This window comes from Euprymna scolopes, chromosome 9, assembly GCF_053919585.1.
Source record: "Euprymna scolopes isolate OS-2025 chromosome 9, ASM5391958v1, whole genome shotgun sequence".
Classification (NCBI taxonomy): domain Eukaryota; kingdom Metazoa; phylum Mollusca; class Cephalopoda; order Sepiida; family Sepiolidae; genus Euprymna; species Euprymna scolopes.
Window position 1 is genome coordinate 113,953,817 of NC_136490.1, and position 72,089 is coordinate 114,025,905.

The following is a 72,089-nucleotide window of genomic DNA, read 5'->3' on the forward strand; positions in this document are numbered from 1 at the left end:
TTCGTGAAGGTTTGGCGATGGGGGTACCATAGATTGAAGCTCAGACGAGCACCTGCCATAGATAAATTGGTAAAGCAGAGACAGGCTCGCAACGTCTCTTCTGTGGGGAAAAGGTGGCAGGGAAGGGAAAAGGGCAACCCCACTAAGCTACGAATCTATTTTGAACTCTGTCAAGGCAGGATAAGCTGCTTCCAGCAGCTCCCGCCCAGATGTGGTAATAGTACTCCATCGTTGGCCGTACCTGGCTTTTATATAGGTAGAGAATTGCATCAGGAGCGAGATATCTACTGGAGTGGTAGAAGGATGCTACCATTTTACATCGACCATTGCAATGGATTTAATATACGTGTTCCATTTCAGATCGGGAGTAAAGGTCAAGCCCAGAAGCTTGTCAACACATGAGGCCTCCTCAATACGAGAGCCATTCATTTCATTCATGTAAAAAAACAACACACCTCCATAAAAATGAGTAAAATGACTAATACGACTTAGTAAAACTACATTATAGTGGAATGTAGTTTCATAATGAACTTATTGTGTGGGGATAGATTACACATTACATTATTTGTTTGCCCGCGGTTTGTATGCGTATAAGTACATGTTTTTCAGTAAAATATAATATATCTTTACATTACTATATGTATAAATACTATTTATGGTGTTTTTTCTAGGTTTGGATCTCCTGACTAAATCTACAAGGATCGTACTCATGGATTTTTTGTCTGACATAAATCTTTCTCGTTCAAAGCTATTCGTGAACCTTGAAAATTACAAATATTTATCGACAATATCAGGAAAAGATATGCTAAACAATTGCATGCGAAATCGAGGAAGGTTTTATTCAGAGCATAATTTCACTTCATTGATTTGTGGTTGTGGATATGACACGTCTATGATTGTCATATGTAGAGACAGAAGCGACAAGAGAAGGGCGGATTCTGACGCTGACACCATTCCGCATCAGAATACTTCTGAAATTATCATAATAGATTTTCTTTCTAAGGTTGGTTGTTTTGTTTTACGGTATATCAACCCTTTTCAGGTTATTTAATGCCGAATCCAAAGATTTTGAAGAATTTTTTTTAATAGAATATATTTGTTGTTTTCAAGTCGGTTTCTATTTAACCCATAGTTGGAACCCTAACAGGTACTACCACTCCGGGTCAGAGTGGACCTGGGAGCAATAGCAATTAAAGGGTGGCTCCACACTCCCCAAAGCCCGCAAACTGGGACCTCACCACTGTATATAGTTTAAGGTCATATCCAGGACCGGGAAGTAGGGGAAGAAAAAAGGGGGGGTAGGGTGTGTTTTTGTTTTTGGTTTTGCAGAACATAATTAAGTTTTACAAAAGAGAATAGAAAAACAAAAAGGAACATCAATGTAAGTGCATTTCGTCTCAGGAAGCCAATAGACAGCCTGATATGGTAACACCAGAATTCGTCAGAGGAAGTTAGCTGACGCTTACTTTTGTCGACAATGGTGCTTATTGGTTGAATAGTGGACATGGAGTCTTATGTTTTTTATCTTGCAGATTTTCCAATTTCTTTATTTCGCAAGATTTGAGTCCGACACGATACACATGAAGAGAGGGGTCCAGATTGCATTTTTGAAATCCCCTAATTGTAACAATTAGGCTTTAGTAGGGTGTATTCCAATTTCTGCTGAAGTTGTTCATTTGAACCTGAAATCATAAAAATTTATCAGTCATCCCATAAGATATATAGCAACAACATACCGAATTATCAAAAGTCTACGACAATTTTAAATGCCTGTACAAAATGTCTGGAAACTTATTGAAAGTCCTGGTATGTGGGTTAGTTTTCATGCGAGGATTTACTTAATGTTTTCATCCTATCCGCGTTGTCAAATTTCCATTTCCAATTTATTAAAATTTCTCAGTGGCTTCTTTAAAATTTTTCGGGTTGTTACTCGTGCTTCATCAATTATTGCTATTAAATTGATTTTCTTTGTGTTCAATATTCGTGGTGGTTTATTGTCCAGCTGTGAAAAAATAAGACATGTACTTCAAAACGGGTACATTGTATTAAGAGTTAATACAAAATAACTTAGTATAATAATTGAATATAAATATATACATATGTGTGTGTGTGTTCTGTGTGTTTTGTGTGTGTGTGTGTTTTGTGTGTGGGTGTGTTGTGTGTGTGTTTTGTGTTTTGTGTGTGTTGTGTGTGTGTCTAGTTGCAATTATAAAGTCTTTTAAATTTCTATAAACTGAAGGTAATTCATAAACCACTTGAAAATTCAAAAAGACGTCTCCATATTATTTCGTAAATAGCTATTATGGTAGCAAAAGTTATTTATAAAGTAATTGAGTTACAGTGGTTAAATATATTTAAACTAAATACGCAGTCGCGCTTCTTTTATTGCTCATCGGATAATTAATTATTTTTTATTTTCAATTGGTTTTACACGATTTATGAAGTAAAAATGGATTTTTACTCAATTTGCAATACGAAATTAACTGAATATTCGCAAACAAATCTTTTACGAACGCACATATCATGCATGTTCATGTGTCTTTTGTGGGTAAACGTGGGTCCCTTTACTAAGTAAATCATCTTTCCAATTCTTTTATATACTGCTTCTGTTTCCAATTAAGTGTCATCGTTTGAAACATCCAAAAGAACAACAAAAAAAAAAGTCTTACAAAGAGTGGGTCACTGGTTGCATAAATTTATATATTATTTTAAAATCTATATCTATAAAAGTGAAAGTGTCTGTCTGTCTGTGTGTTTGTTTGTCTGTGTACATTTCCCGATACAATAACTCTGTCAATTTTAAGACTCGAAATTTGATACACAGGATATGAATATTTGGAAAAATATTTGTAATCATTTTTCGGCCAGAAATTTCGCTGTTAAGGGGTCAAACTTCAACGATTTGACCTTTGAGAACTCTACCAAACTGCTCCGACAATTTTGGGTATAAACAATTGAAATGTTAGATATAGGTTCCTTAGACATGGATCTAACTTAATAACTTTATTGAGCCCAAAACAATAAATGTTAAGGGGTCATAATAGGGGTTAAAGTTTTAAAAGATTAGACCTCTACGGTCTCTACCAAATTACTCAGACAATTTCTGGTCTAAACATTTGAAATTGTACATAAAGGGTATTCAGAGATAGGGCAAGCTTTTTTAATCGATTTGGGTCGAAAATTTGAGCTACCAATATATAAATGTGTGTATGTATGTTTGCATGTCTGCCTAAAACTTTCGACAGAGGCGACGGATTTTGACAAGATCGGTATCGTTTTTAAGCGCGACCCTCTCAGACGAAAAATACCGAAGAATTGGCTAAAAACATTAATTTCTTCACCCTCAACTGGGCATTTTTCTACAGGGAAGGGTCGCTTTTTTCGCCGATATTTTCCAAAGTCATCCCCTCTTTTCGATTGTCTTTCCTTAATTTAAACCTACGTCACTTCCGGTTTGCCGGTGGTCGTAACAGCAAAGATGTCACGTTTTCCCTCCCCCTGTTCTTTTTCTCCTTTGCAGTACGGGTCCGAGCCTGCCTTCTTACTACCACTTTATTTTTCTCAACACACACCTCCAAACACCCGGGCAACGCCAGGCACCCATGCTAGTAGAAGAATAAAGATGAAGCGCATTTTTAATTAATAAATCTGATAATAAAAAATATTTTAAAGTCTGTTTCGTGTGAAAAACATACATAGGAAAAAGCTTTAGGAGAGGTAAAGTTGATTAGCTTAACATTTGCACGCAGGTAATGCCTCCTATTCTTATGTCGCCTTTATGAGTCTTAATGGATTCCAAATTGCATTGTTATGATGATTATACTTATGCATTCATGGCCTGACGTTTTCCTAACTCTGACCTTGATATTGATGGCGTCAGACTGCAAGAAATCAACGCCTTTTATGGACGTGTGTTAGAAATAGATATGTGTAATTTAATGCCAGGAAAACGTGCATTAAGAATGGCGATGACTATATGTTACTATGTAAAAAAATTCTAGAGTACAAAAGGTCGCCTGTTTTAATCTATTTACTTTAATTTTTTTTAGTAAAACATATGACAAAACGTATCACAAAACGCAACTGTTTATCGATGGCAAACGTGCTTTGAGAATGCTGATAATTATATAGAAAAATAGATTCTAGTGCACAAAATGCCGCTCGTTTTAATGGCACCACTCTCGTCTTCGTAGTTCATTATCGTCTTGAGTAAAAAATATAGGAGGCTTTACTTTTGGAAAGAACTTTGTCTTATGAATGTGTAAATGTGATTATTAACACTACAGTCAATGGAAAGGCATTTTAGGTAAGTGTAGGCATTTTAGATCGCTTGTGCAAAGCGCATTAAGCATAAATTAAAACACAGTCACCGTCTTATAAAAATATGAAGTAAAAATGCGTATATAATACATATTACAGTCCAATAGATGTTTTTTTTTTCTTTTCAAAAAGTCTCCTTTGAAAACTTTAAGGTAATTCTATTGAAAACAATTAATGGAAGTATAAGCGTGCGTGTTTCGCTGTGTAAATGTGAACATCTATGAATACGTCTACGTGCGTGCTTTGTCCTTGCGCATCTCACAAAACGCAAAATACAACAGAAACTTACTTGTCAAGTAGAAATTAAACGTTTCTTTTTATGCGTCTCTTCTTTGTTTAACTTTGCTCGTATTATCCTAACGTGTAATTGGATAATAAAATTAGCTTTAACAAGATTCGAACGAACCCCCCAAAAAATAACCCTAAAAAAAGACATTAAAGGTTTTAACATTTTTACTGTTGTCAATTTTTTCAATTAGTTTTGCTAGAATAAGCGTCGCCAGTTGTAATAAATTTCAAACGCAACTGTAATTACAAATATTACCCGGAAAATGTTTAAACCTTAGCTGCTTTCTTTTTTCAGATCCATGTGATCACTGAAACATTAAATTCTTATTATCCTCTACATTTTATGAAGGAAGACAACGGTTAAACAATATACTATCCTATAATTTTATTTCGATAGATCAATACTTTATTTTTTTTTCAACTAGATAACCTGGGACCTGTTATGTTAACATTAATGTTTTGTAAAAGAGGGTGTCTGTGAGATATGTTTAGAACATAAGAAGTGGTCACAATGTATTGGTCACAGTTAAAAAATAAGGGATTTTTTTAAAACTGGACATAAATTAAAACAAAAAGAGATTAACTCATGGTTGTGCTTTCATTATGTATTTTATATACGAGCTGCATAAAGAGTAATTACACTTATTAACCCGAAATAAAGAATATTGCCACTGAAACGTAATGGGCTATTATAACTACGAGCTAAATAGTAAGAAGTTGGAATTTCAATAAGAAATAAAATGGCTTAACTGAAAACTGAAAAAAAATATGAAAAACAAAACAAAACGTATAAATCGGCATCGAAACGAAGGGAAAATAGAAACAAAAAATAGCACGAAAAATATGGATTTTTAAAAATTCATTTCAGGCATCACAGTGTCTCTCCATCTATTTGCATTCTCTCTTCCTTTATACATTTGAAGTAGTTTCAACTAGACTCACGTAAATATCCAGAGGTCTTTATTTATACAATAGAAGATTTAAATTTACATCGGTTACATGTTTAACCATTCCCCTAAACACTTTTGTAAGAAAACTAAATCAGTACAAGTAAATTCTTACTCACGTGTTTGCCGATAAGGGCGTGAACTCAAGAATTCCCACCAGTGATAACTGCGGCGTCCCCTTTCTATTCGAGACATTATATTCATTCCGATATGATAAATTTTTAAAATGAGCAGACGATCTTAGCAACGTTTAATAGTTAGTGCTCCTGTATTATAGGTCGGGAATAATAGCCAAACAAGCTGGCAAGGCCGTCAAGTCAACATTTGAGACAAAGAGCGGATTAAACTAGTCATACGAACTAAGTGATAAGCATGTAAACTGAAGTTGGTCAGATAACAAGATAAATAGTGGGATGATTTTCATTGCCCTAGTAAAGAATTGGCTTCATTTCCCAGGTTGCACAGATGCAGGTGGACGCTGTACTTATAGCGTCTCTATAGCTCATTCCCTCACACAGACATTCATGTTCCTGGCACGCCTCCCAGATCGTGAACAGCTTCTACACCTATCCCTTACCACAGTATGCGAAGATTGTGTGACCTATGCCTACAGTCCACTTGTAAAAGCAGATAACCTAGTGGTATCAGTAAGCATTATACTTAAATCCCAATGATAAGGTGAAGTCTCATTGCTCCAAACGACAAGGTACTGCGAAAGGACTGACTGGGAAGTCATCAGAGAACACATCAGAGATGCCTCTCGGACCAATATTTTCTCTCTTCTTGCTGAACAGTGTACAAATGAGAAAGCAAATTGAAGCACATGTCTCCACACGGATGTATTTTATCAAGCCTCACTAGCCCCCATGGTTTATTACAGATTGTGCAGCTGCAGTTGCACAAAGACAGCATGCATTCCACCGGTTCGTACGTCAGAATTCAAATATAAATAGGCAAAAATATATTGCTGCTTGTCGGGTTTGTCGGGGGTATTTACGTCGAGGGGGTACAAGTGCTTGCAATACATGCAGAGGGATGCTACATTTCGTCGATGGGACAGAGGGTGAAGCTTAGATGACAGTGAAGGACTTATTAGGTTGGCGACTCTCTTTTATACCTTGTCTAGAAGCGAGAGACTAGTAGCAGATGCACCAGCCCAAATATGACAACAATACTCCATACATGGGCGAATGATGGCTTTATAGAGGTATAGGATACTTTCGGGCGTTAGTAGCATTCTAGCACGGTAGAAAGAACCTATAGCGGTCCTGGCAATGCTCTCAATATAATTTTTCCAACTCACGTTTCCTGTGACCGTTAGGCCGAGGAGTTTAAAAGAAGAACTTTCAGATAAAGAGTCTTTGGCCGTTGCTATTTGTGGTAGAAAAGGTTCCTTGTAGTTATTGAAAGAAACAAGTTTAGTCTTGGCAGCATTGAATGTGACCATCCATTTTTGTCCCCATTCCACTACAGATTGGAGGTCGTCCTCTAGTATTTCTGCCATTTCCTTAGATATGTGTTCATTTGTTTTCCTGTCGTGTCTGTTGTAGACCGTGGTGTTATCAGCATATATACCCATCTCACAGACAATTTTGTCAGGGAGGTCATTTATGAATATTAGGAATAATAGAAGCCCAATGGATATACCCTCTAGCATTTATATCATATTGTTTAAACGTACGACCATCGAAGACTTTGGAGTACTCTTCCTGCTATCTGTTTCCCTAACCGTACTTATATGTAAAAGTTTAAATGTAACGTAAATCAACATATTGTTGATCTTTCTTAAGCATGATAGACCCAAAATAGTAGCCTTTTACGGCAAACTGGTGATATGCTTACTTACAGGTTAACGTGAGTAAACAAAAGAAAAAAAAGAAACTATACTGAGCATTGAGTGTATTTCACCTATCACAGTGCGACTAGCTAAGAGACAAAAGAGGATTGCAAGCAGTGCGAGAGCCGGAGTCTAAACATGATTAAATTACAAAAACAATATGTATGTAATATATGCTGGAAGTAAGAAGTCCAAAATATAAGTTTATATGGTATGATAGAAGATTAGGTTATGGTGAGGGAAAGGTGTTGATATAGATGGGAGGGAACTGGGTACTTTAATACGAGTTTTCAGTCATAAATTTCTGGTTGGTTGGTTGTTTTTGTTTTACGGCATATCAACCCTTTTCGGGTTATTTAATGCCGAATCCAAAGATTTTGAAGAAAAATCTTTTTAATAGAATATATTTGTTGTTTTCACGTCGGTTTCTATTTAACCCATAGTTGGGACCCTAACAGGTGCTACCACTCCGGGTCAGAGTGGACCTGGGAGCAATGGTAATTAAAGGGTGGCTCCACACTCCCCAAAGCCCACAAGCTGGGGCCTAACCACTGGATATAGTTTAAGGTTACATCCAGGACCCCCATTGAGGGACTTTTACCCTCTGCAGGGGGGCAGTCGGTGTATTCTAATGCCCCCACCGACAGGGCCCATAAATTTCTGTAGCGATCAACAAATAGTGTGAGCAGAAAGTGAGTAGTATAGATCGTCATCTTATGCCTAAAACGAACTTCATTAAAATCGATGCATTTCAAAATATACGTTTTAGTTTAAATAGAGTGTGCCGTTGTAATGAAAAAGAAGCAGAGGAGAGAAAGAACTCGACTGCTTTAGTACTGTTATTAATGTGATTATATTTATTATTATAAGCATGATCTTCATAAGGATGATGCTATGAAAGACCCATTCAATTTATATATATATATATATATATATATATATATATATATATATATATATATATATATATACATGAGTAAACGGGTCTGTGTGTCTGTGTACATTTCCCTACGCAATGACTCTGTCAATTTTAAGCTTACAGATTCGAAATTTGATATACAGGGTACTGAGATGTGGGAATATCGATGTGATTGGTTTTCGGACAGAAATTTGGCGATTAAGGGGTCAAACTTCAACGATTTGTCCTTTGAGAACTCTACCAAACTCCTCCTACAATTTTGGGTTTAAACACGTGAAATTTTAGAGATAGGTTCCTTGAACATGGATCTAACTTAATAACTTGATTTAAGCCCTAAAAAATAAATGTTAAGGGGTCATAATAGTGGTCAAAGTTAAAAAATTGACCTTTTTTTGTTTTTTTTTTTTTCGCTCAGCATAAAACCCGGGCGACGCCAGGCATCCATTGCTAGTATATCTATAAAAGTGAACGTGTCTGTGTGTGTGTGTGTGTGTCTGCGTATATTTCCCTGCGCAATAACTCTGTCAATTTTAAGCTTACAGATTCGAAATTTGATATACTGGGTACTGAGATTTGGGAATATCGATGTGATCGGTTTGGGCCAGAAATTTGGCGATTAAGGGGTCAAACTTCAACGATTTGACATTTGAGAACTCTATCAAACTCCTCCGACAATTTTGGGTCTACGCACTAGGTTCCTTGGACATAGATCTAATTTAATAACTTTATTTTAGCCCAAAACAATCAATGTTAAGGGATCATAATAGGGGTCAAAGTTTTAAAAGAATTGACCTCTGCGGTCTCTTCAAAATTACTCAGACAATTTCTGGTCTAAATATTTGAAATTTTACATAAAGAGTATTCAGAGATAGGGCAAGCTTTTTCATCAGTTTGGGTCAAAAAATTTTAGTTACCAATATATAAATGTATGTATGTATGTATGTATGTTTGCATGTCCTCCTTAAACTTTCAATAGAGGCGACAGATTTTACCAAGATTAGTATCGTTTTAAAGTTCGACCTTTCATACAACAAATATCGAAAAAGTGGCTAAAAATATTAATATCTTCCACTTCAAGTAGGCACTTTTCTACAGGGGGGTGTCACTTTTTTTTCGACGATATTTTTTAAAGTTATCCTCTCCTTTAGATTTTCTAGCCTTAATTTTAAAAAATTTCGCGTACGGTTTGGCGGTGGTCGTAACAGCATAAGCGTTAGGTTTAACCCCGTTGTTTTCCTCTTTTGCGGTACGGGTTCGAGCCTGCCTTCTTACTACAACGTTTTTTTTTTTTTTTTTTTTTGCTCAACATACACATCCAAACCCCCTGGCAACGCCGCGCTGAAATGCTAGTATATATATATATTATATATGTTAAGAAAGAGAGAGAGAGAGAGAGAGAGAGAAGTGAACGTGTCTGTGCGTGTGTGTGTCTGTCTGTGTACATTTCCCTACGCAATAACTCTGTCAATTTTAAGTCTGCAGACTCGAAATTTGATATACTCTCCAAATGCCATGGCAACGCCGGTCACCCATGCTAGTATATATATATATATATATATATATATATATATATATATATATATATATATATATATATATATATATATACCGGTGTTTCCTGATATTAAACGTAACATTAATTTCCTTTGAAAAAAAAATGAAGTAAAAGAACGAAAGACTCTGAGACATGTGCATGCGAGTATTATGCTTTGTTTTCTAAAGGGTTCATTTCTTGTTGTAAAAAAAAAAGATAATTAGAACTGAGATCGAAACCGAAATCGAAGACAGTTTATCAAGCACGATTACTAGTAGGCAAGTTGACACGATCTCAAAAAAAAAGTATTTTCAAACCTCGTGAAACAGTTGACAAGCAGATATAAATCTGATGGAACCCTAACCCTAACCCTAGCCCTAACCCCAACCCTAGCCCTAACCCTAACCTTAACCCTAGCCCTAACCCTAACCCTAGCCCTAACCCTAACCCTAACCCTAGCCCTAATCCTAACCCTAACCCTAACCCTAGCCCTAACCCTACCCCCCACCCAAGTAACGTTTTTCCAATTTTGACCCCTTAGCAGCTTATTGTTCCGGATGAACACCAGTTTAAAAGTTTTCTCACGTGTTTGAATACCCTATATACCAAATTTAAAAAAAAAAATCGAGGCTGAAGTGTCCTCGCATGCTAACATTCTTACTTCTATAAACATGCTAGCAGGCCGCTCGGCGTTGCCCGGTTGAAAAATACGCATAAATATTATATTTTAATTCATACAGAAACTGAGATATGTGGATGCGAGTACTATATTTTTTCTAAACCGTTCACTTCTTGTAAGTAAAAAAAAAAATACTCAAGCTGAGAGCGTACCCAACACTTCAAGAGAGTGATTCAAGTACGATAACCATAGACCAGCGTGAAACGATCTTTAGAAAACGGTTTCAAACTTTTTTTTATTTTCAACATAAGTAATCTGTCATGTGAACTATTCATACATGCACATTACTGACACAGTAAACAAACAGATAAAAATCCGATGACTTCCACGTAACAATCTTTCAATATTGACCCCTTAGTATCCCTTTTCCCCGATGAAAATGAATTAAAAACATTTCCACATGTCTGAATATCCTATATTCCATATTTCAAGTCTTGAAATTAGACATTCGTTGAGAATGTAGGCTGAGAAGTGTCCTCATACGCATACATATTCTCACTTTTATAGCTATACTAGCATTTCAGCCCAGCGTTGCCCGGGTGTTTGGGGGTGTATGGTGAGCAAAAAAAAAAAAAAAAGCGGTCAATGTTTTTAAAATTTGAACCCTATTATGACCCCAGAACATTTATTGCTTTGGGCTCAACTCAAGTTATTAAGTTAGATCCATGTCCAAGGAACCTATATCTAAAATTTCAATTGTTTAGAACCAAAATTGGTGGAGGAGTTTGGTGGAGTGCTCAAAGGTCAAATCGTTGAACTTTGACCCCTTAGCCGCCAAATTTCTGGCCGAAACCGGATTACAAAGATTTTCCCAAATGTTCATACTCTGTATATCAAATTTCGAGTTTCGAGTTATTGCGTAGGGAAATGAACACAGACACACAGACAGACAGACAATTTCACTTTTATATATATACTAGCATTTCAGCCCGGCGTTGCCCGGGTGTTTGCATGTGTATGGTGAGCAAAACAAAAGAAAAAGTGTTAGTATGAAGGCAGGCTCGAACCTGTTCCGCGAAGGAGGAAAAGAATGGGAAAAAAACTGACGTCTTTGCGGTTACAACCACCGCCAAACCTGAAGCGACTTATGTTTACATTAAGGCTAGACAATCGTAAGGAGAGAATATCTTTCAAAAATATCGGCAAAAAAGCGAATCCCCCTGTAGAAAAGTGCCTAGTGAAGATGTTAATGTTTTTAGCCATTTTTTCGATATTCATCGTATAAAACGGTAGAACTTCAAAACGATACTGATCTTGATAAAATCCGTCGCCTCTGTCGAAAGGTTTAGGCAGCCATGCAAACATACATACATGCATGCATTTATATACTGGTAACTAAATATTTTCGACCCAAACCGATGAAAAAGCTTGTTCTATCTCTGAATGCCCTTTATGTAAAATTTCAAATGTTTAGACCAGAAATTGTCTGAGTAATTTGGTAGAGACCGCAGAGATTATTTTTTTTTTAAATTTGGTCCCTATTATGTCTCCTTAAAATTTATTGTTTTGGGCTCAAATTAAGTTATTAAGTTAGATTCATGTCCATGGAACGTATATCTAAAATTTCAAGTGTGTAGACCAAAAATTGTCGGAGGAGTTTGGTAGAGTTCTCAAAGGTCAAATCGTGTAACTTTGACCCCTTAACGAAAACCGATCACAAAGATATATATATATATATATATATATACATATATATATATATATATATAGAGAGAGAGAGAGAGAGAGAGAGAGAAATAGATAGATAAATAGAAAGATAGATAGATATGATCTTGAAAGTACATGAAAACTTATAGGCTTAAGTCCTTTGATAGAAAGTTTTTTGTTTTTTGTTTTTTTTTGTTTTTGCTGGTAGCTATTTAATCTTATAATCTATGTTTAATATTATTGTATGGATAAAGGTTTGTTTATCGTGAAAAACTGTTTCAGGGATTAACACTTTTTTTTTTTTAAGTCAAATTAATATATATTTGATATAGTGTTTTTTTTTTGTGTGTGATAATGCCCCCATATAAGCCTCGGTTTGTGAACCAGAAACTTATGATAATTTAGTGTTGTTCATGTTACCGTGTATCAGCGCAGTTGAGGAATCGCGTCTGTGGGGGGGGGGGTGATTTATATCACGTTTGATCTCCCATACTTTCGGAATAATACTCATATTTCAACTGCTTTAATATACTTAACATTATTCCACAAACATTCCACTAAATATTGTTTTACAGTTTGTTTGCTTGTTTTTTTTATTTTTGTTCTTTTTATTTTTTGCTGTGTTTAATTATGAAATCATTTAATATCTTAAAAATAAATTATTTTGGCGCCAACCGTATAAGAAATCATGAAACAAGAATTATACGTATTAAATAAATTATAGTAAAATTTGATGGGAATTTGATACAATCTTCAAAATATAAAATGCAACATGTAAGTATTTTTTTATTCATACAGACAACATATGTGTAAATTAACTTTTTAAAAAAATTAGTCGACCTTAATCCTTTGCTCGTAAATTAAACAGGAGAAATTAACACACCTATTGAAAAATGGCCAAGTTTTATATATGAGGGCAGAAGCAATTACACTTGATAAAACAGGAGGTATGTATAAGATAACCCGAAAATCCTGGTGTCCTTATAAAAAAGAAACTAAAATATTAGGAAAGTGATCAGGTCGATTATTCCGACTACACTTCCAATTTTACAACGTTTCGATCGATGTAACCTCCGACCATGTTTAGGTTCATTTGGATGGGAATCTTCATATCTAACGCGAAACCTATACGGAATTCCGAGGTTTTAAAAAAGGGTTAATATAGATATGATTAAGATATTAATCCCATAGTTCACTCTTATATATAGGACACTAGCCTGAGTGCCCGGCGTTGCCCGGGTGTTTTGAGATGTGTGTTGAGCAAAAACCGAAATAGATGTAGTCGGCACGCGAATCCGTACAGCGCAGGGGGGAAGAAGTGAAAAAAAAAGTGACGCGTTAACTGCTGCGCCAATTTTTCGATATTTGTCCGTCCCCTCTGTCGAAAGTTTTGGCGAGACATACATACATACACACATATAAACATACATACATACATACATACATACATACATACATATTAACATGCATGCATACATACATTCATACATTTAAACAGACAGGTGAGATTAATATTATATAAGATGGTTTAAAGTCTAAAAAACTGTAATCTTTTTTTTTAATTACATTTTCACCCCAAACAAGGCACGTTGCCACTTTGATGTAGGGGGCTACTATCAGGGACCTTAGTTTCAGGGGCACTATGTAGAGGGTTTAGCAGCAAGATGTTTGTTCACATTACACTTTAACTTCTGCATGTCACTACAGTTGGAAAAGCAGGAAACTGGAAGAATTCCAAAGTCCTGCAGTTCTGGGGAAGAAGCTATTAGAGTAAAAGGCTTTCTTACATCTAGGGATCTCAACTGTATAGGGGTGGGACTTTCCTGCTTGTCGGCTTTGTCGGGGGTATTTTCGTCGAGGAGGTACAAGTGCTTGTGGTTCGTCAGAGCATCTATCATTAAAATATCTGTAAAACAGGCAGAGGGATACAACATTTCGTCGGTGGGACAGGGGCTGAAGTTTAGATGACAGTTCGGGACCTATTTGGTTGGCGACTCTCTTTTGGACTCTGTCCAGAAGCGAGAAACTAGTAGCAGATGCACCAGCCCAAATGTGACAGCAGTACTCCATACACGAGCGAACGGTGGCTTTGTAGAGGTACAGGATACTTTCAGGCGTAAATAACTTTCTAGCCAAATTGCTTTAATAAATTTAGAAAATATTAAATATGATCAGTAAATGGTATTATTTTTTTTTCGTATATACAAAATATACAGAATACTCAAGTTGACATACAGGTTGTTGTAAGATCACTGAAGTTAAGCAACGTTAGCCCGGTCAGTTACAGATGGGTGACCATTCATTTAAAACTAGGCGCTGTATGTGCATCGACTTCCCTGCAAAAAAAAAAAACTGTATAAACCTAACGTCTTTATCGTTTTTAACGGAGTATACATAGTATTGGGAATCGCTTGTGAATTTCATACATATATGGAACCTCCTAGGATGAACAGTTATATACTATAACTATGAAACAAAGAATACAAGGAGTACAGGATTTTTTACACGTACTATGTGTATTTTTATCACTTAGCAGGAAAGAAACACGCAGCGCAAACGAAGCCACAGCGTTGTTCGTCGTGAAACTTGCGCATTCTTCATAAATTATTCTTTTAAGGCCTTAAAGGCATTTTGTTGATGCAAGTGATGAGTCTATTCGCCAAATATCTTTTCTTTTCTTTTTTTACACAGTGGTCACCACTTATCAAGGTCCGGAAGCCACTCAGGAATAATGGGTATTGCAAGTACATTACGTTAGTGTGGAGATTTGATGAAGTGTTTACTTAAGGGGGGCGGTTCATTAGGAATTTGTTAACATTGAACTTGAACACATCCAAGTTGTAGTCAGGTGGGAAGCAGGCAGGCGAAACAGAGTTCCACAGGCGTGCAGTTCTAAGAAAGAAGCTTTGTTCATGGAATCCACGTTTTGATTAAGGCACAGATAAAGAGTGGGGGACATTTTTCACAGTGGATTCGGTTAGACGGGTATTTTTTATGAAAGATTGGCGAGGGGGACCAGAGATTGGAGTTCAGACGAGCACCTGCCATGGAAATAACGATAAAACAGGGATAAGCTCGCAACGTCTCTTCTGTGGGAGAGAGGTTGCAGGGTAGAGAAAAGGGCATCCCCCACTAAGCCACGAAGTCTATTTTGTACTCTGTCAAGGCAGGATAGGCTGTTCTAATATCTTTATAGACGCACAGGATTTGAATTGATCCATTCATCTTTGTCCAATATTTCAATATGAATAATATTGTAATTCAATGATTAATCTTTAACTGGTGTTTTAATAGATTCAATGTATGGACATAAAAATTCTAAAAACTTAAATATTCAAAAACTCATAGATTTTCAGAAAATAATATTTCTTTCCACATAATTATTTTATTTCTTCCCTTATATCTGTACACACGTGTTTCTCATCTGTACACACACGTGTTTCTACATTTTTTAATTCATTCTTGTCGATTATTTTATGGAATTAAAACCATGAATAAGTAATATGCTAAACCAATTCATTCAAAAATGGTTGCATTACGAAATTAAATCGAACGAAATGCATTTTAGTTTCTACGTAAACAAGTCAGTAATTCTATTTTTTTAATTGAAAAACAGCTAAAAATTGGAAAAAAATAAAATATAAAAACACCAAGTAGGTATAACTAGTTTCGTAATTTTGTTTGCCAGGTGTTTATGAAATGGATTTTAACGAAACAATTGCAATACAATATTTTGTGATGCGAATGAATTATTGTGTACTAATGACCCGAAAAAAGTGAAAAATATTGTAACGTAAAAAAATAACGTTCTAGTTAATTCCTTACGTCCATTCTTCATGTGAATTCCATATAAAACATTTTAATCGACTTCTGCTTGCCAGATTCTAATTCATTCAAATTTTGACTCCTTGACATGTAGTTTTATAGGCTAAAAACGAAATCAAATTGGTTGCACAGTTTGAAATCCCCGTATATATTAAGTCTCAATCATGTAAATCAAATGTTATCAGAGTAATTTAGTAGAGACGGTTCCACTCACAGACAGACAAGATCACTTTATATATAGAGAGAAAATTATTATGAATTGCATATATTATAATATATGTGATTCATATATTTATCTGCTGCTACCAGATCAGGTTGTCTGAAGATATTGGCTTCCTGAGACGAAATGCATCTAACATTGATGCTTTTTTGTTTTTCTACTGTTTTTTTTGAAAAACTTTATGTTCTGCAAAACCAAAACCAAAAAAAAACAACACCTTTTCCCCCTTTTCCTTCTTCCCATTTACCCTTCTCTTTCTATCCCCCGCCTTCCTAACTGGTTTCCTTATTTAAAATGTACCAAACATTAATACTGTAACTCTGTTCTCTCTCCCATTGCAAAACTCATTCATGTTTTGCAGGGCAGGAACAAAAACGATAAAATTCACTATAAAAACAACCAAACCAAGCACCACAGACTAGTGCTTGAAGATACAAAGAGCTTGACTAATAAAAACCTTCTACATAAATAACTGATACAACATGAATTCTATTAAAGAAATAATTGGATTCGGCAGTAAATAACTCGAAAAGGCTTGATGTGCCGTATAACAAAACAAACAAGCCAACCTACATATATTTATTATATATTGCATATACATGCATAAGATATGCATATATTTGTATAAGCTATATTGTTTGTGTATTACATATATAATATAATTTTATTTATAAATATATGAATATATATGCAGGGCTGTAATCTACAGACCGATAAGTAAATATTGAAAATCGATACATAAAATGTTATATTTTTTTATATTTTATGTGGATACATAAAATAATATATGTGTTTTATATATATACATATATATATATATATATATATATATATATATATATAACTACTTAATTTACTCACATAAATTTATATACGAAACTATACATTTATGCGTAAACTTTAAGTATTTACTTCAAAAGTGCTCAATACGTAGGTAGAGCTAATTAGTAAGTTATAAAATGTATATGGCGATTAACCTACACTGAATATTCCGCGTTTCATCCACTCTAGGATTCTTCAGGCTTATATATATATGAAGTATTGCGCTTGCTTTCAGGCTGACTATAATATTGTCGTCTTCAAGTCCAATGTAAACAAGTTCTTGATGAGCCATTCCCCTTAAGTAATGCAATTTACCAAATTTCCACTACTAACGATTACTACGATATTGTCCCATGGCCCACTGTACGCTTATTAACCCTTATCCTCGAGTGTCCTTTGGATCTTGATAAGAGGTGACTCCTTTGTAAAAAGAAAATCGATAAATCCTATTTCTTTAATCTGCGAAACTAAAAGTCATTAAATTCTAGCTTTCCAATGTGACAATTGCACATTGATATATAACAAACAAATAAATGTTACCGAAGGCAGGTTAAGTTACTCTTCTAGCGAGTTGGGTAGGTTTTTAGTGTTTTTACTTAATGTATAATGTTTATTTGGCTCGAAAAACAAGTAAGGTAGAGCGGTAGGTGTATCAGAATTTTTGTACGAATTTTTGACACCCCTAACACGAAACTGCCAATAAAATATAAAACACTCGTAATTTCTCTTTTTAAAGTGGGTTGTTTATTATTTTATGGATTATACTTCCAAAATAAACTATTAAAGTTGTTTTAAAAGTAATAGAAATATTTCTTTTATTTAAAAAAATACAGTAATGAATTTTACGAACTCAATATTTTTCAATTTTTAAACTTTAAAAATCTATCCAAATTTTTTTATTGGTTCTATTTTTACGATATTTTCAGGGTCAATGTGAAATTTTATGCTCTTTCCAATAAACCGAATATAATATTTTAGACAAACATTTTTTTTAATTCACGCCCCCCCCATTTTCAAGTGTCTATTAAAAAGTAAATAATTTACTCATCAAAAATATTATATATCACAAATTGAAGAGAAAAGTCAATAAATAATATATTCAAATTTCAAACAAAAAAAGTAGTGTTTTTTAGAAATTTAGCTGTAAAGTTCGAAGTTTAAAACTTTTTTTTAACCACGTTGTTTGTTTTTTCTGTTTTTTTTTTTTAATGAAACCTTGGTCCTTGCTCCTTTAATTGAAAAAAGAATTAGGGCTTGAATTACATTTTTCGAGTAGTTATAAGCTTGGAAAGACAGGGGGTCGAATAATTCACGCCTTCCATTTTGAAATGTCTATTAAAAAGTAAATAATTAATTTACTCACCAAAGTGTTATATATCACAAATTGAAGAGAAAAGGTCAATAAATAATATATTCAAATTTAAAACAAAAAAAGTAGTTTTTTTAGGAGTTTACCTGTAAAATCCGAAGATTAAAACCTTTTAAAAAAAAACACGTTGTTTTTATTTTTAATGAAACCCTGGTCCTTGCTACTTTAATTGAAAAAAAATTAGGGCTTGAATTACATTTTTCGAGGAGTTATAAGCTTGGAAAGACGGGGTGGAATTATTCACTATTTTTCACGAAATTTCTGACACACCTAGTGGAGCGGTACACGACCTCAACAAAAATGCGGCCGTTTTCCCTTGTGTTCGGATACCGGTCGACATTACTTATTTTCGAAGCAAATAAAAATTTTATATTAAGTAAAAGCACTTATCCAGTTAGGTAGAAAAGTAGCTAATCTTTCCTTTGGTATCATTTATTTATTATATATTTGTTTTTGTTTTTTAACCGTTTATTGTTTATATCAATATAAGCATTGTAAAACAAACCCAAAGAAAAATATCAATTTTGAATCGCATAAAGATTTCACTTGACAATTCATATCTACATTTTTTTTAATTTCAGTATTTTACAATATGTTAGCAAATACCGTAATTCAAAATTGTATAAAAACGCATTATTCGTATAATCATAATAATACATTTATAATTTTTTGAATACTGTTTAATAGATAGAAATATGTGATTCGTCCCATTATTTTATTCGGTTTTAATAAATAAATTCCATCTCATTTGTTGTTTTGTTTTTTTGTTTTTTTAATTTTGTGTTCATAACATCATTACTTAGAAACAGGCTCACATTAGGAGTCTTGTCTTCGGAAATTATATTTACGTTAGAAGTTTATATGATTCAAATTACCTTTACAAGGAAATTTGAATTCCTGTTTAAAAGGACTTTCATTTTTATGAATTTTGTTTTTAGTTTGTTTTATCATCGTCAACAGTTAAAACCAGCCTTAACTTTCGGATGGGAAGGGTATTATTATTATTAACCTTATTATTATTATTAATAATCTTATTATTATTATTATTATTATTATTATTATTATTATTATTATTATTATTATTATTATTATCATTATTATTATTATTATTATTATTATTATTAATATTCATATTTTTCTTCTTCTTCTTGTTATCATTATTATTATTATTATTATTATTATTATTATTATTATTAATTTTATTATTATTAATCTTATTATTATTAATCATCATATTCTTGTTCTTGTTATTATTATTATTATTATTATTATTATTATTATTAATCTTATTATTATTATTAATCTTATTATTATTATTATTATTAATCTTATTATTATTATTAATCATCATATTTTTCTTCTTCTTCTTCTTGTTATTATTACTACTACTACTACTGTTGTTGTTGTTGTTGTTGTTGTTGTTAAAATAAGAATTAAAAAAAAATATTCCTGCTTTGAAGAACTTTCATTTTCATCGGTTTGTGTTTTCAGTTAGTTTTATCAGTCAATATTTAATACCAGTCTTAACATTTTGTACATACATCTTAGTTTATAGTTTTTTTTTTTTACTTTTAATCAGTTCTTATGCGTGTCACGTTAGTACAGTGGTAAAGTAAACAGTTTTAAATGCAATAGTTTCGGTTTCGATTTTAGCTGCGTGCACTCGAATATTTTTTTTCTTTTGAAATCACGACTCTATAATAATATACAGTGGAACCCCGGAATACGATGACACTAGGAAAGTTTTTTTTCAGGTTACGATGTAGAATACGATGTTTTTCCGGCTCGTGGGTACGGTATTTGCCCCGCCTTACGGTGTTATTTATAATGTTGTGTGATTATGTACATGTGTATTATATACTGTACTGTATTTTGTTTCTAATTTCTGATGCCGTATCCCGGGGTTCTACTGAAAAGAAAATCTAGACAAATTCAAATATCATACTTAAACGTATTTTACGCCAGGGCAAAACCGGGCATCACACCCCGCTAGTATAAAATTAAATTAAAAACGTGACATTCGTCTGATATATTTAAAGAATATTGTAGCTAACAATTATGTTTTCGGTAAGAAGATACAAATAATTATTAAAAAGTAATTTCACTGATGAAACCGATAATGTTCTTTTTATTTTGGAATTTTTTTTCTGACGATAAATTTTAAAGAAAATAAAGCAGGGTATTGTTTGAAAAAGATTGAGGATATTTTCTTCAAGATCCTTGCCAAAAAAGAGTCCTTTCCGAAACCGTGCAGTTTATTAATTGAATTTTCAAAGCTTATATTCGGCTATATTTGTAAAGAAGAAGAGTCCATTAGATTAGGGTGGGTAGTTTCACAATGGCGCTTATAATTTATTGATTTATTTTATGCAGAAAAGTGATGGGGGTAATATGTATTTTCAGAATTCCTATTTTTGCATTATTTGTGGGGGGGAGTCTTCTAAAAATAGATACAAGATTTAAATTTTTAACTTTAACTCACTAAATAAAGTCATATTGTCAACTATTTTCACAAAACAAACATGTTTTTTCTTGAAAGTATACCTTATAAAAATTTATTATTCCAAGAAAATTATTATTATTATTATTATTATTATTATTATTATTATTATTATTATTATAATTTAATTATATTGAAATATGGAGAAATTGTCCATGGAATTTCCACATGTCTTACTGGTTTATAATGAATAGTAAATCACGCATTTTTGGTTTTTCCACAATTTACATTTTCAAAGCTTATAAAACAGCATAATATACTGCCACATAGGTCCTCGAGTAAGGTGGACTACTATTAAAATGTTGGATATCCTCATCCTGAATTTATAATCTACATCATTAATTTATTAATGCAAAATATATTTTGATATTTAATTTATTAATTAAAAACGCCTTTTTTTTTTTTAGAAACACATACGTAGAATTTGCTAAATAGTAATCATTTAAAATCTTTAAAATAGAGCCCGCAACGATGAGGAAGGTGAACGCCTGCGTGTCGGTGCACATACGCTTCGTATAAAAAGATGGAGCCTTACCTTTAGAAGAGCGAGCTAAGAAATCGGCTACTGCTATCGATTAAATGAACGCGATGAAGGGGGGGGTCTCGTGCCGGAGACTATGATCCGAGTAATTTTCATCCCAAGTATTTTAGTCGCGCGGAGTTTTACCACTTTATGTAGGAATAAAAATTAGACATATTTTTGAACCATCAACATATTTCCGGAAATTAAAGGTAAAACCGCAGTTTAGTGGTCTGAAAAAATATGCCACGAAAATTTTGTACAGGGATTAATGTTTATTTTGTTGTTTTTGTTAAAAACTAATAAAGGAGAAATGATTTTGAATTATTATTATTATTTATTTATATATATATTTTTTTGTATTACACTTGTTATTGTAAGAACAACACGATTAGGATGCGTATTAACGCCGGGATAGTTGCTAAATTCCGTATGCATTATTTTTTGTTGTTGTTGTTTTGTTGTTGTTTTGTTGTTGTCGCTTTTTTTTTTTTCTAACGGTAAATTCAACGTAATTACAGGTTTCAGGAGCGGTTTTAAAGTTATAAGCATAACACTAAATACATTTTAAATCCAAAGTATCAATTATCAAAAACAACCACATAAAACAATATTATTTATCACCTGTACAGAATTTCTAATCCCATTATATTCCGGCCACTGAAGTGGGGGTTTACCAATTTAACTAAGTATCCAAATGATCAAAGACAGTTTATTGATGGATGTAAAATTATGTCATATATAATTTAGTTTTTTTTTTTTTTGTGTACTGATATTCATATTAAAAGCCCTTTTTAGTATGCATTTAAAAGGGGAAAAAAACCTTTGTTATATATAATTCGTGGGAGTGCATTCACCTAAAAAACATCTATCTGATTTGCATATTCTTTTAAACATTCGTTTTAATTAATTCCTTATTAGTGTTTTCTTTTTTTCGGTTATCTTTTAGGGTTATAAACTTTAGTAAACAATTACGTGTAATTATATTATTCATTCAGATATTCTACATGGTTTATACTTGCGTATTTTTTGTGTAAAAAGGTTATAGTAAACACAAACTTCTTTCTATCTATATTTATGTATGCGTATCTATATTTATGTATGCGTATCTATATTTATGTATGCGTATATAGATTTATGTATGCGTATAAATATTTGTTTTAAAAAATTAAAAAAAAAAATTTGCCTACCAACAGCTCTCTCAATTTTTGGTCTACATTTTCAAAGCTTATAAAACCGCATAATATGCTTCCGTATAAGACTCCGAGTAGGATGGACTACTATAAAAATGTTGGATATCTTCGTCCTCCATTATCACAATAGTTAACTTAATATATAGGTTATTCGAACCTATGCCACACAATCTATGTGGATTTCAGCCAGGGCAAATCGGTGCAAAAGCGTGAAAATTAAAAAAATATATATATTTGCCAGGTGAAGGTCGAACGACGGCATAATGAATATGCATGCGTAACATAATAGCTATAGGTACATATTTTATTTTCTAGCCTTGCGGAAAACATGTCTTCATAGCTCAGGCATTAACGTTACAAGGGAAAAGTAAATTGTAAGCTAAACGTTTTGGTTTCGTTTCTCGGTGGTGGCGTACGAGTCATTTGTTTTTTTTTTTTAATTTTTTAAATAATTGCTATATATTGGGCCCAATATAATATAATAATAAATACGAAATCTGTATTAATCTCATATTTAAGCGTATTTTACGACCGGGCAATGTCGGAAGACCAACGAGTACACACACACACACACACACACACAGATATATATATATATATATATATATATATATATATATATATATATATATATAGCCAGTAGAGTTTAGTTTCCTAGAAGTACATCCAATGAAACAACATGTGTCTACCAAAGAGCGCTCAATGAGTGAACAGAGTAGGTATATGAAACTTATTTATACAAACATTGATGGCTACATATATGCATACATGTTTATGTAATCACCCGCGTTCTTATATATATATATATATATATATATATATATATATATATATATATATATATATATATATATTAGTGTTGGGATGATTAATCGGGAATTGGAAAAATCGAAGCTTTTTGGGGTATCGGAATCGGGAAAATTTGAGCCTATTTTCCGATGCCAAAACCGATTCCTTTAATTATCTATTTTATTTGTTTTGTTTTTTATAAATCATCTTCCACTGCTTGTAGTAATAAGAAAACAATAAATATTTATTGATTTAAACTTCCAGTAAGACTTAAATCTCTAGATCACTCGTAACAAGTTTGTTATTACGTTTGAGAAAGTACATGAACATTTAAGATGTGTTTTTACAGTAATCGAGACAAAATAACAATTTTATAGTAAAATATTTAGAGATTTATAAAGAATCGGAATCGGTAATTGTATCGGAATCTGGAATTTAGGACGAAATCGGTAATTGTATCGGAATCGGAAAAAATATTAGAATCGTCCCATCACTATATATATATATATATATATATATATATATATATATATGTCTTTACATAAGCAGTAGTTTGTTGCTACACAGTCATGAGCATGTTTCGGTCTACTAGTATTTACTAACTAGAGATCTCATCAGGCAACAACCCTTGTTTTCGAAAACGGAATTCTAAAATTCAAGAATTAGAATTCGGTTTTCGAAAACGAGGGTCGTTGCCTGATGAGATCTCTAGTTAGTAAATACTAGTAGACCGAAATATGTTCATGACTGTGTAGCAACAAACTACTGCTTATGTAAAGACAAATGTAACCTGCTCTACTTCTGTATTGATCACTCTTGTATGAACCTCGTTATATTTCACTGGTTACCCTACCTTTGGAAAATAGCAACCTCAAATTATATATATATATATATATATATATATATATATATATATGTGTGTGTGTGTGTGTGTGTGTGTGTGTGTGTGTGTGTGTGTGTGTGTGTGTGTGTGTGTGAAAGATACAGAGAGAGAGAGAGAGAGAGAGTAAATCCAGAATGAGGATGTTCATCATTTTTATAGTAGTCCACCTTACTCGAAATCTTACGAAGGAAGAGTACTATGCCTTTCTATATGTTTTGTAAAATGTGAATTGTGGAAAGTAGGAAACGTGTGGATTATATTTGATTATAGATCAGTGGCAGCTGTGGAAATTCTAGGAACAATTTCTCCAGCTGTGTGACTTAGTTAAAATATTAACAATAATAAAATAATATTTTCTCCTGAAATAATACCTTTAAATAAGCTTTCACACTGTTAAGTATAAAAACGTGGATGTTCTGCTGTAACAATAATTGTTTTTGCTAAATATTTTAATTAATAGAAGAAACGGAACTTGGCTTTTACTTTTTATTTATTTCAAATTAACTTGATGTTGTATATATATATATATATATATATATATATATATATATATATATGTGCACTCATGTATATATATATACATATATGTACAAGTATATATTCATATATAAATATACATATATTAGTATATAAATATATATATATATACGTACATACATACATATATGTATATATATATATCCAAATGCAAATATACATATATAAATATATACATATATAATTGTACATATATGCATATATGTAGTCATATATATATTCATATATACATATACATTATTCATATATAAATATATATTTATTTATGTATACAGATACGTACATGTACAGATATGTGTTCATAAATACATATAAAAATCTATCTATATATTTATTTATATATTTAATATACATACATATATAAATATATATATGCATACATGTATATATATATATATTCATATATAAATATGTATATTTATTTATTTATATAGACATACACATATGCGCACGTTTATATATATATATATATATATATATATATATATATATATATTTATATATATATATATATATATATATATGCCGGTTGAGGACTGCACAAACTTTCTTTTTTTATATACTTAGCTCGGAGAGGCAAGGCATATATGTATATTCCTGATTTAATCCCGACAGTTTATATAGTATTTAAAACTCAGATAACACTTTCACTGTGAAACAAAATAATACATATTAATTTTTAAATTTCTTGAGAAGAAGTATTTAACAAACCAAATCAATTACGAAAAAAAGGATTTATCATTTAGAGCAATAAATTTTATGGCATATCAAGTTAAAAGTAGGATTCCCGTATCACATTTACAAATCTCGTTGAACTGAGAAATAAAATGGAGAATTAATGTAAGTTATTCTTGGCATAATCTCATAAAATATTTAGGTATATTTTATCGGTATATTTGCATTGAGTTGTTTATCGTATTCTAATTTCTTATACGTCGATGAAATAAAATCATTGTTACATAAGCAGGTGGATGGTTGTCTTTTCTATTTATATTTGTTAATTTAAAAAAAAATTAAATAACTTAAGTGAAATCAGTTTTTTTTAATCATAAAATATATGGCTAAAAAAATTAAAGATCATGTTATCGATTAATGCAGCCTCCGACCTTTTTCAGATGTATCTGGTCGAAGTCGGGTCTCCTTCTCCCAAACTCCTAAAATTTCAAAAGGATTCTTTTTTAATCCACGGGATCCAAGGCTTTTGTTGAAAATTCTGTGCAGATTCTCAAGCTCAACAGAAATATTCCCAAGTTCGACAAGAGACATTTAAAGAAGGCCGGAGGTTACATTGACCGAAACGTTTTGATAATAGCCCTCAAGAGTAGTACGAATAATCCAAACAATACAAATTATCATCATATTCATCTAAAAAAAACAAAAAAATTAAAAAAAAAAAAAACAGGAAAATGATGCCATTTTTTTTTTTTAGTTTGATTTTATTTTAACCAGATTGTCTAAAACCTGAGATTGATTTATTTTCAACTAAACTAAACTTATTGCTATTAAACTTTATCATTTTGATATATATTTTTCAAACTGTCAAAACTTTCAATATTTTTACGAATGCAGATTTGTCGAGGATATTAACGCGGGAAACGATTTTCTATTTATCAGTTTAAATGCTTTCAAATTCCTTCCAGTTTCAAAGTGGCACTACGGAATTCTATATTAAAAAATTAACGAAAGGTTACAAAGCTGAGTTATTTGCGAATAATCCGATAATTTATTTTACTGGATTTAATGTCGATTAAAAAATAGTATTTTGGTATTTTACTTTATTGCATATTGCATTTAAATAAAAAGAAATAATAATAGTTAATATAAAATGGTAACAATGTATGGATCACGTAAAGGCGAGAAACACACGTACACAGCGTAAAATTTTACACATAGTACATAGCATCCTTTCCTTTCTTGACAGACTACAATTCTTGACAGGCTAGAAATTTCGAAATCTTATGTTGAATGTTCTCTTCTGTTCGCAGCAAATTTTTTATCACGAAAGAGATGTTGCTAAATTTGCTCTTCTCTAGTGTTAATTTCATTGAAGGCGTTCGACTAAACTTCAATCTCATCGATAAAATATTTATTACAAAAAAATCGTCTAGCTACAATCACTGTCAATAATTTTCCTTCCTCGCTTCGTGTACTTAAAAAATCGGAATTCTCATGAGAAAATTCCTTCCCAACAACGACCTGTCTGTGTAACATAATAAAACGGGTTTGCTTCCCGGCCGACTACAACATGGTCACTTCCAAATCACATGTAATCAAGTTCTTGTTGAGCCGTCCTCTTAAATAACCTAATCTAATCAGTGTCAATGCATGTCATTAATCCTTACGATGGTGTCTCGCCGTTTACCTGACAACCCCATTATAACACATCCTTGAATGGCTTTAGGATTTTGGTAAACAGTGACTAGTTTTTTTTTTTTTTTTTTTTTTTTTTTTTTTTTTTTTTTGATGATCAATAATCTCTTTTATGGAATATAAGACAGTGATTAAAAAAATAAATTATCGAACAATATATTACAAGTGGTGACCGGTAATTCGTTTTCTGGTCATAAGCGTTCTAGGTATTTAGTGTACCTTTTCATTTGTGTGTCGTAATGTTTGTTTTGTTGAGGTTTGGACCTCACCTTCGGGCATCACAGCAACACCCCAGCTTGAAAGAAAATGTGTCCACCATCACTGTTTTCGAATGGTAAAACATGTCGCCCAGTACAGAACTAGTATTTATTCCAATCAATTTTAGTATGAATCCTTAATAAACTGCATGATTCACTTTTAATCCATGCAAGTTCAATTTATTAGATCCTATTTCGATGATTTACGCATTTATTTGATCTTATTTCGATGATTTTAGAATTTATTCGATCTTGTTTCAATGATAAAAAATTTTATTAGACCATAATTTAACGATTTAAGAGTTTATTTGAAATAATTTCGATGATTTAAGAATTCATTTGATTTTATTTCGATGAATTAAGCAATTATTTTAACTTATTTCGATCAGTTAAGAAATTATTTTACCTTATTTCGATGAATTAAGAAATTATTTTACCTTATTTCGATCAATTGAGAAATTATTTTACCTTATTTCGATGAATTGAGAAATTATTTTAACTTATTTCGATGAATTAAGAAATTATTTTACCTTATTTCGATGAATTAAGAAATTATTTTACTTTATTTCGATGAATTAAGAAATTATTTTACCTTATTTCGATGAATTAAGAAATTATTTTACCTTATTTCGATCAATTGAGAAATTATTTTACCTTATTTCGATGAATTGAGAAATTATTTTACCTTATTTCGATGAATTGAGAAATTATTTTACCTTATTTCGATCAATTGAGAATTTATTTTACCTTATTTCGATGGAATTTATTTTACCTTATTTCGATCAATTGAGAATTTATTTTACCTTATTTCGATCAATTGAGAATTTATCTTACCTTATTTCGATGGAATTTATTTTACCTTATTTCGATGGAATTTATTTTACCTTATTTCGATCAATTGAGAAATTATTTTACCTTATTTCGATGGAATTTATTTTACCTTATTTCGATCAATTGAGAATTTATTTTACCTTATTTCGATCAATTGAGAATTTATTTTACCTTATTTCGATGGAATTTATTTTACCTTATTTCGATCAATTGAGAATTTATTTTACCTTATTTCGATCAATTGAGAATTTATTTTACCTTATTTCGATGGAATTTATTTTACCTTATTTCGATGGAATTTATTTTACCTTATTTCGATGGAATTTATTTTACCTTATTTCGATGGAATTTATTTTACCTTATTTCGATGGAATTTATTTTACCTTATTTCGATGGAATTTATTTTACCTTATTTCGATGGAATTTATTTTACCTTATTTCGATGGAATTTATTTTACCTTATTTCGATGATTAAAAATAAATCGAAAGCGGGAGGGATCTTCGAATTTTCATGAATCCTTGTATCTTTATTTATGTTATTGGTGCACAAATAGAAACGTACACTAAAGATCTTGGATATTATGACCTGGGACACGTAGGACCGAGACACTAATAACCAAGACACTAATGTTTTGTACACTAATAACCAGGACACTAATAACCTGGACACTAACGACCTAGATCCATCAAAAGTATCCTAACCAATGATTTTTAAAAGAAGTTACGAATGATAATATTTTAAAAAGAAAAACTGTGATCTAACAATGATTTCTATAACATAATTATGAAGCAATTAATTTTTGAAAAGATTTCATTAATAGTTTATATAAAATTCATTTTGCAATAAACATATTCCACAACGGTTTTTTAAGATGGAATATTTACCAAAATTAATTAGTACAACATATTACATAGGAATAGTTTTTAGAAATAGTTTACACATTTTTCGAGAAAATTTTTACCATTTTGCCCCGTTGTTATCTTTCTAAGATAAAAAATTAGATGTTTTTTTCCGAGCAATTACACATCGATAATCTAGAAAATGAGAGAAAAGGTTTATTTTATAATAATAATATAACATAAAGCGTCACATAGATTTTGACCACGAATAAAGGACAGAATCAGCAGTCACTTTGAAATATTTTTAAAACTACTACATTTTCTCTATAATCGCCAAACTCAGACTAGAGCTAGCTTGTGTTGTGGTTAATGAAGCTATGTATATTTTCAGGAGCCCCGGATTAAAATAATTCAGAAAAGGGTATCTACTTAAGAAATATACGGCCTTTATAAATGTGTGAACTAATGCGAAGAACGAGTGTCAATATAAAAAAGTATTCTTATAACGACAGCTTTTTTGGAAATACGAAATCGGGCACCATATACTCATTTTTGGTCAATAAATGGGTGATCATTTTACGTTGTATTTATGTAGTAAAATTAATCAAATCTCGAATGTTAGTTTGTGTTTTAATTCTCCCACGTATTTCTATGTTTTGACCGGACACTAAAACGGACACATAAAATGGGCTCTGGAATTTTTGTTAACACCGTGAGTGCATAGGGCAAACTGTTATTCAAGTTATACCTTGTCATTAATTAAAAGTAGAAACGTGAATTTGCGAAATTGAAACCGAAGACTGATTTTAAAAAATTGAAAAAAAAAAACTTGCTAGATAAAAAAAAAAAATATGCAATGAATATTTTATAACAATTTTTCATTTCGCTTAGGAAATTTTCAACAACAGTCGATATTAAATAATTACCAGTGAATTAATCTTTAAACAAAGTATTAAACAAAACTCATTTTGCGCTAAGAATATTGGAAAGTGAGATTTAGAAAATATTTAATAATTACCATTTGTTGTATTGTTATTATTGAAAAGAATAACTCACGTTTTGTAGAAAATTATTACATATATATATATATATATATATATATATATATATATATATATATATATGTGTGTGTGGGTGTGTGTGTGTGTGTTTGTGTGTGTGTGTGTGTGTTTGTGTGTGTCCCAAATATTATTCAATGAACTTTTGATAGAAAATATTCCACAAAAATATTTTTATAAACTTTATACGAAACTTTTATTACTGACGAAATGATTGGAGAAATAATACGCAATGATTATTTTTCAAGAAATCAAAATAAAATAATATTTTTCCAAATAAATATAACACTAAAATAATTTTCTGGGAAAAATATTCCGAAACAATAATTTTAGTATAAAAGTATAAAAAAAAAATAATTTCGGGATATTATTATCCGGAAAATACATTAAAAATATTTACAGCAATTATTAAAACAAATCATCATGTTTATTTTTTGTTTTTTGTTTTTTGATGGAAGAAATCACACAATTATAATCTTTTCAATACAAAAATACTTGCCGTAAATCATTATAGAAAAATAGTGATTGAAATTATTATAAAAAGAAGGACAAGGAAATTATTTCAATTGTTCCCGAACATATCAGATCGCTGTCATTTTGATTGAAAAATATTAAAACATTAATTTGGCTGGAAAATGTCACAGTGTTTGTACTATAAGAAATATTTGAAAAATTAGTTTTACTCCAAAATACCATGCAGTTTTGATTTTATAAAAAATAGATATTAAATAAAAAAATATTTGCTTTGTCTTCGTTATTATAGCGACATTGGAAAAACTGAAATATTTAATTTTAAGTGAAATCAATTAGTGAAAATTGAGTTTTGCAAAAAAAAAAAAAAAAAAAAAAAAAAAAAAAAAAAAAACGGCTGGTTCTCAAGGGAGGTTAATATTTTCTGAAAACTAAAAGTCTTTGACTAATTAAGCAATACGTAATTTTCGCTAATTGTCTTCGAAAACTGTTTTCATTAATAATTAATTTTCTAGCTTGCTTTTCGTAATCTTTGGATATTTTCATTACTGTGTCATAATAATACAGTAGATAACATTTATTTCACTTGCAATTCAATATTTCAATTTTCCGATTTCGCTACAATAAAGAGGAATAACCAATTATTTTAGGGAGGAAAAGGTACTTGGACAGTTTAGTCAAGACATTCAAAAATGAAAATATCGAAAAAAGTTTCAATTGTATGTATCCGTTATGGAACGAAGTTCTCCGAAAAAAATGTCACTTAATTTCATCAAGTTTTTTTTTTTACAGTAAAAAGCAATTTGTTATGATACCGAGCAAAATGTTCGATTTTTAGGAAGAAAAGCTAGTATCAAAGATGGGGAGGGGTTTCAGCGCTTTAACTGGAGTTATCTCCCTTTGGCATTTCTAAAATTCAAACATTTTTTTTAAATCCAAGATGGCTGCCTTCAACGCGCTCTCATAAAAATGTGTTTTTCCGCTGTAAAAAAAAAACTACTTGATGAAATTAAGTGAAATTTTGTTTCAGAAAACTCCGTTCCATAACGGATACATACAATTTAAACTTTTTTCGATATTTTCATTTTTTTAATGCCCTGACTAAACTGTACAAGTACCGAAGAAAATATTGCGAAATCTAAATTTTGCTGAAGAATATGACATAAATCATATTTCTAGAAAAATATTACAAAACATTTCAGATAAAAATATTACAAAACATTTCAGATAAAAATATTACAAAAAATCATTGTAGAAAAAATATTTAAAAAAACAAGTTTTAGCAAACTATTACAAACCCCTACTAATTATAAATAATCCAAAAACTTATTTTACCGGAAGATATCACATAGCGGTCATTTTAATAGAAATCACTACTAAACAAAAATATAAAAGACGTTAGATTTTTATATAGCTGAGAAAATATTACGCAGCAGTAACTTTAATAAAAATTCATAAAACGATTATCTTACAAAATAATACCACTCATAATTTTGCTGGAAGATATTGCAAGTAATCTTTTATGGAAAAAATTGTCCAAGATTACAGTGTAGTATCTGTTCTGATGCTACACTTCCCCTTTTCTGTCCTTGGTCAGCGGAAGAGAAATCCTTTATGACTGAGACAATTTATATTTTTGTTCCTATCCAGAGTGCCCCTTTTTCGGGAGCTGAATTTTTCCCAAATTTAAAATCGATCTTGTGTCTAATTCTGTCCTCAACGGAAGACAAGTAAATGGGAACAATATTTTAGAAAAATATTATAAAACCTTTAATTTTCTTGATAATATCGCATAGAGATGGGTTTTATACCAAATGTTAATTTTAGAAAAAATATTCCTTAACTTTTATGTTTTTCTATATTACGACACATATTTACCTATAAGATATTATAAAAGGGATATTTTTAAAGTAATGTTAAACAGTTTTCGAAGACAATAAACAAAAATTACTTAAAATTAAATATTTCAATTTTTCCAATGTCGCTATAATAACGAAGACGAAGCAAATATTTTTTATTTAATATTCATTTCTATTAAATCACAACTATGTAGTATTATTTAATTGGATTCCATTATTAAGATGAGTATTATTTATTAATTGCATTTATTGCAAACTATTATCTTTATATATATTTTAGACTATTATCTTTATATATATTTTAGACTATTATCTTTATATATATTTTAGACTATTATATTTATATATATTTTAGACTATTATCTTTATATATATTTTAGACTATTATATTTATATATATTTTAGACTATTATCTTTATATATATTTTAGACTATTATCTTTATATATATTTTAGACTATTATCTTTATATATATTTTAGACTATTATCTTTATATATATTTTAGACTATTATATTTATATATATTTTAGACTATTATATTTATATATATTTTAGACTATTATCTTTATATATATTTTAGACTATTATCTTTATATATATTTTAGACTATTATCTTTATATATATTTTAGACTATTATCTTTATATATATTTTAGACTATTATATTTATATATATTTTAGACTATTATCTTTATATATATTTTAGACTATTATATTTATATATATTTTAGACTATTATCTTTATATATATTTTAGACTATTATATTTATATATATTTTAGACTATTATCTTTATATATATTTTAGACTATTATATTTATATATATTTTAGACTATTATCTTTATATATATTTTAGACTATTATATTTATATATATTTTAGACTATTATCTTTATATATATTTTAGACTATTATATTTATATATATTTTAGACTATTATCTTTATATATATTTTAGACTATTATATTTATATATATTTTAGACTATTATCTTTATATATATTTTAGACTATTATCTTTATATATATTTTAGACTATTATCTTTATATATATTTTAGACTATTATATTTATATATATTTTAGACTATTATCTTTATATATATTTTAGACTATTATCTTTATATATATTTTAGACTATTATCTTTATATATATCATATAGTTGTTTATTGCAGACTATTATCTGTAAATATATATTTTATAGTTGTTGTTTTACGCGTTACGGCTCCTTTGACCTCCGTCAGGAGGTAACGCTGACGAAGGCCAGAGGAATAGTCAGCCGAAACGTCGTAAAACAACAACTAACAAAAAAATATGAGAATAATAGTCCGCAATAAGCAAAATTAAAAATATATTAAGCGACGTATTTGATAGGCGTAATTTATTAATCAACTTAACATATAAAAAAGCCAAGAAATTAATTTATTTTTATACGTTTTATTTAAATATTAAATTTAACGGGAAAAGATGTGTGTTTTAAAGCTCATGATGATGTTGACGATTACGATTGAGATTTCACAAAACACATCTTTTTCCGTTATATTTAATATTAATAAGAGAGATGGTGATGATTTGGAATAAAGATGATGCTGATGAATAATATTATTATCATCTTCAGTTTAGTGCTTTTAATTATGCTTTTGTTATTGGCACCATGATGAGAAATGTAATAATATCGATAAATGATAACGTTAGATCGTCATAACAAAGACAATAAAAATAATTAAGAAGGCATAAACAGGGTAATAATGTTTGTAATGCCAATAACGTATTTTACTGTTTTTTTTTTCGGTTTTCAGTTAAAAGTCGACTTTTATATCGAAACAAAACGTTATGTTTGTTAATAGGAAACCCGCAAAAATATATGGAGATCGGAATCCACTATTATCATGAGAGAATAATATTCTGCAATTAATAAAATTAATAAATAATATTCATCATAATAATGAATTCCAATTAAATACATTTAATGCGACATTTTCCAATGTTATGGAGATCAATAATCCCCTTTTCGCGCATGAGATATTTTAGTCGCCACATTTTAAAATTGCAGGAGATACATGAAATTGAGAATATACAAAAATTACATATATATATACATACATATATATATATATATATATATATATATATATATATATATATATATATATATACGTTTTATTTTTATTTTTTATTACCGTATCTTTCTGTCAGGTTACATTATTGTTTCAGCTACTCGGCGGTTTTTTTTTGGTATTTTTTTGCCGTCTGTAGCTTCCTCAGAATTTTACAGGGTTTCTGTAAAAGTCTGAGGAAGCTACAGACGGCCAAAAAAAAACGCTACCCGGCCGGCCGTTTTATTTGGCCGTCCGTAGCTTCCTCAGACTTTTACAGAAACCCTGTAAACTTCTGAGGAAGCTACAGGCGGCAAAAAAAAACAAAAACGGCCGATTAGCTTAACAATAATGTAACTTAACAGAAAGATACGGTAATAAAAAATAAAACGCATATTTGCTCTACAACAGTATTGAGCACTTTCTTCAGTTTTTATTAATTACCATTTCTACTATATATATATATATATATATATATATGTATGTATGTATATATGTATGTATATATATGTATATATATATATATATATATATATATATATATATATATATATATATATCCATACTCCTATAAATTTAAAATCCCTTTTTCTATTTATTTTTTTTTAAATACAATTTTGTTATATATGGGTTGCGAAATTGTATTCATCTGCAAAATATCTAGCTTATTTGCATATTTTTTAAAACATTATTTTAATTAATTCCCTATTAGTTTTTTTTTCGGTTTTCTTATAGAATGATCATCGTTAGGTAACTATTACTATAATTATATTCATGCAGATATTCTACATGATTTATACTTGCGTAATATTCGAATATAATGGTTATAGTAAACACAAACATCTTTCCATATATATTTATGTATGCGTATATATATATATATATATATATATATATATATATATATATGTTTTACTTTTTATTACCGTATCTTTCTGTTAAGTTACATTATTGAGTATTGAGCACTTTCTTCAGTTTTTATTAATTACCATTTCCACTATATATATATATATATATATATATATATATATATATATATATATATATATATATATATATGTATTTGTGGGTTTGTATTACTGTACACATAGATTCGAAAAAGTTGTCAAAAAACAAATATAGAACAAATAAATGTTATCAAAGGCAAAATAAGTTACTTTTCTACCTAACTGGATATTTTTTTGTGTTTTTATTCAGTGTAACATGTTTATTCAGCTCGAAAAACATGCAGTGTTTACCGATGTATTGGAAAATTCAAAATGGCAACCGACTCTCTCTCGGAGAGGGTACGTTTGGGGAAAGGTATTATAAATAATAAACTAGACAAAATACTGTTAGAAATTCGCTCAATATATGTTACCGTGACATAAGTTGACATGTATTCGGTTGTTTTCTAACAGTATTTTGTCTAGTTTATTATTTATAATACCTTTTCCCAAACATACCCTCTCCGAGAGAGAGTCGGCTGCCATTTTGTATTTTCCAATACATCGGTAAACACTGCATGTTTTTCGAGCTGAATAAACATGTTACACTGAATAAAAACACAAAAAATATATCCAGTTAAGTAGAAAAGTAACTTATCTTGCCTTTGATAACATTTATTTGTTCTATATTTGTTTTTTGACAACTTTTTCGAATCTATGTGTACAGTAATACAAACCCGTATTTGTTTTAACAATTTTGCCTATAAAACTCCTCTGTCAGTTTTTTTGTTACAGACATAAAACTTATATATAGAGTAATCGAACCCATGCGAACTTCATATTTGGGTTTTAGCTGAGATAATTCGGTGCAACATGTCAAAATTAAAAAAAATAGAATTTGCCTGATGAAGGTCGAACGACAGCATTACGAATATGCATGCGTAACATAATAGCTATTGGTTCCTGTTTGAATTTTTAGCCTTGCAGCAAACATGTCTTCATAGCTCAGGCATTAACGTCAAAGGAAAAAGTAAATCGTAAGGTAAACTTTTTGTTTTCGATTTTCGGTGGTGGCGCACGATTCATTTTTTTTTTTTTTTTTACTTTTTAAATCATTATTATATATTGAATCCAATATATTATAATAATAAGTACGAAATCTGATATAATATATATTATCATATTTAAGCGTATTTTACGATCGGTCAATGCCGTGCGGCCTGATATATATATATATATATATATATATATATATATATATATATATATATATATATATATAATATTTAATTTTTTTATTAATTAAATAATTCATGTTTGTAAGAAAGGTTAGTAAGAAAAATGTTTTACCTGATATTAAAGTATTAAATTGATCATTAAATTAAACATTACTTAAATCAGATTCGATTTTCACATTTTGTTTTGGAGTTCGATTTTTTTTTTTTTTCAATATCCCTAATCACTAATTAGGGAGGTACATTGCAACCAAAAAAATTACATCATTCTCGAAGGGCTGCTTCACTTTCCGTGAACAAAATAATCAACGTGTACCTTCAAAACAGACATTGCATATTTTTCCTAACCAAAAGGCCAATAGTCGTGATTTTTTTTTAATGTTGTACCTTATTCTCCGAAGATTATATATATATTTTTTTTGTAATTTTTTTAAATATATTTTCTCAATATTTTCTTTAATTATATTTTTAATGCGTGATACTTAATTTTACATGTGCTTATGCTTCCTTTTATCTTTAGTTTTCGAAAATAGATTTTAAAAAAATAGTATTTTACTCTCATTATTAAATTTTTAATTAGTTTCTGTGCTTAAAATCATAAAAGAGGAGTTGATTGATGTACGAAAATTTCTTGTTTTGCAAATAAATAAAATTATTCTAATAAAAATTTGGTATTTTTTTAGATTAACACTATTTGCTCAATCATAACCCCCCCCCCAAAAAAAGTCTACATTTTTTTTTGGGGGGGGGGCGTTAAAATACGAACACACACACCCAAAACTTGATGAAAAAAAATGAAAACAAATTATTTTAAAATTTAGAGTGGAAAAACAGTTTTATATATAAATTAAACCTAAAATGACCCCCTAACCCTAACCTAACCCTTACCCTAACCCTAACTCTAACCCTAACCCCCTATTTCCGGATGATTCTACTTTATCGTTTAGAAATAATTTTTTTCACAAACTCAAACTGCGAGAGACGTGATTGTAAAACCGCAGGTAATCGCTTAAAAATTTAGACCCATCCTCCCAAAAAGATCGCACGGGAATTATCTACCATAACAAGAGAAATTTGAGTAAACAGCTTACAATGCTAAAGTGGTCTTAAAATAGACGGTTCTTTTACGTTATATTTATATGCGAGACTGGTAATTTACTGTACTTTAGCTGTTTTCTTTCTTCGAATATTTTCAGATTATAAACTCGTAATAAATAACAAATAGAATCTCATTATTTTTTAATTGTGTTTTGCTTTGACATTAAATATTTATCCAAATAATATTAGTCTTTGGTTACAAACACAGTTTTTTTTTTTGTTTTTTGTTTTTTTTTTACATTTTTATTTGTCATCGGCAGGCGCTCTCGGCCTTGCCGGGTGGTAAAACACGCTTTAATATATTTTAATTCATACAGATTTCGTATTTATTATTACAGAGCCAATTCTATATTAAATGTTATATCGCATCTAATATATAGAAGCGATTCAATTTTTTCCTTGCAATCTGTTAGATTGGAAACCAAAAGATTTAGCGCTCCAGCCGGGTCTCCTATCGATATAGCTATCGAGATATTGACGAAAATAATTTACTATTAAACGTCTTGAAGAAATGAATTGAATTTGGGCATGCGCAGAAAGAAGTACAAATATGTCGGCACTTGCCGATGTCCGTACGCGTTATTGATTCATCCAAACAAAGATTTTACTAGTTATAAAACATCTCTGGTGTAAGATTACTGGGTTCTGTCACTTTTAGTGTAATGTGACCAGTAATTTAAGAGGGTTTCGGTTAAAGATTTACACAAAGACAAGCAGGTGTATCAGAATTTTTGTAGGAATTTTTGACACCCCTAAAACGAAACTGCGAATAAAATATTTAAAAAACTCGTAATTTCTCTTTTAAAAGTGGTTTGTTTATTTTCTCTATGGATTATAATTCCAGAATAAACTATTAAAGTTGAATAAAATGTAATAGAAATATTATTTTTTTATTTTTTAAAATCAGTAATAAAATTAATTGAATTTTAAGAGTTCAGTATTTTTCAATTTTTAAACTTTAAAAATCTATCAAAATTTTTCTATTGATTCTAGTTTTACGATATTTTCAGGGTCAATGTGAAATTTTATGCTCTTTCCCATAAACTGAATATAATATTTTAGACAAACGTTGTTTTTTAATTCACGGCCCCAACATTTTGAAATGTCTATTAAGAAGTAAATAATTAATTTACCCACCAAAGTTTTATATATCACAAATTGAAGATAAAAGATCAATAAATAATATATTCAAATTTAAAACAAAAAAGTAGTGTTTTTTAGAAATTTACCTGTAAAGTCCGAAGTATAAAATATTTTGTTAAACCACGTTATTTGTTTTTTTTTTTAATGATACCTTGCTCCTTGCTCCTTTAATTGAATAAAAAATGTAGGGCTTGAATTAGATTTTTCGAGTAGTTATAAGCTTAGAAAGAAAGGGGGTCGAATTAATTCACGCCCCCCAATTTTGAAATGTCTATTAAAAAGTAAATAATTAATTTACCCACCAAAGTTTTATATATCACAAATTGAAGATAAAAGATCAATAAATAATATATTCAAATTTAAAAATAAAAAAGTAGTGTTTTTTAGAAATTTACCTGTAAAGTCCGAAGTTTAAAACCTTTTTTTTAACACTGTTGTTTGTTTCTTTTTTTTTTTTAATGAAACCTCGATCCTTGCTCCTTTAATTGAATAAAAAATTAGGGCTTGAATTACATTTTTCGAGTAGTTATAAGCTTAGAAAGAAAGGGGGTCGAATTAATTCACGCACCCCCCCCAATTTTGAAATGTCTATTAAAAAGTAAATAATTAATTTATGTGCCAAAGTTTTATATATCACAAATTGAAGATAAAAGATCAATAAATAATATATTCAAATTTAAAATAAAAAGTAGTGTTTTTAGAAATTTACATGTAAAGTCCGAAGTTTAATACCTTTTTTTTAAATCACGTTTTTTTGTTAAATGAAAAATTGGTCCTTGCTCCTTTAATTGAAAAATATTAGGGTTCGAATTACATTTTTCGAGTAGTTATCAGCTTGGAAAAACAGGGGGTCGAATTATTCAATATTTTTCACAAAGTTTCTGACACACCTACATAGACACATATGTCTACTGTTTTATTTATGTAGATTAGAGTACTATCCTAGATGTATTACGTTGGAGACAGAAATAGCTCATTTGATATGAAGATTCATTACTTAAGTAAATTCATGGGCTTATTTGTTATATATCGCCCCCAGCTTTTCATATTTTTAAGGATTTTTTTTTCTGGTATTTCCTTACGGATCCCCGGCTTATAATTATATATCCATATATTTTAGATTTTAAATCGGGGATTATTTTCCTATATAAATTTAACATAATATGACCACCCACTTTTTTAACAATATTTTTTTTCTTTGTTGTGTACAATAACCGAACATGTCCTTAAAGAATACCCTTTTCCTTTCATATTATTTTAGATTTAAGAGGGGGGAGAGTATCAGTTTCACATACAAATCTAACGTAAACTGGTTACACACTTCATGTTTTTCTATGAACTAAAACCGTTAAAAGCAAATGTAAAAATAAGTTGATTTATTTATTTTGTTTTTATAAAAGTCATAACAACAGAATTCATTTAGAATAATAAATTGAGTAGAATTCGTGATTTTGTCGAAAGAAAAAAATTATTTTAAATTTGTCTTAAACATTTTAGATTTTAAAACAGTGGATCATTTCCATATATGAATTCCACGTAGAATTATCACCTTATTACTCTAACCATCCCTATTAAGTAATTTTTCTGAGTACACTTCGTTTTCGTGTCTTATGTATTTAAAGAAAAATTTTTTTTTTTACATTTTTTTTTAAAGTTTGGTCATTATTATCATGAGAGACTATACAATCAAATAGGGTAGTTAATGAGTTACACCTGTTGCTAGTAGTTGCTGTCCCATAAGCAAACTAATGTGTTTAGGGTTTGTTTAGGTATCATTTCTGCCGGTGTTCGAACGTGCGGGCAAAGGTATGGCCAGAGCACCTACGTTCAGACGAGGGTTTCCAAATCACAAAATTTTATATTATTTAGCGAATTCACTATTTTACGGAAAATTTTTGCGCCAAAATTTAAAACTAATTATATCGCTTGCATGTTGTTTTGCGCAAGTATTAGAACTGTATGATTTTTAACGGTCGGTAAAAAAATGCAAGACAGTCCCTCCCTCAGAATATATATAAATATATATATATAACAATTTTCTCTTTAACTACTTTGGTACCCCCATATGGGGAGTGGCATGTATATTGTTTTAAAATATAATTATTCACTGACACGTGTTTCGTCGTCTATGACTCATCAGAGTGGCTGAATCTAGATTCAGCCACGAAACACGTGTCAGTGAATGATTATATATATATATATATATATATATATATATATATATATATATATATATATATATATATACTTCAGAATATATAAGTATTTGCTAATATTTTCTCTCCTCTGATGAGATGGTAGACATCGAAGCCCTATAGGTTAAGGAGATTAATTTTCTAAAGCATTCTTTGTCTTGCTTAGAATAATAAAAATTATTTGATATGAAATTCGTTTTAATGAGAGTTTTTTGAAATTCATTGAATTACAATTTAATATATATATATATATATATATATATATATATATATATATATATATATTAAAGTGACCTTGTTTGTTTGTCTAAGGAACGCTTTCTACTAGACTTGAACTTTTATATTTAGGGGATTAATCAGAGCTGCCGAATAAATTCGTTGTTTTTTAACCGGATGAAATAGCTGCTAAGAGGTCAACATTGGAAAATTAGAACTTGGAAAGCATAAGTCGACTTAATTTGTATCTTGCACGCATGCACAGATATACATTTATGTTTAGCTACGTTAATTTTATTAAGTTTTGATATACATCTGTCGTTAGTTTATGCGGTAGCGAATACCACTCAAGAGCTAAATGTTTTGGTTTCTATTCTACCTGAAGCCAACCAAGTAATGTATTTTTAAACTTGTGAAATCCTACTATGTATTGATCACAATATAATAATCAATAGAGAATTGACTCTTTTAATAATAAGTACTAAATCGGCATGAATCAAATTATTATATTTAAGCATATTTTACGATCAGGCAACGCCAGGCGGTCTGCTCGTATAATAGAGTATAATATAGTTGCTATCATTGTTAAGTGTTAATATAATTGCTGTTAGTGAAAATTCATTAAGATTCACGAGATCTTTCTTCCATATTTGTTAAAAATTAACTTAAATTTTCACAAGAGCAAAACGAAAGATATCTTCTAATATTTTACGTCATCTATATAATATTTAAAACTAGGGTAATAGTCCCTTACATCCGGATCTTTCGAAAACAATATTTTTCTCATTAGAGAAAAAAACACCTTTACATCTATTACATTTTTTATATAGACAGGAGACGTTTCAAACACTGTTTAAAATATTAATGTAAACATTCTTTAAAAACATGCAAGTTTGTTAATTATATTTTCTTTACGTTTTAAAAAGAAATTTGAAAAATGATTTAAAAAATTGCATTTTTTTCATTTACGATTTTTTAATATTTCATTTTTGAAACCAATTCAGCAGTCAAGAAAAATTAATACGTTTGTTACATACTAACTATCAGAAAAAAATATGTGGTCAAAAGCAAGTATTAATAAGTTATGTATGTTTATATTTTGTTATTTACTTATAATTATGAATTTGTGACCTAGTCAGATAGGCATAAGAGATCAAAATGTATGTTGTATTTAGTTTAATCGATTCTCAGCCGTAGCTGACAAATGGGACATGGACACACAAATACCTGCGATGTTTATTTAATATTAAGAATTATTACATCATTATTACATAATCATAATACAATCACTATAAAAGTTTTACACCAATCTTACACAATTACATTATTACAAGAGTAGTAAACAAACACAACTATTACACAATTAGTACGTACTTATTATGTGATTATTACACAATTAGTACGTAGTTATTATGTGATTATTACACAATTAGTACGCAATTATTATACAATAAATACGTAGTTATTATGTGATTATTGAAAAATTATTATACGATCATTAAACAACTAGTGCGTAGTTAATATGCGATTATTGCACTATTATTGCACAACATTCACGCAATTAATTCGTAGTTATTATGCGATTGACACACTTATCACACACAATTAGTTCGTAGTTATTAGTACACAATTAGTACACATTACATTAGTACACATTTATTAAACAATCATTACGTAGTTTTGTGATTATTACAGAATCATTACACAATTATTAAACAATCACTACGTAGTTATTATGCGATTATTATACGATTATTACACACTTAGTACACAACTTGTACGTAGTTGTTATGCGATGATTACACAAGTATTACACGATTATTACATAATCATTACGGATTTAAGCACTTGTACTTCCGCGACGTGACTACCCCCGATAGACCCGACAAGCAGCTAACTCCCACCCCTTTACAGTAGAGATACCTAGGTGTAAGAAAGCCTTTTACTATAATAGTTTCTTCCCCAGAACTGCAAGTCTTTGGAACTCCCTTCCGAGATACTTATTTCCTAACTGTACTGATATGCAGAAGTTCAAGTGTAATGTGAACAAACATCTTTCTGCTCATCTCCCTTCATAATGCCTCCGCAAATTGCCCCCGATAGTAGTCCCCTACTTCAAAGTGGCACTTGCCCTGTTTGGGGTGAACAGGGAATAAAAAAAATTATTACATAATTGTTATACCAGTATTGTGTAATGAGTACGTAGTTATTATGTAATTACTACACAATTATTACACGATTATTACTCACTTACTGCGTAGTTATTTTGCGATTTTTATCCTATTATTACATAATTGTAACAAAAATATTATACAATTAGTACGTAGTTATTATGCGATTATTATCCTATTATTACATAATTATCTCACGATAAAATTGTTTTGTATTACATATTAATAAATATTCATCACATTTCAGATGTTTTGGAATATTTTTAAAGGGTTTTCAGGGACATAATGTAGGCACAATTTTCTTAATAGAAAATAATCAAACTCATAAAATTTGAATTAAATTGACCAACAGACACCAATTAAGCAAAATTATCTGAATAAATTTTTTTTCTGAACAATCTATAATTTTTAGCTTTAATTTGCAGATAATTTCGACAATCAAAACCATATAATGTATTAGCCAGAATTATAATATAGTTACTAGACATAATGTTTAGTAATATAAGTTTATCTTGATTTAAATCTTTATAAAGAAAAATAAAATTGGTCCAAATGTTCGGTTCGCACAATTAATAATACCCATACTTGAACAGATATTTTTTCTCTATATAAATATGAAAATAAACATCATCACCGGTTAAGCTAATTTCCTTTTAATGATGCAAGAATATTTTAACATACTGTATATTAAGCAATCTCCAGATATTCTAATATATTGCATATTTGCAAGTTGTATAAGTTTATAATAAATTATTATTCTGTAATATCCGGCTCTAATTTTATTGCCAAATTTCCTTCCATATGTCGATAGCATTGCCATTTATAATTCGTGATAAAATTAACTAAAATTATTTTATAAAACAAATGCAGAAACTATAACAATCAGGTTATTTTGAAGCGCGATATAAAGAAATAGCTTTTCAGTTGTCCTCTGACGTAATCAAGTTTTGCCCAATTCACCCAATGTTTAAAATCGTTCCATATACTGTCACATCATCCAATAACGTTGGTCCTCGAGTGGCTTTTAGCGTTAGCAGTGATGATTGATAATATAGAAACTAACTAAACATGTTACTTAGATGTCTGGGCAAATATATATTTATCCTTTACTGCCGTTGATTTTTTTAATGTAATGATTCCTTTCTTTCTTGAGATAGCGAATACCGGTAGGGAGCTAAATGTTTTGGTTTGGATTCTACATGAAGGCTCTTAGATTTTATTTTGCTATAATATTGAGCACGATATAATAATCAATAGAGAATTTGCTCTATAATGATAAATACGAATCTGCATGAATTAAAATATATTTAAGCGTATTTTACGATCGGACAACGCCAGGTAAGCTTCTTATTTATTTATGTTTTATTTATAGAGTAAACTTAATCATAAATACAAAACTAAATCAAAATCAAATGTATTTCTTACGATGAATTTCTTTTAATTAGGAGCAATACACAATAAAATTAAATCCATTTTTGTTAGATGAAAAATATTTGTAGTGAATTTAATTTAGTAAATTACTTTTTTAATATAAAATTGTTTTTAATAAATTTTAAGGAAGGAATTGGTTCAGAAACACGAAGCTTTAAAGGAATGGAATATTTTTTACATTAAACATAATTAAGCCGTGATAATATTTAAATAATAATTATTGCACAATACAAATCATAAGGAGTAGATCTTTTTGAATGAAATAGCTGTGAATTAAAAAATATATATGAATTGAATTCACGGTGCTTGCTCAAAACTTAAAATCGAACCAAACCGGCACTTGCCGAAATAAAAGAAATACTTAGTTTAAGGTTAGGTAAAAGTTTAGGGTAAAAGAAACAGTTCTGTTTAAATAAGGTACAAATACCTAATTTAGTATTATTTATTATCATCTAAAATTTAGTATTTAGTATTGTTTTTAATATATAGATGTAAGTTTTTTTTAGAATTACAAAACAAACAGAGTGCATTTAATATCATTTTGAAATTACATTATGTACATTTTTACAAGTAAAATGGTTTTACTTATTGACATTTTAAAAGTAACATTTGTAGCGAATTTGAAAGACGAAAAACAATTTTAAATTAAAAAATTAACCCAAGCGAATTTTTAGTTTTAGACTATTAATTTAATTTAAAAATCTCTGTTTGATTATTTCCTTATGTGTTATTGTGATTATGTTTTCAATAAACTGATGTCTAATAAACTACTCTTTCTGAAACACAGCCTAATACCAGATAAAATTTGAAAAAAAAAAAAAAAAAACGATTTCACCAATTATTTCTAAAACCCGTAAGTGTAAAATTGTTTTTTTTTTAAATATTATTTAATTATAATTTCTAATTTATTGGGGCATTTTTCTTATATCCACGTGTATCATTTCTTGCCTAAATTCATACACATTCATATATATATATATATATATATATATATATATATATATATATATATATATATATATATACTAATTACCTACAGAAACTAGTAACGACGACAGCCGGTCGGGATATTCGAACCCAGCCACGAATCCATCTCTGCCTCCATTAGGAACAAACCTCACGGCTAACATTAACCGCGAATCAGTCAGTTGAAATTTAAACATTTATTATTAAATGTCGAGACGTCCGTCCATAGTGACCTAATGATTATGACAGTATGATTTACGCATGCAAACTTAAGCGAACAACTTTCATTTCAACTTTAAAGTGCTCAACAATAAGAATCGACTTCTTAAAGGGATTGACAGAATTAATTCTATAATTATATTTAATTGCCTTCAGACATTAGTGTTTTATCATATATATATATATATATATATATATATATATATATATATATATATATATATATATATATATATATATATATATACAAGCAAAAGTACCCGTCGTTGACTGGGTTCAAAAACAGCCTACAGAAAATGGACTCTGATTTATTAAAGTATGATAGGTTATGAAAAGGAAGGGTTGTAATGAGATAGCTTCGAATTTGGGGGTATCAAAACCAAAGCAAAATATGATGAAAGTAAAAATAAAATAGATAAACCGCATAATTTATTATACCATACCTGTTCACACTGAAACACTTATCACAATATTCTGTGGATCAATATTGAAAAGAAAAACCTTGTTAAACTTTGTGACATATTTCCATTCTATGGAGGTCAGGTGCGAACGAACACCCCATAATTTTATTATACCATATTTCTTCAAACTGAAACATAATTATCAAAGTATACTTACACAGATAGATATGAAAAGTCTTTATTAAAGTCTGTGCCTATTTCCATTCTATGGAGGCCAGGCGCGAACGCAGACCCCGCAATTTTATTATACCATCCCTATTTAAGTTAAAACATTACTTATCAAAGTATTCTTATGTACATCTATATGAAAAACACTTGTATACGTTTTTTGTTTTCATTTTGTAATTTTTTATTTCCATACTTTGTGGACCAGGTGCGTACGTAGACCCCACAATTTTAATGAATCATCATTATGCCAGATCAAACATATCTATTCCTGTGTCTCGACGCATCTTCTATTATTATATGTGAGCCTATTCGTGACCAGACACACTCAGACGTTCAGCTTTATATTATAAGATATATATATATATATATATATATATATATATATATATATGTATATATATATGTATATATATATGTATATATATATATATATATATATGTATATATATATATGTATATATATATATGTATATATATATATGTATATGTATATATATGTATGTATATATATATGTATATATATATATGTATATATATATATATATGTATATATATATATATATGTATATATATATATGTATATATATATGTATATATATATATATATATATATATATATATATATATATATATATATATATATATATATATATGATGAAGAAGAAGAAGCTTTAAGTAAAAAGAAATGTAAAAATAAAAATAAAGAATGCAGTTTAAATTCCCGGAAAAAAAAACTAACTTTTACCTATCGCAGACTTAGAACCTACATAATTCGACTTGTAAAAAGTTTACAATTGCAATAGATATTTAAACTATATAAGGATAAAAACAAAATATAAAGTGTTTACTAAAATTGGTAAATAAAAATAGACTCAGCACTTGCAGAAGCTAACTTCTCAAAAGTCTAGAATTATAAAAGAGAATTCGACAGCTGTAAAATACATGGCTCTCCAGTAAAAAATATACCTTCCCCAATAATAAAGTGTAGAACAATGCGGTTGAGATTTATACTTAATAATAAAAAATAAAAATAAAACATCAAGTATTGATTATATATATAAGTACATTTAATAATAACAAGATTACAAGAACTATTGCTATGTGTGTGTGTACGTGTGTGTGTGTGTGTGTGTGTGTGATTCAGCCACTCTGATGAGGTGTAGACGACGAAACACGTGTCAGTGGATAAGTATATTTTAAAAAATAATGAATTATATATATAAGGCTACCATTCGCCCATGTATGGAGTGTAGTTGTCATATTGACATGCAGAAGTTCAAGTGTAACGTGAACCGACATCTTGCTGCCCAACTCCCTACATAGTATTCCAGTACATTATGTCCCTGATAGTAGCCCCTTACACCAAAGTGGCATTGTGCCTTGTTTGGGGTGAAAATGTAATATATATATATATATATATATATATATATATATATATATATATATATATATTTATATATATATACATGTAATAGATTAAACGTAATGCATAGATTAAACGTAAATATTTGAGCATTTATTATTAAATCTACATTTCATTGAAAACAAACGCCAATATGAAAACTATCGCTGTGCATTTTATAACAAAAGAAATGTAGCACCTTTCTTTTCTATCCTTTCTACGTGCCCACGACGCGCGACTGCTAAAAAGCCGTGAGGTATGCGAACCCCCTCCCCTCGTTACTGACAAAACAGCAAATACACACGCTCGCTTCAGAGACTCGTTCACTGTCATTAATGATGCGTCGACTATGGACAGGCCTATAAATGTGCATATAAATATACGAAAGTAATGAAGCGTTCTTGTACTTAATTGTTAATGATTCTGTTTAAGTCAGGAAAGTCACAGTTTGGTTTTCGTTCGACAGATCTTATCGCATCACGCTTTCAAAGAGCATTTGAAAGTAGATCTTTTTTAACAAGGGAGTCATTACTTATGAAGGCCTGAGAGTAATTCGAGGATAAGACTGTAAAATGGCCAGTGAGAGAACGGCGTTGTGAACGGTAATAGTAAAAATTGGCTAGATTTCTATTATTAAAGAGGACAGTTCAACAAAAACTTGTTTATATTAGACTTGAAGACGACCTTGTTGCAGTATGGCATAATCACGTTTACACACCGGGACTCGCCAGATCACCAAAGTGAGGCAAAGTTGAGCCTGGCTAGTACCAGATGGGTGACCGTTTTCGAAGGCGAGGCGCTATATTTACGGCGAGGTAAAAATAACAGGTTAAAAAACTGGCGCGGTCTATCCTTCTTCTCTTGGGGGTAGATGGGACTCTCTTAAGCCGTGGTAGGCACCCCCTCTAGTGATGGCGTCACGATAAAAAATACCTTTGATAACCCTGACGAAGCGTCAAGTTTTCAGCTACCGACAAGTTTCGAATTACACTACAAACTCGGGTAGTGAGTTCAATCGCGGCTGGAAAGCAAGCCTGCAGCGCAGAGTTACACTGTAGGTCAGTTCTAGGATATAAGCTTTGTTCATGAAATTTGCGTTTGTATTTAGGCAGAGATAGAGTGCAAGGAACTGTTAACAGTGCTTGTAGATAGACGAGTAGATTTTTTTGAAAGTTTTGTAAGAAGAACCAGTGATTGAAGCTCAGTCGACCACTTGTCATGAAAAAACAAACATAGATCCGTAACGTCTCTTTTTGTGAGAAAGAGGTTGCAGGGAGGAGAAAAAGTCGGGATGCGTCTAGATACGTATCAGATAATACTTTGTTGTATTTGTTTTTATATGTATTTAAAAGTTACTATTTAGCAAGGTCTATAGGCCACTCGAGCAAAAGTGTATGTATGGTATATAAATCATTTCCATCTGTTCTTTCAGGTTGATGTTCCCAGAAATTGCTGCTATATTGGATAGTCTCATGATATCTAAAATCTATAATATGTATTACATGTTCTATTGATATCTGGAGACAAACAGTAACCAAAGGCCTGACCAGTATCGAAAGAGCCATAGCAGAATATGCGTAAACCAAAAGACTATTCGGGAAGGTCAGTCAACAAAACTTAACAGACCAGCAGTACAATGCACCAACCTATACTTGCGATGTCTGCAACCGACAATATAGATCGAAGATAGGCTTATTCAGTCACAGAATACGGTGTTCAATCACCCCATAGTTTTCTAGAATGACAGATGCCGATAAAAAAAAAAAACATGTATATGAAAGTCAATATTTCGCTCTAAAATTGAATAAATAACTTTTTTCCTTTTAATTTTGTATTATCACCAATTTTTAGTCATTACACAAAGTTTAAACAGAACAGTAAAAAATCATTTAGATATTCTGGGACTTAATGTATTAAGAGGCCGGTTCAGTAAGAATTTATTAAATTGGGCTTGAACCCAACCATGCTATTACTTAGCTGAAAAGCAGCCTTGTGGTAGTGTGTTCCACAAATGAATAGTTCTTGGAAATAAACTTTGCTCATGGAAGTTCCGCGTAGCTTAAGATAAATAGAAGGGAGGAAAATTATAAACAGTTATTGTAGCTAAACTATTTTTGTAAATATTTTACAGACGGGAGGGTGCATATACGATTCTATTGTTTTATTGGACAGATGTGTCACAGTGCGAAAATGTGACACAAAAATTTTCTGGAAAACATGTACAGTTGTAACTTAGAGTAAATGCGATATTGTGATGACTAATCTTTATTAATCCCTTAACCACATACATTATTTGAATTTTGAAATTAGTCGTAAACAATTTTGTATATTACGCATTAGTAAATAAAAGTTTAATATGTAATATTTCACACGAAATAGAAGCCGTAAGTATTAGTTGTGAGTAAAGAAACAAGTGGCAGCCATTGTTCTTTTTCTGTCATGCGGGATTTGATCAAAAAATAAACTTTTTTTTAGACGTTGAACAATTCTGAAAATGATGGCTTACCTGAAACTATTAGTATAATTGCATGCAAAATAGAAGAAAATATTTAGGTTTTTGGTAAAAATGAAATCGATAAATACGGCACTAATATTTCGAAAGAACATACAGAGTTATTTTAAAGAATCGATTCAATGTTCTACGACTTGTTAAATTGATTTTGCAATTGGTACGAAGAACAGGTTTTCCAGAAGGGGAAAAGCGATCCTTCTTTAGATGTTGTTTATTTTACAATAACATACGACATAATCACGTTGGCATATCGGTTCTCATTAGATCACCGAAGTTAAACGATGTTGAGTCTGGCAAGTACTAATGTAAGAGAATGGATAGATAGAGAGAGAGAGAGAGGGGGGCAGTGGTGAGTTATAGTGTAGACACGTTGACCGGAAGTCAAGATCAGCTGATTGGATTGCGTGTGAGTCATGTGATCAGGTTAGCTGAATCGAGGAGATTTGGTTGCGACTTGGACGAGAGCGGACGGCTTTGCCGTTGTCTCCTCCCCTTCGCTGGGGGTGGGGAACAAACGCTGACGTGGTAGAAATAAGACCTAGAAGAAAAAAACAACACAGGCCAAATTCACTTTCCACCTTCTGCAAGACATCTGGGAAAGTGAAATAAACTATAGAACCAATTTCTTGTCTTGGTGTGAAATAAATCTTCGTTCCCAAAAACAGGTATCAAGTCTCCCTCCCAGACGAGAATTTCCAGATGGACCAACAAAATGGTAAAAGGTATGTTCAAATGACATGCCACACACATATTCACACTTAACAGCATATGAACATATGTAATAGAAAGACCACTAGATGATCACACACACAAACGGCATTAACTCTGATAAGATAATCAAACACATAATCTTTTATAAATAGACACGTTTTAATATATCATCTCCATTCCAATTTCAACCAATATACAACAAACGCTCATTTTATGATACGACAACATAACACTAAAACTGGCGAGCATTTATGAATATGTCATGTTGTATGTGCTCTCTGCATATCTCTGCTTATCTTGGCATTGTTTTCAGTCGTCCTGGACTTCTTGCTATTAGAATCGAACAATTCTTATTTAAGAAAGTTATGGTTAAGGATTGCGGAACGGTTACTTCACCGTTACATGCCTAGCTACACTTACAGGTATCCATTGTTTCTCGAGGCTTAACAGAGGTCATGATATTTTACAGTAAATCAACTAGCGTTTCTGTGTTTAATCGGAATCGGGAATCGGAAAAATCTGAACTTTTATATGGTATCGAAATCGGGAACATTTGTGTTAATTCCGATGTGAAGAAGCCCTACACTGTAGAACTCCCTAGATGTAAGAGATCTTTCTACTCCAGTAGTTTCTTCCCCAGAACCGCTAGACTTTGGAATTCCATTCCAGGTCACTGCTTCCCCAACTGTACTGACATGCAGAAGTTCAAGTGCAATGTGAACCAACATCTTGCTGCCCAAATCCCTACATAGTACCTCAGTAGTTGCTTCCCCTGATAGTAGCCCCTACACCAAAGTGGCAGTGTGCTTTGTTTGGGATGAAAATACAATAAAAACAAATTAAAAAAAAAAGAAGATAGATATGCGCGCAGCGGAAGTTACAGGATTCATCGGGGTGTTTTTCCTGAAGAAGTGTCAAGGTATCACGTGTTCTAAGAAATTTCTTTGCGGTTGATGCCTTTATATATTTTTCAATGTAAACAGTAGTATTTTGAATCATTTCCCAAGGCTGTATCGGACGTTAGCTTTTGTTTTATCAATATTTTAAGTTCGCCAACAAATCCCTATAAGAGGCTTCGTCCATTATTTTTCATTCTGCCATGCTTTAGAATTAAATTGCAACGCCAATGTTAAACCGCTAGATTGAAATTCTTGCGGAATATATGCGTTCAAGCTTCTATATAAGAGGTTTATTTGTCGGTCTGTCACGAGTATTTTTAAATGGTATTTTCGTCTGTCTATCACGAGTAACTCAGGATTGAATTTTCGGATTTTAACAAAAGGCGCTGTGTTAAAATGACTAACGTAAGTTTGAAATCGTATGTTTATATGGGTTTACGCATTTCCGAAAGAAGAAAAAACTGTATCTTTCATTCTTTAGTTTGAAATAGCATTTTAGTCAATGTCACGCACGTAATTTAGGATAACATTTTTAGATGCTCTGATTTCTTCGTTTTTTTTCTTTTTTTCTTTTTTTTTCTTTTTTTTCTTTTTGCTGCCACTTTCTCACAGAACAGACGTCGCGAGTTTATATCTGCTCTATCCTTATTTTCATGGCGGGTTATCATTCCTCCTATATAAAACATTCACAACGAACACCCATTTAATTAAAACCACTGTCAACAACTTCGCCTATTCTTAATCTGTTTTAAAAACAAGACCAAAATTCCATGAATAAAGTCTATTTTCTAGAACTGTCTGTCTGTGAAAGCCAATACCACGGGTCTGCTTCCCAGCTGACTAAAAAATTATCGCATTCAAGTTTAATGTAAAACGTTCTCGTATTATCTGGATTCTTCGGACTAGTTCTCGTCTTGAGTGTCATTTTCACAACGTTTCGGTCGATGTAACGTCCAACCTTCTCCGGGTGTATCTTGTCGAACTCGAGAATGTTTCTGTTCGACAAGATACATCTGAAAAAGGTCGGAGGTTACAACGACTGAATCGTTGTGAAAATGACACTCAACATGAGAACAATAGTCCGAAGAATCTAAATAATACTGTTAATTAATACTTATCTCAAAAATGCAGAAACGTAGTAAGAAGTTTTGTTGAGCTGTCCACTTAAATAATCAAATTCTAATTTATAAAACTACTGATTATGACCGTGTTGTCACACTGACTATCAGACCTTAACATTTATCCTCGAGTGGCCTTCAGCCTGGATAAGCGGAGACTCTCTTGTAAAAAAAAAATCCTGCGTCTACGTATGTCTATATACAACGACGCAGTGTTTCGCTATTTATCACGCTGAGTTTGAAATATTTTCACCTGGAAATGTGTCCAATTAACGCACGCATCTTTTTTAAAAATATTTCTTATTTCTTATTTCTCAGAAAGTTGCATAATGGCGTTCTCGCTTGCAGTGACGTCATCAATTGACTAATAAATTGATAATGACCATTTCGTTGAGGACAGTTTTACCCATCGAGAACGCGGTCCTTTGTACTGACTATTTCGTCGAAGACAGTTTTACCCGTCACGGACGGTCATTTATACCGGTAGTAAATGTTCTGTTGTATAATTAAATAATTAACTGATCTTATGTTAGACTGGTCTTAATCACTTACTGATTATTATTTAGTGACATTCCTTACAAATAAACTGGTGAGCATTGACCGATAGCTTATGTTAATTACCTCAATAACTATTCATTTGTCAACCTGATTAATTGTAACTAGCTGTTTGTCATTGCGCATGACGCAAGGCTTTGATATCGGTACACATATTAAGAGTGCCAACCGCTTGATAGCATTCATTTCTATTATTCGTATCATTCCAACTACCATTATCATCTTATTTCTTATATTAATAACGTTTTCACGGAGAGAACATCAGAATTGTTCCAGTCGCATCGTTTTTAGCATAGAAACCATGATAGTCGTACTTGGGAATGTTTATGCGAAACCCGAAAAGTTCAAACTGGACTTATTTTAAATACGCTCTCTATAATTTCTTGCTTGGTTATAGAAAACCGGCGTAGAGTAAGACGCTTTAATGAATCAGCGGACATGCTGAGCGATAATGGTCTCATAAGTACATCAATTATAAATTTGAATGAAATATGAGAAACGATAATTATAAATAGTAGGTTAAAATACCATTAAGATTCCTATTTACAATGCATCCCCACAGGACAGAGTTTGACACCAGGGTCGTTTTTTAACGTGGAGAAAAGGAACTTCTCCTCCACCGACAGAGAACAAGAAATTGAAGTGCAGCATCTGAAGAACAGATGCTACACTGTGATTTCGAAAAAAAAAACGCATCGGTAAATATCTGATGTAGTATACTTCCTGGGAAGCCACTGCCGGCTTCCGTCAAATGAAGAAGTTTATAGGGAATATCACAAGCCGTCCCTAGTAGCATGTATATACTAACCATGGGAAAATGACAAACAGCGCCTAGCCATCTCAAATGCTAACCTCATTAGTACTGGCGAGGCTCCACGTCTCTTAAGTTTAGTGATCTAACGAAAACCAGTATGGCAATCTGATTATACCGTACACACAAAAATGTAATGTAAATAAGTTATATACGTACCAGGTAGTTTCAAGTTTCCAGACTTTTTCGCATGGGGACTTTTATTGAAAGTACACACAAGAAACTCTAATCCATTCAAAGTAATTCCTCCGGCTACAATGCACTTGTTGTACCGTTTCAACAACTTCTGGAACACCCATGGAAGTTCTCTTGTGTGAGTGTGTCAATGACCCTCGTCACAGATTCTTTAATCTCCTTGATTGCCACATGACGACAGCCTCTAAGGTTGGTGGGGGCTTAGGGAATAACAAAAATCACAGGAATCAAAGTCCGGACTATTGGAAGGGTGAGGAACTGTCTTGATGCCCATCCTAGTCAAATAGCATGGAGTTGTGGACTTGTGCATTGTCCTGGTGAAAATGAAAATATTCTTCATCTTTAATTCCTTGTCAATAATTGTGTGTACAGTCCCCACACTGACATCAAACTGTAAATTTATTGTCTTTATAGACACACGACGGTTCTTATCCAGGAAATTCTTTATTTGGTCAATCAGCTTTAGTATTCTGACCCCCTTACTCCTCCCACACAACTTTTCATCCGTCACAAACTCCTTGCCTTCCTTGAATCTCTTATGCCACTAAAAAACTGATGCTCGATTTATGCAAGATGGTCTAAAAGCAGTCTGAGGAATTCCATATGTTTCTGTTGCATTTTTCCCAAGTTTAAAACAGAATCTTATTGAATATCGTTCTTCTAAAGTATCTTCACGTCCAGATTACATTTTTGAAATTCAACAGCTGTGGCAATCTGGCTTTAGTAGGGTATATTCCAATTCCTGTTGTAGTTGTTCATTTGAACATGAAATCTTGAAAATTGGTCCGTCATCTCATAAGGAGGGAATACTATTGCCATATCTGGGCAGGAGCTGCTAAAAACAGCCTATCCTGCCTTGCCAGAGTACAAAATAGACTTCGTGGCTTAGTGGGGGATGCCCTTTTCTCTACCCTGCAACCTCTCTCCCACAGAAGAGACGTTGCGATCCTATCCTTGTTTTATCGTTATTTCCATGGAAGGTGCTCGTCTGAACTCCAATCTCTGGTCCCCCCTCGCCAATCTTTCACGAAAAACACCCGTCTAGCTTAATCCACTGTGAAAAATTTCCCCCACTCTATATCTGTGCCTAAATCAAAACGCGGATTCCATAAACAAAGCTTCTTTCTTAGAACTGCACGCCTCTAGAACTCTGTTCCGTCTGCCTGCTTCCCACCGGACTACAACTTGGATGTCTTCAAGTCCAACATAAACAAATTCCTAATGAACCGCCCCCTTAAGTAAACACTTCATCAAATCTCCACACTAACGTAATGTACTTGCAATAACCCTTATCCCTGAGTGGCTTCCGGGCCTTGATAAGTGGTGATCACTGTGTAAAAAAACAAAAAACAAAAAAAAACATAATATACTGAATTGTCAACAGTCTACAATGTTAATGCCTGTACAAAAAAAAAGTCTAGAAACCTATTGAAGGAACTTCATAAATACAGATATTCAGAGACCCCCCCCCCCATTAAAAAAGGAATTTTTGGCATTACGTGAACTGATTTCTAAACTGGAATTTTGAATAAAAAATCTACCCACGGTATGTCTGATATATGAGAGATGATTTTTCTCTGAATAAATTAAATGTGCGTTATGCATGTTTTTTTGCTGTGTTTTATCTTTCTTCCTGTTTGTTATGACCACTGTGCTGATGTTTTATTATTCATTTATTAAAAAGAAAGGTATCCGGTGAACTGCTCATGAAAACTAAAGACTATATTTTTATTTGTCTAAACTTTTAAAAACAAGTCAGCATTCGCCGTAATAAAAATAAAATAAATGAAAACTCATGTTTTTTGACTGATGTTTCATCCACTAAAAAAGAATTGCAGTAATGTGTTTTTCAAGTGATGTAGTACCTATTTACTATGCCTCCCCACGGGACAGAGTTAGACACCAGGGTCGTTTTTTAAGGTGGAGAAAAGGTACAAAAATAAAAATTGTCTCAGTCGTGAAGGATTTCTCCTCCACCGAAAGAGAACAAGAAATAGAAGTGCAGCATCTGAAGAACAGATGGTATTTATTTGCTCCCCCACCGAGCAAATTAGGCACAAGGCCGATTTTTAATGTGAGGAGTGAAGGGAGGGGGAAGGGAAAAAGGGGACCAGCTCCCGAGAGGTGGGAAATGGGAGCTGGTTAAAGGTCAGGCATGTGGGGCTGCCCCCACATCTGGTCTTTGCTAGTCATAGCTAGACATAGCTAGTCATAGCTTGCAGCATCTGCCGGAACAGATGGTATTTATTTGGTCCCCCACCGAGCAAATTAGGCACAAGGCCGATTTTTAATGTGAGGAGTGAAGGGAGGGGGAAGGGAAAAAGGGGACCAGCTCCCGAGAGGTGGGAAATGGGAGCTGGTTAATGGTCAGGCATGTGGGGTTGCCCCAACATCTGGTCTTTGCTAGTCATAGCTAGTCATAGCTTGCAGTATCTGCCGGAACAGATGGTGTTTATTTGCTCCCCCACCGAGCAAATTAGGCACAAGGCCGATTTTTAATGTGAGGAGTGAAGGGAAAAAGGGGACCAGCTCCCGAGAGGTGGGAAATGGGAGCTGGTTAATGGTCAGGCATGTGGGGTTGCCCCCACATCTGGTCTTTGCTAGTCATAGCTAGTCATAGCTTGCAGCATCTGCCGGAACAGATGGTATTTATTAGCTCCCCCACCGAGCAAATTAGGCACAAGGCCAATTTTTAATGTGAGGAGTGAAGGGAGGGGGAAGGGAAAAAGGGGACCAGCTCCCGAGAGGTGGGAAATGGGAGCTGGTTAAAGGTCAGGTATGTGGGGTTGCCCCCACATCTGGTCTTTGCTTGCAGTATCTGCCGGAACAGATACTACACTTTGATCTTGTCCCGAAGTGATGTAGTAGTTTCGAATTTTCCACCCCTATTCAGGCAGTAAGATTGTCTCCGATTGTCAAGTAGGTCGTTTTCAGGATTCTGTTAGTTTTTTTGTGTGTTATAACTGTATTTTGGCGAGCTAATGGAATCCTATTCTGACATGGTGGTCCAATCTAGCTGAATGCAACGATATCGCGATAGATCGCAGGTCGCGGATGGTTAGAACGTGTGCTGATATAGATATCTTTTGGGAGAAATATGGATGGCGTTATTGTTCGTTCGTTACTCGAAAATGCTTATTGTTTCTCTTATGGGAAACACAGGTGTATTGTTCTATCTACGTACTTTACTTCGTTTTAGCTTTCATTCATTCTATTCTTCCTTTCTTATATTCCTTTTCTTTTTTTATATATTCGTATATTGTACAACTCCTCATTTATTAAAACAACTTATGTCTTTTTTTTTTATTTTACTGCTGGTCTTCATTTACTAAGGCCTAACTTCCGCTCAATAATAAGAATTAACAAATGCTAGATGACCGGTGAGAATAGCATCGTAATGGTCGGGGATGGCAGAACTTGTGTAAGATTTTATTACTCAAGAGAATCTTGTTTGCATTGGACTTATAAACGCCCATTCCATTGTCAGTTGGGAAACAGCCCCGGACTATTGTATTCTACAGACATGAAATCCCATGAAAAGAAACTTTGCCTATAGAATGTTCACTTTTAGAGAGTAAGGTGAATTGTCGACAGTTATTCATTACATTTAAAAATGGCCGAATGACCATGATGTTCTTCCAGCTTACTTTTATCCTTGCTGTTTGAAGATTTTTGATTTCTTTTCGACCCTCCAACAACCCACACAATGGAAATTTTAGTTTCAATATTATGAGCAGATGAATGAACAACAACGAAAAATTATTAAATTATTTGAAGAATAATCCATTTCAACGACAGGTTTATGAACACGTGGAATCAAAACAGAATCTCACAGTCAAGTCGATAGTAAGCGTTAGATTGGCGGAATCATATCTCAGCGTTGATAGTGAGAGACCGGTGTGTCTGTCGTTGTGTGTGGTATTTGTGAACGTAAGTAGGCCTCACCATAAACTTTGGCTTTAAACACTCTCGGTTGTGGCGTTAACCCCGCTCAGTCAATCCTCGATATTTGGAGAGCGAAGAAAACGAACGTGGTGGGCGCAATAAAAACAACATCTAAAATCTTTCCCCCTGGGGTCATATATACGAGAAGAGAGAATAATGTACGGATATAACGTTTGCGATAAAAGACGGCTGTATCCCTTTGAGGTAAGAAAGTGTATACATATCACTATACTAGGTGAAGTACCTACCCACGCCGCGTTTTCTCGGATTTCCTGGGAGGGGGGGGGGATTATAATCAGGTTACGAAAATACTTCAATAATTCTAGGCAAATTTTGAAAATCGCTGAAGTGAAGAAATTTGGTTCTCATCCACGATTTAAGCTAATTTAAATATATATATATATATATATATATATATATATATATATATATATATATATATATATATATATATATACAAATCTTTTTTATGTATATACCCATCATGGAATAAAAATGATACGTTCCAAAAGTCACGTAAATTGATGAAGTAGTTTTATTTTTGACTAAATAATGTATTTTGTTTTAAAAATTTTAATGAGTAATAGATACGCTAGCCATTACAAAGCTGATTTTAAAATCTCGGTAGTTCATATTGAGCTGTGTCCCTTTATTAAATATGGCGAATCAAGACAAGTTCCCGTTTTCTCTTAAAATTTAGTTATTTTAGTTAAAACACCTACTTAATACATTTACGTGATTTTTGGAGAATGACATGTTTTTGTGCATTGTAAAGATTTTCTATATTTTTTTCCATTCAATCCATAGCCTTAAGCCCCTTGAGGGGCATAGGCAATCCGCAACTTTGTAGATGTTGTTGTAGCGAGGAGTTCTTTTGTCGGGGCGAGGGTACTGGCCCCACTCAAACCTTCCCATTAGGTACCTACAGCGCCTAGCCTTCCCAAATGATCGCCCATCTGGTACTGGAATTGTTTTTAATCAGGTTTGATTCTGGACATGCACCATAAATTATATGTATCGACAAAAGATTAGTTATTTTTTTTACTAATGATGAGTATGTACTTATCAAGGCCAATATCCACTTGAGGATAATAATTAATGAGATGAGTTGGCAGCTTATTATGAATATTATTAGAAGATTTAAAATGAATAAAGAAATAAAGTTTGATTCCTGATGATTATGTTTTATGTAATGTATATTTGCAACATGCTTTTTTTGTGGGGGGGGGATAATGAAATACTTCTTTATTTTTTAATTACGTTTTCACCCCAAACAAGGCACAGTGCCACTTTGATGGCAGGGGCTTCTATCAGGGACATAAGTTGCAGGGATACTATGTAGGGAGTTGAGCAGCAAGATTTCTGTTCACATTACACTTGAACTTCTGCCTGTCAGTACAGTTTGGGAAGCATGAACCCGAAAAAGAATTCCAGAATCTAGCAGTTCTGGGGAATACACTATCAGAGTAGAAGGCTTTCTTACATCTAAGGATATCTACTGTGAAGGGGTGGGATTTTGCTAATTGTCCGGTTTTACAGGGGTGTTTACGTCGAGGGGGCACAAGAGCTTGTAGTTGTCGGAGCATCCACCATTAAAACATTTGTAAAACACGCAGAGGGATGCAACATTTCATCGGTGGGACAGAGGTTGAAGCTTAGATAACAATTTAGGACCTACCAGGTCGAAGACTCTCTTTTGAACGCTGTCCAGGTGCGAGAGACTAGTAGCAGGTCCACCGGCCCAAATGTTACAACAATACTCCATACATGGGCGAATGGTGGCCTTATAGAGGTACAGGATACTTTCAGGCGTAAGTAAGGCCACCTACTTCGCAGCCGTCTTGGCAATGCTATCAATATATCAGCTCCAACTCATGTTCACTGTAAACATTTATATTTCCTCAAGCATGAGGCGCGAATTGATTTTTAAGGAGGGGACCGTTTCTCTTTCAATTCAGTCAAAAACTGTTAAGTTTATCCTACGTTAGACACTCTTACTACATAATTAAACAGACGCTATAGAACTGATGACATTCGAAATTGTCAGTTTAGTTTGGTATCCTATTCACTGTTGTCAACTCCTAACTCGAATTCAAACTTATTACGAATTCTGTTTTCTAAGGTTTTAATTCTTACTGATCTATTATCTCTCCTCTCAAACAAGTTCTAAATATCCCACGATTCACAAACAAATAAAATACATAGTTTGTCATCAACGCGATCGCAGTCTAGTGATTAACGATATATATATATATATATATATATATATATATATATATATATATATATATATATATATATATACACCGATTCAATAAATAAGTGATTAAGAAGATGGAGTCTTCGCTCGGATGAAAAAATCTGAGGCTTTCGTTTCATGGTAAATCCACCAATGCCGGCGTAGAACACGTACGCTAAGTCAAACCTTCGAAACAGACAACCGCCCATACGCGCATTTGCGCACAATAATTAATCATTATTTATTAACGTTGAACATACTGCAACTAAATGTACGCTTGACCGGGTCTGGTTTATCTGTTCGGCCATCGACTACGCATGGCCTCTCGACAAACCCGTGAACAGCTGATTACAGTCTCTAGCACCTCCTCTCATCATCAATTCATTATTCCACAACAATGTTTCGTGTTTTTCTTTTCGTTCTTTCTCTCCCCCCCTCTCTCTCTCTCTCTCTCTCTCTCTCTCTCTCTCTCTCTCTCTCTCAAACACACACATTAATATCTTTCTGCTTCTGCTCCTATCTCTCTTTTCACTTATCTTCTTTCTTTCTGGCATCTAATTTATTGTTCTTTATTTTCCAAATATAAACATTACTTGATGAATGTATATTTTGGAGATAAGGACTGATAATTATTTTTTTGTGTTTGAACTGTTATTCTCATCTTGGTTGTTTGTTATTTCGTTGTTGTTGTTTTTTACAACGTTTCGGCCGATGTAACCTCCGACCATCCTCAGGTGCATTCACACTGGGTGTTATTAGTGAATAGCGAAAAAATGTAGAAAAATAGACCAAATAATACAAAAAATAATTATCAATCCTCATCTCAAAAATATACATTCATCATAACAATAAAGAAACAGAATGGACCCGGATTTTTTTTAATAAATTATTATTAGCAAACAGTACTAAATAATAAGCCTTATAATAAATAAGTAATAATATACATAAATTAATTAAAAAGTAAATAAATAAACAAAAAGAACTTTTACAAACTTCGAATCCACTGGGTTTCATTATTTTTACGTTATTTCTCCTATATGTACACGCTTCTAGAAAGAGTCGCTTAAACGAATTCCAACAACAGACTGAAGCCGATCTTGTAATTTGCATCTATGTATTTGCTATTACTGTATGAGGAACTCCATAAACGTATTTTAATTAAGAGAACGTATGGTTTTATTTCGCCTTGAAATATAATCATTAAATCTATATTAAAAAGAAAACTATATAAGATAGCGGGTGAATGTTTGGCATCCGGTAGAATGATCCATCCCCAACTTGAACAAACTGATAAGAAAATAAAAAGAAAGGGTGTGTCGTGGCGTGCCGTGTACACCCACCAGCAATTTATACAATGCAATCAAATTCTATTAAAAAAAAAAAAAAGTTTCAGACGGTTTACAGTCACAAATCACTGACCAAGCGTAACTGGAGACAGAACTAGAGAAAATAGCCATATTTTTTTTTCTTTTTTTGTTTTTTCTTTTCTTTTCTTTTCTATCTGATTCGCCGTCGTCTCTAATGTTCCGCGACTACGCCGCTGAACGACAGATTGAATTAAAGAACACCGTGAAAACAGAAACAAAGAAAATGAACAGAGGCATTTGCCGGGGCGGGACGGAGATTTACAGACAACAAATAAATAAAACGTACATAAAATTAAAGAAAAAGTAAATAAAACGTCGAAACCAAGAAAAGAGTAAAACAAAAGATGAAAAATAACTTTTACTGCGTTGCACACGACACAACCAGTCGAGATAAGGCGTGTGATCTGAACAAAACCTGTCATCATGTCCATCAATAAAACACAATGAAAAACATACACAATTATATTCGTTTTACCGCTTAAAAGCTGACCTATCCTATATTTTCCCCATATTTAATTCTATTAATTATGATGCGTAAGCAAAATTATCTTTTATCTATCATATCTATATGGCAGACATTTTGTTTTGAGAATACCGTCAAAAATATTTACAAACGGGAATTTAGGGAAGCTGTGTGATAGCAAAAGTGTGTTTTGAAAAAAAAGAAAATTTTTTAAAGATAAATAGCATCGCACATTATCAGGATGAATGTTCCCATATCTAATACTAGTTACATGATACTGAAATAAAATATCTTTACTTGCCTCTCCACGAGGGCAGTGGTATACACAATGTCGGTTTTTAATGGAGGGGGGTAAACCAGCTCCCCCCAAAAAGGGGCACTCTGATTAGTAACAACAAATAAAAAAATGTATCAGTCATGAAAGATTTCTCCTCCATTAACCGAGACCAAAAGAGTGAGGAAAAAGGTTAAGTACAGTACCAGAACAGATGGTACTCTTTAATCCTGGCCCAACGGCCAAGAACCCATTTTTCGAATAAAACTTACCGGCATTGACAGCCTGTCAAAGATACTGAACAAATATCTATCTATCTATCTATCTATCTATCTATCTATCTATCTATCTATCTATCTCTCTCTCTCTCTCTCTATATATATATATATATATATATATATATATATATATATATATACATATATATATATATATATATATGTATATATATATATATATACTTTCTTTTTGCCTCCTCAATTTGAAGCTATTTTTTAAATTGACGTGAACACTAGAATATGTAAATTAAAAGTCTAATATGAACAGGTGAAATTATAGAGGAATTAAAGGCGAATTAAATGAGGTATAGGTTGTTTAAACAGTTACATTAAATTTAGCTTAAATTTGTAGTTTAAAAAAAAATTACAAGTGCAGAATTTCTTTTTGCCGACACTGTATATATTATACATAATTGTGAATGTGTTTGCGGAAACTTCTTAACCTACATACTCAACAAATTTTTTATTTACAGACTTGAGTTTTGGTGTATAATCTATAGGGCAATGACAACAGAATATTCTTATCGTTGTTTTGACTCTCGAGTATATATACGACACAGACACAGTTAATCAACCAAGAAGCACATCACTCTATATAAAAGCATATAAGATACCAACGGATACACACTCGAGAGTCAAAACAATGGAAAGAATATGCTGTTGTCCTAGCCCTAATAATGTATTCAGACATGTGGAAATTTTCTATACGCTTTTACCTGGAAAGATTAGCTGCTAAGGGGTTAAAAATTGAAAAATTGTTAATTGGGGGGGGGGTCATCGGATTTTTATCTGTTTGTAAACTGTTTCAGGAGGTTTCAAAACTCTCTTAAAGATCATGACTAGTTGATCTAATGGTTATCCTTCTTGGGTCACTATCTTTAGGTTTTTGTTTCGATCTCAGCTCGAGTATTTTTTTTTTTTACGTATGAGAAGTGAACTGTTTAAAAAAAAAAGCATAATATTCGCATAACATGTCTCCGTTGAATCACCGTCTCCGTTTCTTTCCGTTTTTTTTTTTTTTTTTTTTTTAAGAAATTAATCTCAGGCAACGCCGGGTAACCTTTTAGTTCATTATAAATATAATTAAAGAAATGTAATTTTTTTTTCTCGGTATGTATATTTGCTTTCAATTGTATCTCTAGAAAGACACACAGAAATGCGGACATACAGACAATTATACAGATACACAACACTCTCGATACCAATAATAACAATTTATCAGATTTGAATAGCAATTGATAACATTTCGTAACGATAAAAATTGCATATAAAATTATTTCTCCAACAAACTCATTAAGACTTTTTTTCAGAAAGATCTTACGTTTTTAACAATAGGATCTTGCAGCCAAATAATTACTTTAGTCGGATACAGGCCAAAACATTTTACATGCCAGGTCTATCTGTGTTTTTGTTAAACAGATGAAAATTGAATAATCTTGTAATTAGTACAGGATTGTAATCCGAAAGTTCGTTTCATGTGATGGCGTATCCATTCTTAAGGAAAACTAAGAGGACGTTAACTTTAAAGGCATTAAAAAAACACTTCATTATTCTGCAAAATATTAACAGTAAATAATAATAATAGAGTAAACAACTGATGTACTCTGTGTGTGTGTGTGTGTGTGTGTGTGTGTGTGTGTGTGTGTGTGTGTGTGTGTGTGTGAGAGAGAGATATAGAGATAGAGTTTTCTGTAGATCCAGAAACAACTGGGCTGTTTTTTTTGGGGGGGGGGCGGGGGGAGAATTTCACACGAATGTATTTGATGCCTCTTTAGTCTTCTTACCTAGCTTTTGTAGAAGAATGCGTCTGATAATTATCGAAAATCGATAATCCAAAAAAATCAGATTCAAGACGAAATCCGATTTTGACCAAAGTTAACACCTTTATATAGCTTAACATCACAAGTGAATTTGAGAAGTTTTATCACCGCACAAGCGGAAAAACTAAGCCTATAAAATCAACTGTAGATTTTTTTTTTTAGAAGACAGTGGTGTTTTCAAAATGAATGTTTATTTTAGAATGCAATTGAACTATGATACTTGACTGTTATACGTTTAAATCTAACTCAAGATATTATTTAAAAATAATTTAATGAAACCAACAGTTGGTTTTAGGTAAGCTACGGGAGAGTTCGAAATGAATGTTTCTGCTTAGAGCGCAACTGAACAATTATACTTGACTTTTGCATTTTAAACTTTAAGTGAAGCCATTACTTACAGATCATTTTGTAGTTTCACTACAGTACAATTTAGACTACAATGTGTTGCGGACTACGTCACTGCGGGGAAGCATATGAAGCTTCTTGATGTACACTGTGGATAAGCGTCCTTGACTCGAGCAGACAATCAATCGAGTTGATTAAAAAATGTGCGGTTTCGCCAATTACGAGGATAATAAATGCATGGAAGAGTGGAATATTTGTTGATCCTCACTCAATCCCGGAAAACGCCGAGTCTCCCTGTTGATTTAAAATAAAATCGCATAAAACTAACGGACGAAATAGTTTGTGGCTAAAAAGAAAGGGATAAATAATCTCTTTCTGGCCAAATTATCTGCGGCGACTTCCTCAATTTTGCCACAGAGGAAAGAATTAAATTACAAAATTTTACTTCCACTATGCATTTGGTGATTTAAGAAGAGTTTATTTTAAGGCTTTATTTTTTCGTTTTGATTTTTTTTTAATTCCTTGTCGTTTTACGCTTTTCGTCTCGTATTTTTAGTGACTTTTGTCTTGTTTTTCTTCTTTTTAATTTTTCTTTTTTTTTCTTCTTCAGTTTTCTTTTTTGCTAGTTTCTTCTTCGCGTTTTGTTTTGACTGTTTCCTTTTGTTCGTTTTTTTTTGTTCGTTTCATTTTCCTTTCTATCTACTTTTTTTTCTATTTTTTTAAATTAAATTGTATAAATTGTATCTTGTTTGTTTTGTTTTTACTTTTTTTTTTCTTTTCATTTTGTGGTTTTTCTTTTCATTTTGTGGTTTTTCTTTTCATTTTCTGATTTTTCTTTTCATTTTCTGATTTTCTTTTCATTTTCTGTTTTTCTTTTCATTTTCTGATTTTTCTTTTCATTTTCTGATTTTTCTTTTCATTTTCTGATTTTTCTTTTCATTTTCTGATTTTTCTTTTCATTTTCTGTTTTTCTTTTCTTGCTTATGCGTTTCATTTTGCTTGCTGTTTCTTATTGCATTTTCTTCTACTATTTTTCTTGTTAATTTCTTTCTTCCCCTTTTCTTGCTTCTTCATCCTTATTTCTCTTTCCAGGTAATTCTTTTCTTAGTATTTTCATTAAGTTAATTTTGGTTTTCCTTCTTCTTTCGCGTTTATATTTTTCTTACTTTTCGATTTTAATACGCATGTCTATGCTCTTTTGGTTTGTTCTTGGTAATCATTTCGCATTATTTATTACGTATTAATTTAGTTAGATAAGTATTAATATTAAAATAGAACTTGTATCTATAAAATTATCACTAATGTTTTATTCAAGGTGTGAAAAAGAATTAAACCCTTCATTTAATCGTCAAAAAATGTTCAAAATATACGGCTGAATATTGTTTATTTACTCCCCTCCAGGCCTCTCGACTTAGTTTTAAATTATAATTAATTTTTTTTTTCACTCTGTTAATCTACAGAGTGATATAAAAAGTTGGAATTATTTCAAATTCAGGTACTTATAATATTTGGGCATATTATTATAGCAAATTGTCCTAAGTCTTATTCAGACGAAAAAATTATTTGGTTCAAAAGCATTTTTAAAAACATATTTTAATGTTTTAACGATCGGGACAAAAACGACGGTGAATGGTGTCGTTTGGGAAATTGTTTTAATTTTAAATGTTATTAAAATTGTAGAAAAAAGTTTTATATTATTCTGCCTTTCATATGATAAAATTCAGGCTTTTATTTTTCTGGAAAAAAAAGGTTGCTCAAAAATAATTCCCTTGTGTGAATTCGTATGAATAAAATCCAAATGTAAAAATATTTGAGCGTTCATTCGTTTTATGTCAGGTTATTAGCAATGTACAACTATCAAAATTAGGTTGTTTTTAGAGAGTCGTGTTTTATGTGGGCACGATTGTTTCCGATTGCGTTTTACATAAAGAGATGACCTAAGCAGTTTACGATTTGAAATTAACGGAAAATGTAACAAAAATCAAAGAACACTAAACATTGGTCAAGAATAATGGATTTTAATAGATTTTAACTTGCTTAAAAACAACAACAACAACTTGGTTTTCCTTTCAGTTTGTCGCCGTGCCTAGTTGAGACCGACTGTTAAAATATAGTTAGCAGTTTGCAAAATTAATTGCCACGAAATTAACATTATTTTTAACAAATCAACCGTACACAACACATATACTATTTAGAAACAGAATAACCCAATAATGATTGTCAGACTAAAATTTCGAAACAAGAACGCCAAAAGCGAGGGAATTGCCTATTGAAGTGTTGGAGGATTCATGGGAGAATCGATAAGGTTTTCCTACTCACTGATTACAAATGGCCTTGTGTCGTATTTATATTTGGTAAGATACAAATAAATGCCAATAGATATTATTGACATAATTTTTTTTTTCAAGTACAATTCATCATAACCAATGAACCAAATACAAGAGAGATACAAACAATTCCGCTTAAACGGACTGCATTAATCATAAAAGGAACTCTTGTTTGAAATCTTTTGAAATAGCGGTGACTGGCATACATCTGGTAGGGTCTTCCATCCTCAGCAGAAGTAAAAGTATACAAAAATGAAAAAAACAAAAGAGTAAAAGTGAATCTTTTGTTTATTATCCAACGGATTTTTGCAATTAAGCATTGTAATTGGTTATGAAATGTCACAAAAGCTTTATATGCTGCAAACCAGAAAAGGCAGTGCATGTTTGATTCGACTTTTATGAAAAAATTGAAAACAAGAGTAAAGTTGAAACTGTCGCTTACATTCATTTTTTTTTGTTTTTTTTTTTGCGGACTCTTTGTTGTTATTGTTGCTGCACCACATTTCGCTTATCTCATCATTTGCTTCTGCACGTGATTAACCGCTACGGCATAGAAATGCTGAGTCTTGTATGTGCATCCCCAGTAATTAATGTCTTCGCTAGTTGTGGTCTCACCACGTTTTGGGGCCTCATCCTCAAGAATTCGAAAATATATATCAGGTCATCCCATAAGTTCTTTCCGAATTTTTAGCTTTTTTTTTAAAAAAGTGAATGTAACGTTAAAAATATTGTGTATTTTTTTTTTACATTTTTATGTCTTGATGCATTTTAACTGATTACATTTTTTGTTGTTGTTTGCAGAACGATAAAATTTAAATGTGCTTGAGAACAGCCTTACTAATATAGAAGTGCTTAGGAATCATATAATTCTGTATGAGTTCAAGAAAGGAAACTCAGCAGCCGAAGTGACTAGAAATATTGACCCAAATTATGGAAAGGAATTTGTGAATGAAAGAACTTGCAGAAGATGGTTTGCGAAATTCAGAAGTGGAGATTTCACTTTTGGAGATGAAGAACAGAACGTTCAGTTGCGTTTGATGAGAAGTTTCTTGAAGCAGCTTTTGAAAAAAAAAATCCTGCTTTATTAGTTGAGGAATTGGCAATAAAACTGAGTTAAAAATATACAACTGTTTATCTTCATATTCAACAAGTTGGAAAAGTTCCTAAACTTGGGAAATGGGTGCCTCATGAAAGAAATGATGTTTCATCGGGACAATGCACGACCCCACACAGCAAGAATCATCTCACAAAAGATCGAAGAATGTCTCATTCACCCTATTCTCCTGATCTTGCCCCTTCAGGCTATGATTTGTTTCATAGCTTACAAAGTCATTTGGAAGGAACAGCTTTGTAACGTAGAAAGATGTTGAAACTGACATTTGTGACTTCTTCGAATCAAAGCCAAATGGATTTTACAGTGATGGAATTAATAAGCTTGTTAATAGATGAAAGGAAGTTGAAGATAACCAGGGAAAGTATATTGATGATTAAATATTTAATAAAATGTAACATTTTGCCACTTCTTTCCCTTATTCGTAAATTCGCACAGAACTTATGGGGTAGTATGATATATATAGAGAGAGGATGGAACGATAAATTTCTCGTAAACAAAACAACAAGACAGCATTATTATAAAACTTTTATTGAAAAAATCAATTCAGAAAATGTATGATGTAGTAGAGTCAAAAACTAGGAGCATGCCTTTTGCAGAAGCGCGTACAGAGTTCAACGAATACTCAGCGGATGGCGTGGATCAGGCTGCTTTTAGTGTTATGGGAGGTCATGTTGGTAATGTTCTCGACGTATGACCAAACGAATTAGTCCAGCAGGTTCAGATCATGGAAAGAGGATGGCCAATGAGAGAAAAGCACAAAGTTGTAGCACTCCTTCTGAAGACAACCTTGGGTCTCTTTAGACTTGTGTGCAGGCGCCGAGTCTTACTGCCACACGCAGGGTCTGCTAGCAGTTGTGCCTACAAGTGTTAGACCATCTGGATTCGTATTTTGAGGATGTTGGCAATGGCCCTGTTATCATACCTTGGATCGGTATCAATTGAGGATAAGAATCACAAGTTTATATATGTATATATATATATATACATATATATATGCATATATATATATACCTTTTAAGTTTATATATATATAAACTTGTGATTATATATATATCTCAACCTTTGAAGTTCATATATATATATATATATATATATATATATATATATATATATATATATATATATATATATATATATATATATATATATAAACTTGGGATTCTTATCCTCAATTGACCTTTGCAAAAAAAAAAAAAAAAAAGGTTGATTTGCCGCAAAACAGAAAAAAAAGCAAACGATTCTTGGGTATTTCACCTCTGGGTGTGTCTTAGTTCTTACTGGAGTGGGGCATAGGCTAACTATGATAACTATAGTGGTTACGGTTCTAGTGATTGATTGGTTTTTGTCCGTTCGTTGTTGTCTACTGTTTTGTTGTTCTTTTTTTTTCTGTCTTCATCCTTTGCCTTTTGTTGTCTTTAATTTCCTGCCGTGTCGCTCGTCCGTCCGTTCATCTCAAACCATAAAATTTAATTCAAACGTCACGAAGAAGATAAGACAACGTTGTTTATCATTTGGGAGAAAACGACACGATTGGCCTTTGCCATAGACAGAAGAAGCGAGGAACGGAAACGAAGAGCGGGTGGTGTTATGGCCGAAGATGAATGACGAGTCAGGATTCTGGGAATACAATAGAAAACCAGAATTGAATAAAGACGAACTAAGAGAAGGGTAATATTAAGTCGAGAAAGAAACTGATGATGATGATCATCATCATGAAGGCGATAGTGATGATGATGATTTCTGAATGAAAAGTTGTCAATCATGTATATATAATACGTCTAATAACTACACATACTGAAAAGTAATACAATTCGTACTTATTCTTATCTGTATACATGCAAAAACCATCGGCACAAGTAAAATATATACAAAGTAAAATTATTTCAATTGAAATGCGTATGTTCTACATGTATAAACCACTAAAACACAAAGATATGTTTTTATAAAATAAATTATTATTTAAATGTTATACGCCTCCTTCAGAATAGTGTTTTTTTTATTATTCGTCGCATGGTATAAAAGCGAAGGAAAATGGCACTAAATATAGTCCGTGGGCTTTTATTCAACGGTGATGTCTACGAATGTTCAGGGGGGCATCCGTGGCGCGCGTTAAGTGATCTAGATAGACTGTGTTTCCGTAATATTAGTGTTGTCTAAAATTTAAATTGAAATACGTATAATTTACGTTGATAAGCCAATACAACACAAATATTCATATAAAATATAGAAATATTTATTTGTTTAAAATCCAAAACTTTCGAAGCTATATGCCTTTGTCAGGATATTTCCTTCTTTTTTTTCTCTCGGCGAATAGCGTTTAAAAGAATGGAAATAGCAGTAAAAATACCGTCCGTGTGTGTTTCGTTAGTTTTTTTTTTTTTTTTTAATACATACGGTTATAATAAACGGTGCCGGGAAAACTCGTCCCGGGAAAACTCGTCTCGGGAAAACTCGTCTCGGGAAAACCCGTCCCCTTTCGCTAGGTAGGAAAACTGGTCCCTTATTGAATAAATATCGATTGAAAACACATTTTATGATCGTTCTTGAAGGAGATATTGTTTTTTAAAATAAACTATAGCCATAATATTTTTTTTAAAATATTTTTACTTGTTTAATGTTTTTTGTGTTTTTAATAAAAGCGTTTATTATGTTCATACACGAGACCGCATATTTTTTTTTTAATATTTTATAAAAAGAATTTACTTATATACTGTTGTTTATAAAAGGGTAAAATCGATTTTTATACCTCGCCGACTATGTTGTTTATTTAATTTATTTGGAATCGTTTATTTGGTAAAGAAAAAAAAAACAGAAAACAAACAAAAAACATGTTGGTCGAGTGTTACGGGAGAACGAGAAATAATGCCCGGTATATCACA